Raw genomic sequence first — 56625 nt, forward strand, 5'->3', positions numbered from 1 at the left:
ACGACACATCTCTGTTCTTTTTTCAAATAAAAAGCTTAATGTTTTTCTGATTGTGTGAAAAGGACTTTCTCTTGTCATCACACCAATTAGATGAAAGTTTTCAGGAGTTGAAGGAAAAATACCTTCACTCAAATCACAAGTAAGCTACATTGCAGTATTAAACAGAATATAGCCTTTTGCTACAAGTAATTACATGTATATTTTTGTCTCTCTTTATTTCATTTCAGATTAATGTCTTAAAAATGGATCCAGGTGCCACGATGGTGGAACCGCCCGTGCGTCGCTTGCCACCCCTACAAGTTCTTCATGGTACCCCAGCACTTGATCTTGACACCCCACCACCGTCCCCTGGTACCCCACAGGGAGAATTACTACCCACCATTGCTGCAACAGCAGCTACAGCATCTCCAGCACCAAGGCCCCAAGCCCATAGTACACAGTCAGGTCTACCACAGTACTCAAAGGAGGAGATCTCACATAGTGTCCAGATCCTGGAGGAATGCTTTGAGCTCTTGAAACCACAGAACAGACCATGTCTGCGTACCCGTGGAAGGGTATCATCAGCATTCATTCACAACAAGTATAGTGTGTCAATAGCTCATCATTACTCAGACTTGCATGCGCTTTTGGTTCAGAGGGCACGACTGCAGCTTATCAGAGACTGCATGTATAGGGCATCGCAGTTACGGGAGTTGGTGACCAGTGTCCAAGGTTTAGTTCTGGTTGAACAGAACACCTTAAAGTCCCTGGAGAATTGTGAGTGTTCAGACCCATCCACAAAATTAGAATACTTGCCAAGTCTATGTGAACACTTAAGGACACAGCTCAATGATTGGTCTTCGATTCAGCATCAACTTCATTCTGACAAATGGCTGCAATTGCTTCTCCCACAACTCCGCTCAGACCTTACAAATATGAGCAACACGCTGTATTACTGGAGAGACTGTGTTTTGTTGTGGTTGCATAGGTTAATATACACAGGTATTCGGGTGCTAGCATTCAACCATGCAAGTTCAATGTCACAGGAACTCTTGTTTAATGTGGGACGCGGAATGGAGGAGTTCAATAGACTACTAGCAAGACCTACTGTTCTATTGGAACGTTTCTTGTTCTTATCAGAAGCATCAGACTCGATAACAAAAGATAGCCCTTTCTTGAACAGAGATGGTGCTGTACTCTCCTGTATACCTTACACGTGCAATCGTCTGCTGACCATCTTGGCAAAGGAAAGGTCACGTCCAGTGGCAATCAGAACTCTAAATTTCCTAACGGCCAACTCTAAGTTGCTTTGTGCTGTCAAAACACCAGGTTTCACATTTGACTGGCAAGAATACTTTGAAAGCTTATCTGAAGCCAATTCAGATGAGACAGATAGTGAGACAGCATCAGTTTCCCTCACATCAAGTAGTACTGTATTAAGTGCAATGTTGGATCTCAAGGACCACAAAGCTTTGGACCTATCCGGGAGGACTTCTCCTCTCTGCCATGTTGAAATGTATGAGGAGGAATTCATTTTGAAACTTCTTGGAGCAGTTGCAACATCAACCAATCTCCTGCAGAGGCAAGTGGTCAAGACCACAAGGGACAAACCCGCCTCAGTGGACACCAGCTGGAAGTCAAAGGCATCAGGGCCTTCATCATCTAGCAATGGAAGTGGTCTTAAATCCCGCGACACGTCCCATCGGAAGTCGGTCCGATGGGGCGATTCCCTGACCCAGGGTACCAGACAACAGCTCTGTGGACTCTATTTTGAGCAGCTGTGGCAGGAGTTTGGGGCTAACCTTGGAAATGGACTTCAACAGATTCTGTGGAAGTCCAACGGCTTAGATCATGTTGATGAAGTCTTGGGTCATATATTGCAGGTGGATGACCTTGCAGCCTTAACTATAGTTTGGGTCATGGAATCGTCTTGTACCAAAGGTAAAGTATTTAGAAAAACATGCATATCAATATCATTTTTATTACATACCTCTTTAATCACTTTGTTTTGTATTTATTTCATTCGACCTCCTCTAATCAACAGGAGCAAATCTCCCAATTTTGTTCAGAATTTTTGAAAAAGGATTTCTGTGTTGTTTTCTCAACCACCAACACCATCTCCGACAATGTATAGATTTGGAAAATTGTGATTTCAGGTGTTTAGTTATTGAGGTTGGAGGTCCAAAACAGCATGAAGATGTATTTTCAAAAATATCAACACCATACGTGTACTTGAAATAACATATTACCCTGTTGACTACTCGATTTTAAATACCTTTACAAAGCCTATAGGAGTTACAGTACCCATAGGGACAGTGATTTTCCGCGATCGCAGAAAACGGACGGAATTCACGGAAATGGCCTTTTGAAACGGAAATTGGCATTTCAAAGGGAAAATCACGGAAAACATATTTTTCCTCAAAATACACAGAAAAGCAACATAAATTACTCCAAATCTCAACAAAATATGAATATTAAATGGCCACAAAACCTCACAAAACAAGATCTCACTTCACCACAATCACGACAAAATCAACACATCGTGACTGCTCTTCACTCCTTCACACCCGATCGTACCCCTTGGCCTCGCCCAGGTCGTTCCCGGCCGCTCTGGCAGCTGGGTACCGTCGATCGGCCGTATCGAAATCATTCACATGCAGGTCGTGTTTTGCTGCCCTCTACGTTTGAAAATGTACAGCACGATCTTGAAATCCAAAATGGCGGAAAGATTGAAATCGTTGACTGCTCGAAACGATGTCCAAAACCCCCCAAAATTATCTATAAAAATTCATTCAACAGTGAAATAATGCTAGACATGTGAAAGGTGAGGATGTATTCATGTTAGATATATGTATTAAGATATTTTTTGTTCCCGCATAGATCCGATTAGAGCGGATTCTACTACGTTGTTGGTACAGTGACAGATCCAAATTTTGACCAGCGCGAGCGTTAACTTGTTTTATTGCTACTGGATGGGTAAACGGAATCGTCACTTTTCCGTGTGTACAAAGTCTATGGGGAACTGATATGCCAAAACGGAATTTAAGATTTTCTGAAACGGAAAAGGCAATTTTCTGAAACGGAAAATCACTGTCCCTATACCCAACAATCCATAGATAGACTTATAATTTGTCACAATTACTTTCTATAAAAGCTTTCCTCTATAAAGTTGGTGTCTACATTTACATATAACTTCATTGCAAAATTGGTAGTGAGATTTTTCTCAAGCTGACATTGCATTGAGCACAAGTAGTAATCAATACTGATGTTTTGTAACAACTGCTCGGCAACTCTTGAAACTTAGCCCCATAGACACAAGAATCTGACATCTCCAACAAAGGATTGCAATTTGATTTCCATTGACATTTCGATGCTCCGATGTTTTCCATTTAGCGTCACTTGGGGATGGAGCCTTCTTGGGCTTCCATTGTTGTTTAAAAATAGGGGTCATCTGAAGGTAATATTGATTTCAAGTTAAAACCCAATCGCAAAGATATAGAAAATGCAAGTGGAGTGACGTGCATTGCATTTACATTGGAGATCTCGGGAGAGTTTCATGAATTAACTTGTCAGTAATTTGCACAGTTTAGAGACGGTGATTTTCCGTTTTAAAAAATGGTCTTTTCCGTTTGTGAAAATCTATAATTTTAGAAATGGAAATTCTGCTTTGTCACTGAAAATATAGACAGCAAAAGCCTGAATTCTGTTTTGCAAAGGTGAATTCCATGAATTTTTGCATGAAAAGTACAAGAACCAAACAGAATTCCCGTTTTATTTACCGGTAAAACAGAAAATCACTGTTCCTACGAAGGACCTAACTGTTGATGAATTGATGTGAGCCTTTCTAATGTAAGGATTTCAATAACTATGTACAAATATGAGAACAAATATTTTTTTACAAATTTAGAAGAAACCATTTTGCAGTTTGATAGGTAGATTTTGTGTATAAATGATTGTATTGTAAAAGTAACAACCTACAACACCTACCTGTAGGCTTTACCATGCCATTAATACTGAAAAATATAAATCCCTGTCCTGCAAAGTCGGAAAAAAAAACTACCCTCAGACACATACAGTACATGCACCTCGCTCATTACTGATCTGGAGTTTGCAGTTTTGAAATCTCATCTGAGATATAAAGAATAAATATTATTGTACAACGCCTACTTAGCTTGTTGTACGCGATCAAATGGGAGGCTGAATGTCACACATTCCTACCGTTGCACACAAGCAAGACGTACCATCCAAAATGTACCATTGCACGGCTTTAGAGGTGACGTCACAATGCGATTTCATTGAATAAGGTGACAATGCGCGTACAGCCCGCTGGCTAAATGCGCAACGCTGTCCAAGATCGATCATGTGCGCTTGTGGGATTTTGCTTTTTGCTTTCAATATTTTTGCTCCCTTTTCATAGATTACTGGAGGAAAAAACTCTTGTTTTTTTTTCATATTTTCGCTAGATTCCGAGGCGTTGTACAACACAAATAGCGAATATTCTTATTCGTGCAATGGTGCAAGATTTTGCATTCGGTGAAAGAAAGAAACGCTCTATTCAACTCGGCTAACGCCTCGTTGAATAGAGCATCTTTCTTTCACCTCATGCGAAATCTCGCACCATCGCACTCATGCCTATTCGCTATTTGTATACTGTTTGATGTTCTCATTAGTTTGATGAGATTGAGGGGAGATAGGCATAAATTTGTAAACCTTCAATAAGAAGAGGCTTTTGAACCCCTGGCATGCTTTTGAACCCCTGGCATGCTGACATGTAATGATGTAGTAGGCCTAATATTCCAGTTGCAAGAAAGGTGAAAATAATTGTGAGCTTTCAAATGTTTTTCGTGATATTCCTATTAAAAAAAAAATAGCCCTCTGATATCACTGCCAAAGCTTTATAATATTCTTTTGATGAAAATATCTGAAACATTTCGGCTTTCCGTTTGCGTGTAGCTCCACATACATGGATAGTATTACTGTTTGTGTGTGCATGTAATTCTCAGTAGATTACAAAAAGTTAGTTTGATGATTTCAAACAGCGAACACCAGTTCATATATTTCAAACAACCCTTTACATTCATTTTGAGACAGTGATACCCATACATGTAGTTTCTTTATTAACGGTTCAGACTGATGACCAAGAAGTTAACTTTGACTTTTACATATTTACACTTAATATGCAACAAAAAATTTGGCTATGAAAATTTTGTAAAATCATCTGTCACCCCTGCATTAACAAGAAAAATATTATGACAAATATTACTTCTAAATTTTCAATTTAAGAAATGCACACACGTGCCTCTGTAATACAATATGCTTCGAATGTAATATCAACCTAAACAGACCTACTTTTTACAGTGAACGTAACATTTGATTGAATTTACACAACTTGTAACTGGCGTACAGTATATTGACATATTATTTCATTATGAATCAAAAGTGATAGGTATACCGGTACATAGTCTTCTTGTTAAAGGCAGTAGATGTATAATATATATTGCTAAGATATACATGATGCAATTTGGGCTGAGCAAGTCAGAAATTCATCTTTCCAGTTTCCATTCATGTACATGTATGACATTCTGATCTCACTCTCATTATTACATTTTATCCCTTTATTTAAAGGGGAATGAAACCTTTGGAACAAATATACTCGTGTAGAAACAGAAAAATCAAAGAATAAGAATAAAGAAAGTTTGAGAAAAATCGGACAAATAATGAGAAAGTTATAAGCATTTGAATATTGTAATCACTAATGCTATGGAGATCCTCCCATTGGCATTGTGACAAGGATGTGTGATGTCACTGATGAACAACTTTCCCTTTGGTGGACTATAAAATACCCTCAAAATGTCTCTTTTTGCTTTTTCTAATGATGATACAAACTCTTTATCCATGATGTATTCTTAAAAACATGTAATACATGCCCTCATGTAGAAAGAACACATGATCTATGGATAGATGTGATAAAAGAGGCAATTCAAGTGAAATATATACTAAAGTAATGGGGAGAGTTGTTCACAAGTGACATCACACATCTTTGTCGCATTGCCAATTTGCTATCTCCATAGCATTAGTGATCGCAATATTCAAATGCTCATAACTGTCTCATTATTTGTCCGATTTTTCTCTAACTTTTGTTGATCTGTTTCTTTGATTTTTCTGTTTTCACACAAGCTATCTTGTTCCAATGGTTTCATTCTCCTTTAAAGGTTTTAGTACAAATTTGAATATTTTCAGAAAACTGAAACTTAAATATATAATATATATACCAAATGCTGAGGGTAGGAAATCATTTGTTTTATTTTTCATTTTTTTGTTACAACATTTTGGGCAACTGCTGAATTTTGGGGACTATTCCTTTTATTTCAAGTGCTCCTTTTTATGCATTTTACAAAACAGTTATAATGCAAGCATTTATCATTCTGCTATTTCTTAAACTTTCTTAAATATTGTTTTGTGGCATATCTGGAGGCAACTTTACATATATGTAGAAAAGTTGGTTGCCCCGGAGCATTAATTTTGGGGAATGTTAGTGACGATTTGGCTCTAATGAGTGGGAAATTGCCGCTCGCCCCCATCTATTTGTTTAATACAGTACATTGCTTCATCAGAAATGCATATTACAGGTTGTACTATATGATTAGTCTTTATGTATCGGAAAGAGAAAAGTTAGGTTTTCGATACAGATTGAAAGCTTTGGTTGGTCTGGAATTGGCTTCAGCGATGTGACTTGGGCATAAGATAGAGAAATGCAGATTTCATCTTGTATAGGTAACCACATGCTCTAATCAATCGCCCTGGCCTGAAGCACTAAGAAAGGGGTTCTCAAATTGCATCTCTAAACTTTGCAACATCTGTAGCAGCTCAAGGATTTTGTTGGGGAATCTGGGTTTTCCTGGAAAGTCAAAAGGTTGTTTCTTTTAAACGAAAAAATCCATCCTTGTCTTATCATTTGAAAAAGTAAATCTGAAACAGGAATACTCTGAAATTTCATCTTGCCAGATTGATTGTGGGAATAGCAGCCACAGTGCAGCCCCAGATACATGTACATGTAGATGTTGCTCTATCCTTCAAATCGCTGAATGCCAAACAGAGTAGCAGCCACCAACTCCAGTCTATTTACGTCTAATGAAACTGTTTCTGTAGGTGGTTTCAAACCATTTCTCTCATATGTTTTTTACACAACCAGGTTGCGATACGCAAAGGTAAAAAAAGGTTGTTACTACTCAACGCTGTAGGGCGCTCTTCCCAAGCGTTTCGTTGCGCGGTCTATGTACTGTCCGATCTTCCCCTTGAAGTATCTTTGTGTAACCTTGGAATTCAGAAGATGAAGAGGAATGAATTTAGATTTATATCTATCACTTTCACTTCAATTTTCAGAACAAAAGAATCGTTTGTCACAAGGTGCCCTGAAGGCGTTGCACAGCCTTGCAACGTCCCTTCAACTCAGGACTGTACTAGCTGTATGGGACAGAGGTAAGGTTCAGTTAGAATTGTTTAGGATTGAAAAGGAATTTAAAATCATTAATGTTATTGTCTTAGTTTTGTGGACATATTTACTCTGAAAAGTACATTAGTGTTTTTAAGCTTGTTTGAAGATTTGGTTAGGGCTAGGATTAACAATGTGAATTATAGTTGAGTAATCTATACTTTCTGATATCCAATCACAGTATTGCATGATATACATGTATGTTCTTTGACCCTTTTTAAAGAAAAATAAACCAATCACCCATTGTTACCAAAAAAAAATTCAGCTCTACATTTTTGTATAAATATGAAATTTTATCTTTGAAACATCTAGTATGGTCTCTCAGTGATTTCTTTAATATTTCTCTGTAAAAAGGCCTTAATGTGTAGAGCATATATTTACAAAAGTAGTGATGGTTTATCAGAAAGCTGGACAGAGATAATATCTTGAAATACTTCAGAATCTAAGAGAAAAAAAAGGCAGACATTTTATTTTGATTGTGCACCAGATCTACATGTACAGTATATCAATTTTAATATGTATAATTGCAAAATTTATCCAGTAAAATACATTTTCATTTCATGTCTTCCTCATCATATACTAGTAATTTAAGAATGAACTGGAATGGTGTCACTTTTGAAGGATTCACCTAATCTACATGTATATGAACTTTGTTTTAAGCTTTGCTGGTTATGGTATTGTTATGCAGGACATTTCTTCTACAAGCATGTGTACAGCATTAGCATGATGTATCAGCTTTTTGTACCTGGACATAATATCCAAACCTCTTGCAGGTATATGTTTGGAAGTATAATAGTGATGATGCTTTTATATATTACACCTTTAAATCAATAACAACATATAAATCTACACCTTTTTGAAGGTATGTCTGGAAGTGTTAGTGTCAATGCTGATACCTTACACCTTGAAATTCAATACCACATCTACACTTCTTTGTAGGTACATGTGGAAGTGTATTTAACATCAAAGCTTTTACCTTACACCTTAAAAATCAATACCATATCTACATGTACACCTCTTTACAGGTACGTGTGAAGGTGTTTACAGCTTCAATGCTGAAACCTTATACCTTAATAATCAATACCATTTCTACACCTCTTTTCAGGTATGTGTGAAGTGTTAGCGTCGATGCGTTCCGATAAGTGTTTAATCTCGCACCTGGAATCTGGTCAAATGGAGAGCAAGACTTGTCAGCTATTCCAACGTTCCATCGTTCCTCTTCTATGTTTTCTAAGGACGATAGAGCAGCATTTAGTTCCCTCTGGTCCTGGCCATCCAAAAGGTAGGTGAAATTATAGTGTTGTACATGTATATAAAATGACCCTAGGCCCCCCCTGAAAAAAAAAGCAATGACGAAAAGTAGTTTTATGTACAGGCCTTAAACTTTATGTTTCATTGCAAATGATGGCAAATATTTTTCTGTACACAAAAAAAAAACCAATTACACCCCCCCCTATGAAAAGAAGGAAAAAAACCAACTGGATATGCTTATCGTACTATTTGGAAAAGAAGAATATCACCATTCTTGGAGTGATGTCTTTTTTCGGTGCTTGTTATTTTTGGAGCATTGTGGTCCAGTGGATTAGTCTTCTGACTTTGAAACAGAGGGTCGTGGGTTTGAATCCCTGCCATGGAGTAATTTCCCTCAGCTTGAAATTTATCTACAATATGCTGCACTCAACCCAGGTGAGGTGAATGGGTACACGGTAGGAAGAAATGCCTTGAATGATTGAGTGCCTAAGCAGCCCAGCTAAAGCCGGGGTAATAATGATAGCAGGGCCTGCTGGGAGAACAGTTTTCAGATCTGAAGTGGCTTCCCTGGGTAAATATACCAATATTATTATTTTATTCATTTTTTTTAGAGAGAGAAAAAAAGGAACATTTTTAGATATAACCCTTTTATTTCTTGTCACTTTTAACCTCTGTAAAGGTGTGTGGCTTCTGCAGCATCCCTTCAACTGAATCTGCCCATATTATATAAAATATAGGTTGATGCTCCCCCCCCCATCCTGCGGCTAGCGAGGTTGACTGTATAAACAAAAATAAAAAGAAACATTTTATATTAAGTATAATTACATTCCGCACAGTATTTAGCCTAGTGAGAGGAAATTGATTACTAGCTATTTTTAACTAGTGATCATACTATAAATGAGGAGAACTACGGCTGCTGTGTCTTTAATAATGAAGATGATATTTATAGTGCACAAGAGATCATCAGGTGGGGGGGGGGGCAATCTTTGCAAAACAATATCATAGCATAATAGTGATCTTGCATTTTAGGGTCGTGAACTTGGGGAAAAAATTAAGTTCAACATTTTTTTAGTGTATTTGTATCATTGTGTGGGTCGTGAATGTCAATGAACATTTAAATGGCAATAAAACTTAAAATATATGCATGGCATATAAGGATATATTCAAAGCAAGAGGAAAATTTTCAGCAAAAAGACAAATACGGTACTCTCCCTCAAATTATCTTAAATAAACCAATCCCAGGTATTTATGGTACATGTAGGTACAGGGAAGCTTTTCTTTTAGATTCGTCAGCCATTTATAACTAAAAGATATTTCAAAGGAGAAAAAACGTAATGAGTTCTGATATTGGCCTCCTTCAGAGAACGTTGCCTATCTTGTCTGAATAATGTATGCAATGTAGAAGAAGAGTGAACACATGCATTAACAATATTGGAGTATGTTCTACCTGTATGCTTCAAACTAGAAAATGTCACATACACGGTTGATGGACAGGTTCTTAGTCACTGCTCAAATTTACGTTTACGTAGACAAGTCAGTAAACTCGATTTCTACGTTCAAATCCCTGAACAAAATCATGCATGATATTGTGTCATCAGATGATAGCCTTTTGCTTGATTCCGTATGCATATAAATGAGCGAGCAAATGATTTTGCTCGTAAGTTTTAGCAATCTCTATTTCTGACTGTTAGCACTTCCGTGACGATTAGAGCTAATGCTAAAAAGCATACATTGTATGCATAAAGCAAATATTTTACTTGTGCATTTAAGCACTTGCTTGGGATTTTCAAGCTCCGACAAAGCAGCTTGAGCGTTTGCTTGATCAGGGTATTCGCGTTTTTAAATCATGTTTATGCACCTGAGAGAAAACCTCAAGGTGTATAGTAGCCCACATGTACATGTTTTCTTCCTAGTTAGTTTACACCGAAAGGATGTTATATGAAAGAAGCGGCAATTTCCTCTGCCACTCCTTTGCTTTCCAGTCCTGCCTTTTCTGTGAGTCATGTTCGCACCAACATGACGTTGCTATTGTTTAAACTGCAAGCAATTCCTTTCTGAAGGCAAGAACAGGGTTTAAGCACTAGCAAAGGGTTATTCATATGAAATAAAGTAATTGTCTTTTGCTTGGCTAGCAATTGCTTGTGCTTGAAGAAATTGCTACTTTTTTGCATCTAACTCATTATCATTTTTTATTCAATGTTTGATTTGAGTCTATGGCTGCAGACTCATCCATGTTAACATATTTGCAGCTGAAAGTCATGTTCAGTGTACATTTGTTCGTACTTGAGTGCATAAACAGCTAATTGTTGGGAGCCGTGGGACTATTTGAGGTATTTTCCTTAATCATGGAAGTAGATTTTCATCTTATTAGAGAGTTTACTAATCTAATTGACTGGCCCAGATTTGAGATGAGGAGGGGAATGCTTCCTGGTTTTAATCAAGCCTGAATAGACTGAGCTGATCTCTCTGCACTGTCTTTGGTCGAGAGAGAAAAAAGGGTATACAAAAGAAATTAGAGCAGTGTGGAGAGCGACAGGAGAGGGATGCAGAGAGGAGAGTGGATGGATGGATGGATGGAGAGAATGGAAGATAAAGGAGGAAGAAACAGGATGGAGAAAGGAAGAGATGGAAAGGAGGGAGAAATATTGGTGCATAGGGCAAGAGTTAGTGGAAAGAGGGGGGGGGGGGGGGTAGAGACTAGAGTGGGGAATGAGAGGGAGAGGCGGTGAAAGTCAGAAGAAAGGAGAGAGATCTGCAAGAGAGAGATGAAGGGAGGGCAATAGTTTGTCAAGAAAGAGAAAAAAATGAGGAGGGACAAGGGGAAAGAGGGAGAGATAAGGAGAAGAGAGGAGATGGAAAGAAGGTGAGAGAAATGTCCACAAATTAAGGGAAAGAATGGGGAGGGGGCATAGTGTGAGTCTACACACTCAAATATAAAGTCAATGTAGAGAGCAAAAAAATAAAGAGAAAGATAGATTGTAATTGGTACAAGTATTCAGTAAAGAGAGATGGAGCAAAAATAGAAGATGAGGAGATGAAAGTGAGCACAATAGACAGGGAAAAGTCAGCAGAGACAAAATTCAGTTGAGAAAAATTCAGGACAAAGGAACTTCCATCTTCACGATAACAAGAGATGTAAGTGATAGCAAGAAAAATAGAGATGAAAGGGGCAAAGACTAAGGAAGACGGTGAAAAGGAAAGAGGAGAGGGTTGCATGCATTCTGAAGTGCAACTGGACACAACACCAATGACATTTAAACAGGAAGGGAGACCATGTCACTAAATGCAGTGTTCAGTCCAAGGGAAAAAAAATCAAACTCCTGGCATCATTATTCATTATTAGAGACAGTGCCTACCGAGATGTCTCCGCCACCAGAGTGTATCCCCGAGCCGTCTACATCGTACTTCCTTGACGCGATCCCATTTTCCGAAAGCGAATGGCTTCAGTTGTGTGCATTTCACCTAATGTGTAACCGCCTGCATTGATATATTTCCCGATCCATTGAATCAACCCTAGTTGAATACCCATTGCCGATCATTCCTAATCTAGTTTTTCTTAGAATAGAATCGGTCGAGTCATGGAATCGTTCGAGGTATCTCGGAGAGAAAGTGAGAGAAAACAAGGACACATATTTTTGTGAGACGTAACTCTGTTTGAGCTAAAATACATTGTACTCAATCAGCACATGTCATTGAAATTCATACATAATCACTACTTTGAGTCCCTGATATACCTGACCTGGCCTTTACCAGACAAATTAACGATGACAAGAATTCTGTTGTTAAACAGCACTACATGTAGGTAATACATGTACATCAAAACTGTGTATCAAACTCCCATCTCAAAAACTTGCAATTATTGCAACCAATTGCAAGTCTGTTTTCAATCCGAAAATAAATCATGTCTTGCAAATTTGTATTTGATTATTGCTCTGGTTCTTGCATTAAGGAACTCTATGTATATATGTCAACCGTAAAATGGCAACATATATTTACAATTACATATATGTTCTTGCAACATTCCCTACAATGGTATAAAGTGCTTTCCAGATCAAAGATTCATATTCATAATCGTAATGGTTGTGTTTTTTTCAATAATAAATGTAATACTGAGTACTCAATCCCTTCATGGACAATCTGCTTTGGGATATATTCATTGTCATAATGGATTTCAGTTTGTTTCCTATATTTATTTTAGCAGCAGAATCTTCTCCCCTTGCCTCCTTTCCATTCTAACAACCCAAGAGGCCAATATGACATTTCCACTTTTGTAACGATAATTATTTCCCTCTGTTTTCAACTTTAACCATACTCTTTGAGTTTTATTCTTGAAGAGTATATACTATAATGCCTCTTCTCACTGGAGGTGGTTGCTGGAGGCAAAAGGCTATTATTTACAAAATGTAGCATGAACATAGAATGTGTGGCCCTCACACAAATTGGAGAAGCTTCTGTAGAAACAGGAGGCTTGCTGATTTTTGCATTGAAACTGTGATGGGTTTGGGTCAAATCTCCATCCGTGTACATCTAAGATTTGAAGCATGTTTGGTGGAAGCAACAACCAATCAGAGTTCTCGAATTAGGCATATTAGGCTTATTTGTACAATGTCACAAGTACATGTACATGTATGTTCATAAGTGTGATCACATCGAAGTTGCAGAATTTGTCTTAAAGGAATAATAAAAAATTGCGCTATTTGACACCTTTTTTGCTGAGCAAACCATGCTACATGTATCTGAGTCTTCAGCCTGTCCATCTGACTTTCTTCAACACAACTTCATGTAGCTCTATACAGTTTTAGTCTAAACTACAGGTACTATGATGATCATGCTAAAAAACAAAACAAATGTCCCCCTCTCATATTTTCCCTCACTTTTTTTTATGATTTGTTTCTTTCTTTGAAAATTTCTGATCATGGAGTATGTATTATACATAGTGCATGACACTAGCACCGGTCGACACTCGACAGTCCCAGAACGGTAAAAAGCCCTGTCGGGCCAGTAGTTTGTTGCATGAAAAGAACAAGTAAATTTTTGCCTACAAGCACATAAGGGTGAATTATCAAGTTTTAAAGTAGAGTCATTCCTGTTTTTCACCAATCTCACTACAACAGGCTAGCAATTGTTACGTCGAGATGAATTTAAAAAATACTCTTTTTTTGTCAAAAAATACCTTTTTTCCTTATAAGAATACTTTTTTGGTTGTAGAAGGTTGGCAGGTCCGAATATCAGAGAGTAGTCTCATATGAACAGACTGATTTTCTTGTTGACAATAATAACTTGTATAATTTATTGTCGTCGGTGTCCAACCCCTCCTATTTCCTTATTCCAGTCTCTTTCTCACAATATCACGGTCTAATTTCCCCGAGTGAAGTCTCGTCTGCCTGTGGCTTTATAGATAGGGGAGATTAGTTATCAATATTCATTGCCTCCTCATTATTTGTTATATGAGGAAGACTAAAATGAAACCCTGCACGCCAAGAATGATCAGTCTGCGTTTCCATAAGGACAGCAATTCACTGTTTACTCTATCTCTTTTTTAAAGGGAAATTGTTGGTGTGGGAAAGATGAAAAGCAATTATTTTGAGTGCAACTTTTTTTCATAGCACCTTCTTAGACACCTTTCAAGTATGGTAAATGTTACTCTCACCCCCTTTTTTCTTACTATTTCAATTATTATTTCAATATTTATTTTTCTGTTTCCTTTCTTTGCTGCATCATGAGATTCTACTTGTATATATGATAGATTTGACATAGTATAAATGTTCATTATTTTCAAATATAGGTGATCTTATAACGTCAAAGAATCTAAGCGAAAATTTCAAAAGTGCAAAAGAATGTGAAAATATGTTCCCTCACAAAACTATATGCCTTCATATTTATGAAGAAAGTTGGCAGTTTGGGGATGTACATTATAGTGTTTAGTCCTATTAACCCATTTCTGTGTGAAGTACATGACTCTCAAATTGAATGATTAAGTTTCTTATGACTTTGCTAATAAATAAAAATCCTATAACGGTATCAACTCATTACATTGTCAGAGTACGTACATGTACATATAGAAAATTAAGCTCAAAGTTTCAAGGATTTTTTGGTTACATAATCTTAATTGTCTGTCATTAGGCATGTACCATTTTGTTGAGAAAATGGCTGCTTATGTGAAAAAGCAACCTCTTCACTGCAATTGGAGGCCAACTGAATATAAAAGTAAATCAACCTAAACTTCTGGCATAGGAAACAAATCTGAACGGTAAAATGGGCTCTGGGATTGTTATGTTATGCCTCTGCTGTCTACATGCATGCAGATTGCAGTATATCCTTTCTTTTGCATTAGTTATACAGAGTAGATTTGAATCAAGATGGCTTTGTACAACCATGAATAAGTATGCACCTCATGCCCCATATGCATGTATTATGGGTTTGAGTGCAATCAATGAATTATTCCTCTCGACTGACTCTCTCTAGACTCTTTTATTCATGAATTCAGAGAGATCAAGATCTGTAAATATGCACAACTTGAATATATGGTTTAATGATCGATTGCTGTATTCCATGAAGGCACTGATGTCTTTTGCAGCTGGAGGTGACAAGATTCTTATCATTTTCTATTGCGTAAATGGATGTAATCAATAATGTGTTTCCTTTCACTAATACTTTTTAATAGTCTTTCATCAAAGATAGGCCTGTTGGTTTTAAAGGTATTGTTGAAACTAATACCCTTTTCATAAACCTATCCTCCAATTAGCCGCCTAAGAGTAATGCGGATAATTCAATAAAAATTGCGTTCATAAACTCCGAAAATAAGCCGCATTATTTTTACGAGCGCCCGTCCTGAAAAAGGCGGATAATCGCCATGACAACTGGACACGCCCCCTCCGATGCGGTTGTGTTGGAAAAGGGTGACCTTGTGACCGCACCATGGCAATTTTCCGCATTATTTGGAAATGCGTTCATAAACTCAAAATCTTATCCCGATGCCGCTATTATGCGGATAATAGCAGCATCAGAGTAATGCGGATAACTCTTGTCCTCCTCCAATTTTACGACCAAATTATGCTGCTATTAGCCGCCTAATTCATTTTAATTGGGTTTATGAAAGGGGTATAAATCCTGAACTTTAATGTGTGAATAAATTGAACTTTTTGTCTTTAATGAAAATATAAGTAAAAGGTAAAACACATTTATTACATCCATTTATGCAAAATGAAAAGATTTTAGAAAAAATATAATTAATGTTCCCTGTCCTTTGTATAGACTTCCATTTTTATCCCATTTGTTTTCTATGCTGCTTAAAATATCATGGTGACCTTTTCAAAATCTTATTATTTCTTTGAATCGATTTACACTTGAGCCATTCTCTTGAATGCATGTTATTCATACCAATTAGTCTTCCTCCTTGGTATGCTCACCTACTAGTACAGGGAGTTCACAAAGTAGCCCCATTCACACTCCAGGGAAAAATGTGCTTTATACCTACATGTATTCTAAATCATAAAAGTCATGTTTATACTGATCCTGAAAAATTGTACTACAGTTGCAGGAGGGAAAATTACATGGGAACTTGGGCCATTTTACCCCTCAAATGCTAAAAAAAATCCCCGGAAAATTCCCATTTCCTGCAGTGTTAAAGCTTATTTCATGTTGCAGATTTAGGCAGTAGGTTGTAAAGAAAAGTAGCCTAAGAAAAAAAATGCTGCATAGTTTTCCTGCTAAGTGGCATTTCAGAGTGCTTTAAAAAGCAACTTATTCTTGTCTATATTTCTTTCTTCCTTTCTTTTCCTACCTTTTTTTTCTGTTACCAGTGGGGAAGGTGGTGCTTTGCACTGCTGGCCCACCACCAAGAGGGAGTATTGTTTCTAATGGACCGAAACTCCCAGTGACTGGTGGAAACCAACTGAGGATACCCCTGGTATTGCATGAGGCGGCATTCTCGTGTTTAACTTAACTTGTGTAATAGATTTTGACATTTATGGGTGTTGAATTAACTCTTTGAATTTAATACAGGCTTTAAATGATTGCTAGAGTCTTCAGACAACATCAACTAGTGTAATGTTTACACAATTGTTTTTTTGCTGTGTGTGAACCAGTGGATCAAGATATAAAAAAGATGAGGTCATTTACAATACGTAAGTTTTGTGCGGCACACTGTATAATGTATGTACAACCACTGGGAGTTGGGAGGGTCTCCCTGGTTCAACTGTGCTAAGTAGTAAGGGAGGACATGGTTCATTCATAATTTTGTTTTTTTAGTATTTATAAGTGTTCTGTTTTAAAAAAAACAATTTCCACCACAATCACATAATGAATAGACAGAGATTGGATTGCAATGAGGCTATCATCATTTGTAAAGAAGTAAATGGTCCACACAAGGATGAACAAATTAAATATCAGATGACAAGTGTTTTGTAAATAGATTTCCATAGTTGGCTAATTGCTTTGGGTCTGAACAGCCCCTTCTTGCATTCACTGTCTATTCTTATCCGATGATGGATAAAAAGAAGAAAAAGAAAAGGGATGAAAGAACAGAAAATAAAAGCTGGGAGGAAATGGGGGAAATGCAATGAATTGATGCTATGCATTAAGTTTCATTAGCATACTGATCAATTTTATTCATGATGCGAGACTAGGCAAGCTCCCCGAAGATCCATTGACATTTCGTCTAATGATTCCGGGGATGATTATGACGAACCTGTTGTTCGGAATTCAGCCCTTTTTCACCATGTTTCTGGATTAAAGCAAGTGCAGGCCTGCCCAAGAATAAGGGTCATCCTCCCTCTCCATATGGATCAAGATTCAAGAGTGATGCTAACGCAGGTGTAAATGAAAGTGGTCCTTTTATAGAAAGAATATCCTCACTAATCATGAAGATCTCTCCTTCATTTAAAAGACATCTTTTATAGCCAATCTTAGTTTAAACCCCTCCAAATTTCCTTGGATTGCACAGAAGGAGTGGTCACGTCTGCTTTTATCATGACATAACAATCTATACCAGTATGTTATATGCCTTCATACCTCATCAAAATCCTTGCCACAGCTTTCACTGGAGCTGGAAAGAATGCATTCATGTTGTTTTTCTTTTTTACGTGTTAAAGGGATGCATCCCAAATGCATAGCACTGCACCCCAAAATTCATGGTTTGAATGTGGCATATAGGCGCTGGCGTACAGATGGGAGGTCTCTTGCCCCCCTCCCCAAAAAAAAAAATCAAGACAAAGAAAAAAAAGAGAAAAGGATGAAATAAATTATTTTCTGAATTTATGTCAAAATCTATCACAAATTGGATTAATGTACAGTAGATAAAATAAAGCTGTCAATTTTTTTCTAGCTCGCATGTTTTTATTAATTTTATGTGATATGCCATATCAAACCTCCTCAAATTTGTTGCCTCATTATGCCATTGCATGTAGATACATGTAAATAAAAAATGTGCGACTTGCATGGACTCACTACTGGCTACCTCCTTTTATAGTAAAGAATGTAATTTGATGTTCAGCAGTGATATATAAATGATATTTATTGTCAGACAATATTATATTTGAAATAAAGCAACCTCTTTCATCGACCAAACATCATTCATGATTTGAAGACTATTGCTTTCTTCACCCCTCTCAAGATAATTGTTTTGAATTAGGAATGATGTCAGTGATCGGATTGCACATATTGTACATCATGCTCTGGAGTCATCGTCAGCAACATGAGTGTACAGTCGTATTTGCTGAATGTGATTTAGTTTATATACAGTGTGTCCCAGAAAAAACGAAACCGGGATTCCACATCTTTTTTCTAAATTTTTTTTTGTTCAAATGCAAATTGATTTCATATGAATCATCATACAATTATTCCTCTACATTTTTAAACCTTTTATTTGACAAACACTTCACGCATTAATGTGCAAGACGGGTTTGAAATTTTAATGTTAAAACCAAGTTGTGGAGAAAAATTGGACAAGATTGGTTCGTGATACGAAAACTGTGCTTATTTGACGATTGACTCATTTAATAGCATTTCTTTTGTATTCTTTGTTTAGTTTCTGTCAATGATCCCTGAAATGAGATTCGATTCAGATTCTTACATGAGCAATTCGTTTCTGATAGGCCTCAATATTTATTGTTTGTTACCTGCCATGTGTGAATGATTTGCTCAGCCTTTGGGCACAAATTAAAAGTCAAGTCCACCTCAGAAAAATTTTGATTTGAATCAATAAAGAAAAGTCAGACAAGCACAATGCTGAAGATTTCATCAAAATCGGATGTAAAATAAGAAAGTTGTGACATTTCAAAGTTTCGCTTATTTTTAACAAAATAGTTATATGAACGAGCCAGTAACATCCGAATGAGAGAGTTGGTGATGTCACTCACTATTTCTTTTGTTTTTTATTGTTTGAATTATCCAATATTTCAATTTTTACTAATTTGATGATTAGGACCCCTTGCCTGAAGCACAAAATGTCAAAATAATGGAATTCCACGTGTTCAGGGAGGAATGAAACTTCATTTCACATGAAAATGATGAGAAAAATAAAAATATTTCATATTTTAAACAATAAAAAACAAAAGAAATAGTAGTGAGTGAGTGACATCATCGACACTCTCATTTGGATGTAACTGGCTCGTTCATATAACTGTTTTGTGAAATGAAGCGAAACTTTAAAATGTCATAACTTTCTTATTGTACATCCGATTTTGATGAAAGTTTCAGTGTTATGCTTGTGAATTTTTCTCTTTTTATACATATCAAGTTTTTGTTGGGGTGGACTTGTCCTTTAAAGATGAGATTCCACTATTACCATCAGTGTCAAATTCATAGTAAAACACGTTTGATAAAATTGTGAAATTTATCTCTGAATACAAGTTTCCTTTTTTGTGGGATGCACTGTATATAGCTGCACTATGTTTGATCATCTGTATCGAACATTTGCAGCAGACTTTTGGTAATGATGTGCATGCATACTGCGTGAGTGCCCTACTTGTCTCCCTGCATTTTAGATACAAATAGTCAGTCCTGAAGCTAAAATGGGTTTGAAATAAAGAAAAAAAGAAAGAAAGATCGTGGGAGGGGGAGATGTCAAGAAAAACTAACAGAAAGGGAGGATTTGGGAAGGAAACTGGATTGAGAGAGAATAAGGAAATTGGATTGAGAGAGAGAATAAGTGAGAGGAAGGAAAGGAGAGAGAGAGAAAAAGTAAGTCGAGAAAAGGACACAGATGCAGAGTATAGAGTAGATAGAGGGAACAGGGTTTGTTATGAGAGGGAGAGAGAAAGAGAGAGAGAGGGAGAGAGAGAAGAGAAGAGGATGGGGGGGGGACATATGTGAAAAGAAAGAAACATAAATAGGAAACCGGGAGAAGAGTGGGGGGGTCTTAATGAGAAAATTTATTTCTCTGCTCCTACTTGTGCATGGGTGTGTTTTCCAGTCCTCATCATGTACTCAAGCTTTGGAACTACATATTTAATAAACACCATCATCACTTCTTGTCTACACCTCTCCATTTTTTTTCTCGCCAGGCCATGCAAAAGTTGAAATAGTTTTACTTCTTCCCGTCTCCTCCCCGAGGCAATCCCGCTTTAATTTAACGAAACTGATAGCACCAATCCATCACTACCTTAAATTAGCTATACCCCGAACTCCTAATTTTGTCTGGAGCACTACGGCACAGAGAAGGGGGCAACCTAGCTGTGAATATTTTAATCCAGACAGGATGCTAAAACAGCGTCTGCAACATTCTCGAGGGAAGAGCGGGAGAACTACCCCCTCATGTACATGTAGATCACGGGATATTTTGATCACTCTTTTCCGTTTCGTTATAAATCATTCTCGCATGCAGACACCTGTGTCTTGGCCCATGTTGCCAAGCTTAATTAGGGTGCTACATATAAACTGTGTTATTTTATGTAGCACAATTTACAGATAAGGTTCTGTAGTGATAGCAAGAATTGATATGTCTTCTGACTTCTATGAAAATATCCATGTGAGAAATTACTAGACTTTCCACTCTTATTTCAGGTGGATTTTTCATGAAATCATTAAAATTGATCACATATATCCCATCGATTTCTACTCAACGTAATGAAAACTTACACTTTGCATTCTAAAGAGAAGAATAATAAATCACCAGGGAAAATTTTTTTGCGTGGTATCGCATGGCAATTTGCTCCACATATTTTACATAGGACTGTTCATTACCTACATGTAGCTGAGAGCTTTATCTTATGACCAAAAATGCTAATTCAAGTTTGTAAAGCAAAATTATTCCCTGAATCACCATTTAATAAGGGCAGAAGAGTGACCAAATTTTCAAAACCTCACATCAACAATTTTTTTGCTGCGGAATTAACTGTTATTTCGCTATAAGATCCAATTATGATGTAAAATCAAGAATTTCCAAAAGATACCATTTCCGTACATTTTACATGTATGTCATCAACATTGGACAATTTATTTGGTTTTACGCATGTGGGAGAGGTATATGGAATGTTCCCATGGATCAGTGTTCTTATTTTGTTGTTTTAATTTTTTATTTAATACCAAGTCATCAGTGTTTGAAGAATAATAATTTGACCAAGCCTCATCAGATTATTGTGTAATTAATGCTCCATGTTCCTTTTTCAACGAACCTGAATATTTGGCGATGGTTTAATCCGGAGTAGATGTAGAACTACTTTTTGAAGAAGAAGAAAAAAGATAAAGCCTATAAATGGACAGTGGTTGGTCTCTCTAAATTACAGCAGTAATAAAGATATTGCAAATACCTGAACATTAATTGTGAGTTATAAAGTAGATATAGAATACATGTATTTGAAAGAGAATGTTTGCTTGAAATAACGTATGTGTGTGTTAATAGCTATAAGGGGAGCTTTTAATTTTGGATGCATGCATATTTGATTGTTGTGTATGCACTATAGAAAAAATCTTAAGGATAAACTTTCAAATCTCAAAAGATTTAAATTCAAATCTTCAAGACCTATATTTTAATCAACAAGGTTTAAATCTAAATCTAATATTCGGCTGGTCACCATAATATTAAAGGTTAAGTCCACCCCAGGAAAATGCTGACTTGAATAAATATAAAAAAATCACACTAACATAGTATTGAAAATTTCATCAAAATCGGATGTAAAATAAGAAAGTTATGACATTTTAAAGTTTCACTTATTTTTTTCACAAAACAGTGATATGCACAACTAGGTGAGTCAGTCGATGATGTCCATCACTCCCTATTTCTTTTGTATTTATTGTTTGAAATACACAATATTTCATTTTTTACATATTTGACAATAAGGACCAACTTGACTGAACCATATAGTATTAAACAATGCTAATTCCACATGTTCAGGAGGAATTAATCGTACCCTAAGACCAAGGAATTTGACAAAGATCATAAATAAGCATGCCCTTTTATCATCTTTTGTCATTTTTTACAGTAGGAAGGATCAGCATTGGGATAAGGTACAACATCTTAAGTTATAATTTTTCTCCCCCAATATTCAACCCATCTGGTTTCTTTTTTGTGTGTGTGTGTGATAAACCTACTATAAGTTGAATTATTGAACCTGTTTCTCTCTCTCTTCTGCCTTAATGTAAAATACTGCGTTAATATGTATAATGATTATTGCTACCATAATGGATGTATGGAATGCTCCATTGTTCATGCCATTTTTTTTTCTTTGTGCCTTTGCTCGTGTAAGCAATTCTCTATTTAAAGCTATTTTTTAATGATTAATCCAAATTCACCAACTCAGTTTTATTCTATGATTACTTTTTGTTTGCAATCAATATCTTATGCCTTTGTAATGTACTTTTATGCACATTTTAACCTGCCTTGAACCAGTATAGGTTCATGGACCTGGTTTCGCTTGTTACTCTTCATTGTTTCAATTTGTTTATTTGTATTCTGCTTTTCTTTGAAATAAAGAAATGATTACAATCATATTGTTTCCCTTGACTATGAGGAGAAAATTAGAATATTTCACATTTCATATAATAATAAAAAAAATATTGAGTGGATGACATCATAGTCTCATCATTTGCATACCAGCTAGGATGTGCATATAACTGTTTTGTGAAATAAAGCGAAACTTTAGAATGTCAAAACTTTCTTATTTTACATCCGATTTTGATGAAATTTTCAGTGTTATACTTGTTGGATTTTTCTCTTTTTATTCAAATCAACTTTTTGTTTGGGTGGACTTGTCCTTTAAAAATGATTAGATCACTTATCATCTTGGTGCAGCTGATGTGTCTCCCTGTAATCCTACATTTTTCTTCACTATTCTTGAGTCGGCAATAACCATGTTCTTGTCAAATTAGACTGAAAAAATCCAACTATGACTAAGGTAATAGTTCTGTTGCACCTATTTGATCCTTCATCTACATGTACGTCTAGTAAATTTATAACTGGTCTGTTTGTAGAGTTTATAATCTGGGCTATGTCTTACAAAGGGTTTCGATTGATCATCTACATTGTGTATGGAAATGCATCAATTAATAACATAATTTTTTTCTACAGGAAATTGGCACAATTTTTTTTTTATAAACAAAGAGAAGCATACAGAACGTTCAAGAACACAATGGATGCATGAATGAATATATAACAAATCTAGAAAATATTTTGAATAAACATGCATCAGCATGTCATATGTTGATGTTGCTGGCTTTCCATAGTTGTGGTTGATAGGATCAATTACACAACTCTTTGTAAGACAGGGTGCAGGTGTTGCCATGAAGGTCTAAGACAATGATCTTGAGTAGATGTTAAAATGTTAAGATGACTGTCCGCTGGATGTTTCCTGTTGTATAAAAGCACACACCAAATTATTGTTGATAAAAGGAATGAAACAACTAATGCGAAACCAGAATGTATAGGCGGTGGATGCTTCGCAACCTCTGTTTATAATCTTCCACATCAGACGTATTGCTGACAATTTGTGTAACAGCTTAAGAGTTGTAAAGGCAAAGACAAAAGCTGCAGCTTCCGCCCCTATTGTAGGCTAATTTTGACTACCCATACATGTTGTATTTTTAAAAGTAAAAATAGAAAAGAAAATTAATGATTTTTGCCAAATGAGGACCAAATACAGATTAGACTGTACAATTGAAAGCTGTGTAGCTGTGGAGAGTGGGCACATCCAACTCGTTGCCCCCCCCCCAGGTCCTGGAGATCCATGAAAAATATTTTTAGTGGAAATAATTGGTCATTTTTATGCAAGTGAAAACTATTTTCCTTGTCTGATTTTTCATGACATAAATCACCTTTTTCAGGAGTTAAGACCTTGATTTAAATTTTTATATATATCTTTTTTTTGAGTGGCTCATCAGATAAAAAAAAAGGCCCCCCTTTAAAAAAAATCGTGGATCTGCCCTTGCTGTGTTGTTAGAGTGGGGTAAGAACCTATTAAACCCAGATATAATTGTAAAGGATTTGAACATTGAAATCAGTAGTAGATATGAACGTATGATGTTCAACAAGTTGCAACAAAATAATTTTCATTTGAAAAAGGCATCAGAAATATTTTTATTGCATATATTCAGTTAGCTATCTCTTTTGATGGATTATTTTTTGTACTTAACCCCAAGTTTTTATTATCAAACTAGAGGTAAACTTTAACAAGGCGTGATACATGTTGCTCATTGAAGAGGCAAAATTGTTAGAGCGATGGTAGAGTGATGTATAGAGCGATGGTATAGTGTGATGTCATAATCGAGTGACCAGTGTTTGGTACCAGATCAATGCGCTTTGGTCCTTTGATAAGGCTTTTATCATCATTTCCAGGTCAAGCCTTATCCCTTAACCCTTTGGTTGCTTGTTACTAACAAGCACATTCATACTTCATTAATAATCAAATAAAAAACATAAAATCATCACCACTATTGATATCAGAAATATGTATACAGATGACATATTTTTGCTTTTGACAATATTGTCACTGTTTGATTCAATTATAGACCAGTTCATATCATGTTATTTTCTTTTATTTTTTTGTAATTTACATCAAATATTTTATTCATAAGGAGATGAGCGCATTGTAGAAATTTCCATTAATGTTATGTCAATTGAAAACATTGGAGTTTGAAAAAAAAATTAATCATGAGTGAGATTGGATGGGTATTCAGTCCAGAGTTTTGTAATAAAGCAATTATTTTCATGACCTTTGTTTTCCGGCAATGCCCTGAAATGCTTGTGCTGCACTTGAGATGCGCTGCCTTGGCTTCCATAAACACTGAGGTGTATTGCACACAATCCACATTGAATGTTGTAGTGGATAATTGATTGATCTAGTTTACTCTAAATTTTGAAGTTCAATTTTTATTGATTTATTGATTAATTTACTAAATTGATCATGTCAATTGCAAATCTCGTGTTTTTTAAGGCCAACACTATCCCCAACATCCAAATTATATGTATGATAATGACATTTTTTTTATACATGTATGTTTCTGGAGGAATCAAACCTACTTCAATATCCAATCCAATATCCATAATTTATTGTTCGAAATAGACATGAAAATGAAATACTCCGAAAATTTGCTTTGCCCAATTGATCGTGGGCCCGGCAGCCGCTGTGCAGCGCCAGATCGACGAGGCTCTATCCCTTTAATCGTTGAACGCCAAACAGGGTAGCAGCAACTCCCATCTTTTAACGTCTTTTGGTCTGACGTGGCCGGGGTTGTACATGTACATTAATGGAGAAGCGTTTAATGAATCAAGAGTGAAAAGTGTGTGATGTATATTTTGGTTGCTTAAGAGGTCTTTAGGAATAATAGACCTACATGTATTTGATCGAACAATGGTTTTATTTCATGGTCTATACTATTTTGTATAGTAGATAGATAAAATGGAACTTGAAAATTTCAGTATTGCATATTAAGTAAAGTTGTGCAATTATTTGTTTAATGATGTAAATAATTCAGAACCTTATTAATTCACATTATTCATGAAAAGCAATGAATATTGGCAGATTTATCATAATCCTATAATTTCCACAATCTCTACCCACAGCATAATGTCCTTTTACAACTTTCCTTTGTACATGCAAATCTTGGATTATTATCTGTTTGTACAGTACATGTCAATTCATCTCATAATAAAAACAACCTTTGTACAGATTAAATAAGATAGGGACATCATGACAATGGCAGGTTAATCATAACCGTTATATGAATTTTTCTATTTTTGATTGACCTTTTTTGTATAAGGATAAAACAAGTATAAAGTAATCAATCATTTGAAGTCCATTTAGTCAGCCCTGTCCTGGATTTTTTAAAGAAAATGCTCCATTTTTTGACATAAATCTTAAAATCCTTCTTTAGCATATTTAGGCAGGCATGTGGATTACTGGAGACAATGATGTCCATGTTTTTTATTGCTTCAATCATAAGAAATTTCTGGCTTTGCTCTGGAAATTTTTGTTTTGGGAGAAAATAGGCAATCTTTTCCTTTTAATAGTTTTTATCCATTTATTCATAATTATTTTTATTTCATATCATTTCACTTTGTTTCATTTCATTTTATGGTTATTATTATTTTTTATAATTAATTTTTTTGGAGGGGGTAATGTTGGTCAAGGTGGGGGGGGGGGGGGTTACTCTGTGTATTAGGGGCAAAACATGTTAACCCAGTTTTACTGTAGCACTGAATAGAATATTGATTTTATTATACTTACCACTCAACCCTGTACTGTATAAACTTGCCCTACTTTATCGTAGCTTCATAAACTGACCTTGCAAAAGTGAAAACTGCATTGTGAAAAATCGACTGGTGAATCGATAATTGGAAATGCCACTTTAAACAATGAAATTCTCTTCATTGAAAATGATTTCATGAAGCTAAATATGGAGTGTATTACGTTTATACTATCATTATTTACGTATCACAGTCAACCTTAGCAAAAGGTAGTCAATTGATTTTTTTTTAAAAGTTGGTTTAATTTTGTTGATAAACTGCACTTTTGGTATCATTTTTCCTCCTGATGTATTTGACTTGTACATGTAATACATAAAGTATTGCAATTTGAATTGCAAGTGTTTTTGAAATATTAAATGTCCACATAAAAAAACTCAAAACAAAAGTTCTTTTTAATCATGATAAAAAAAATCATATATCACTTTTGCCATCTGTATGAATCCCATTACTGTCTTCCATTCATAAAATCTTATTATAAAAGTAACAAAATGAAATGTACAGTTTCTGCAACAAGTTCACTATCCATCATCCAATCAATAATTCCAGTAGTTTCAGGAGCTTTTAATCAAACTGTTTATTGCAAATTCGTTGTTATAAAAAGTTTTATTAAACATGTTCAGGTTTTTCCTTACTTTCATTATGATGAAGCAATTCCAATCCAATGTGATATGTGGTTAAATTCCCATAATTCTGTCTGCCAATGAATTGATTTTTTTTAAAGTGTGTTTTTAGAAATCTGTTCTAGTGCAATTGTGGTTTCACAACAAAAGAACAGCCACATCATTAATAGAAGCAACTGTACATACAATAAAAAAATGATTGGAAACCAATCGTTCTTTAATTTCCTCACTTCATAAAAGAAAAATAATTGGTTGATAATTTTATTCTCAATATTGCTCTGTATAAATAGATTATTGTAGGTATTTTTTTTTTAATATTGAATTAATTGATGAGCTACCAAAATCTCTCTGACATTAAGGGTGAGTTTCATAAACAAATGGTCCATTTCTTTTGCATTAAAATGTACTCACAGTAAAAAAAATGGAAGAAAATAAATAGTAAGGCCGAACAGTTGTATATACATGTAATCCCATACATGGTTTTACATATATGTGTACATTGCTTGCAAATCTTTGCAAAATTGAGTTGATAATTTATTAACAATGATGCCAGTATTTTCCATCTAATCACAGTTTTTAGTTGCATTAGAAATAGTATTTTATCAATCACTTCTAACATTTTTTGTTGCTTTGCTGTAAACAAGCATTCCATAATTAAACTTAATATTTAAGAAGAATGATTTAAAGCTACAATATTTTGATAACATAAGGCAAATATTTTGAGGTGAGGCTAAAACTAATATATCAGTCACATGAAATTTACACTACCAATAGATGACCAATCCATACTTTCCTTCTAATGTTAATATACATGTACATGTAGTAAGGTCAGGTTCTCCTTTTTAAAATAGTTTGATCAAACAGTTAGTTGGGAAATACTTTTTTTTAATCATGTCATGTGTGATCTGCGCAAAATTATCCCCTTTTCCATTCTAATTGTTTGGTGGTCTGCAACGATAATGATGGTAACGATAATAATACATGCACATCTCATTTACTGTATAACATGCCTAATACATTTTTCTTGGTGCAGTGTTGCTGTGCAGCTCCAGCTGACCTTTTGATGATCTTGAAAAAACGCAGAATAAAAGCCATTACGACACTACCAGTACCATTAAAACAAGATGAACACTTCTCTTTTTTGTAGAACGAGACACAATTCCTATGTTTTCTTTTCAAACTAGAAAAGTAGACGACTCTGAATAAATAAAGGGAATGTTGAGTAGGGCTGATTCAGATGTCAACCGAAAGCGGAGGAATCCCTTGTCTACGGCTGATGCAGGCTAAGTTGATTTGCCTGATCGTCATCCCCCAATTTACCTCTCATGAATAGGGACGATCTATTAGTTAGGTAGGGGTCGGATCAACCGAGTCCTCGCTTATCTCCACTGTCTGCCCTCCTGCGATACCTCACCGACTCGCATCAGAGCCAAATATAATCAGAGCATGTCGACTGATTTATAACGAGCAGTGGCTGGTTGCCCTTCCTAAATTGAAAAGCAGGGGCTGCTCCAGTTTCAGCCGGCAGAGATGCCACGATGTCCTTCCGAAGGGGAGTCTGTCCATCTGATTAGAAAATGTTTGTCCTAATGTTTCCTGGCCAGACAGGAAATAAATTTGGCAGTGACATTCTATACACAGAGACAATACCAATCGATATGTGCACGCATGATTATGGTAATTCTATACTTTAGGTTGAGTGCATCAGAAAATGTACTCTTTCTTGAGTCTTTTCACATTGTTCATGTAGGTGTATGTGTATGGTGCATGCACATGCATCTTTCACAAAACTTTTTTTTTTCATCAGGCATATCTGAAATGTTTTAGATATGCTTCTTATTCAAAGGCCTGGTCACACCGCCTGAGCGTTGTTGGAGTGGTCGTGGAGCGGAGAGAAAAAAATCATCACCACTCACTTCCGTTCATCATTTTCTATTTCGTTTGTTTTTATTTTTTTTCTTCAATTTTTTCCCCAATTTTGTGAGCGAAATTTGACACCCTCTCCTTACCGCTCCATGACCGCTCCAACAACGCTCGGGCGGTGTGACCAGGCCTTAAGTATTTGCTTCCATCTTTTTGAGTGTTGGGGGGAGGTGATATATAGAACTGTGTCCGGTTGAAATTATCTGCCTAATTGGTCTAGCTCTTGTCTCGAACTTCAGTGTTTTTCCTCCCTTTATATCAATTGGAAATTATCACTCTGCTTTCCTTGGCTCTTTCTCTTTCTCCATCAGGCTGTCTCCCTCTCCCACTTTCTCTCTCTCACTCCTTATATCTCCAGCTCCCTCTTCTCTGTCCATCTCCTGGCCCTTTCACTTCTTCCCATCCTGCTGAAGGGATTTTCCATCTTTATAGAACACAGACTGTCTCTATCTTTCTCCCCCTCAGTCCCTCTTCCTTTCTCCAGCTTTCTCTCATCTGCTTCTCTCTTGGCCCATTCTCCACTTCCCATCCGTCTTAAGTTGAGAAATATATAATGAATTTTCCATCTTTTAAGGACAAGTCCACCCCAACAAAACGTTGATGTGAATAAAAAATAAAAAAATCTTACAAGCGTAACACTGAAAATTTCATCAATATTGGATGTAAATTAAGAAAGTTATGACATTTTAAAGTTTTGCTTAATTTCACAAAACAGTTATATGCACATCCTGGTCGGTATGCAAATGAGGAGACTGATGACGTCATCCACTCACTATTTCTTTTGTATTTTATTATATGTAATATTCTAGTATTCTCCTTATTGTCAAGAGAAACAATGATTCCTGCCTGACCATGCGGATTTAGCCTTTTTTAATATATGGTTCAGTTAAGTTGGTTCTTATTGTCAAATCTATAGAATTAGATATTGTTACTTTCAAACAACAAAAAACAATAGAAATGAGTGATGGACATCATCGATAGACTTATTTGCATGTCACTGAGTTGTGCATATCACTGTTTTGTGAAAAATACGCAATTTATTTAAATTACCATAACTTCCTTATTTTACATCCGATTTTGATGAAATTTTCAGTCTTATGCTAGTTTGATTTTTCTCTATTTATTCAAATCATCATTTTTCTTGGGTGGACTTGACCTTTAAAGAACATTGTCTGTTTCTCCCTGTTTTTCTATCCCACTCTCCTTTCTCCAGCTCCCTCTCATCTGTGCCTCTCTTGTGTCTTTCTCCTTTACCACACCCCATCTGTCTCACAGTATGAAATGTTGGGAATTTACTCTCTTTAAAGATATTATGCCAAATTATCACAGTGAGCAATGCACGTTTATCGGAAATGGCATCCTAACCTTTCAAGATATTACCTTATCTAATCAAGGTGCTGGTTATTACCTAACGCCAATATCAGTTATCATTTGTCAAGGGGGCGTACTTGCCTAGCTTCCCTCACTTTCCCTTATAGCTATTAGCACTGTTTTCCACTATTAAAGGACAAGTCCACCCCAAGGAAATGTTGATTTGAAAAAAAAGGGAGAAAAATCCAACAAGCACAACACTCAAAATTTCATCAAAATTGGATGTTAAGTGAGAAAGTTATGACATTTTAAATTTTTGCTTAATTTCACAAAACAGTTGTGGCACATCCTGATCAGTATGCAAATGAGGGGACTGATGACGCCGACCAGTTGGGTCGTAAGGTGTGCGGTGGCCTTGACTTGAACACAGGAAAGTTCATAGATGCCAATCTTAAGGCTTTTGCCAGGTTTCGGGCCCTTACAAGTGACAACTTTCCATATCCAGACTTTTCATGCTTTGTATGGTATAGAAGATATCAGGCTTTACTGTGTTATTTTATTTTAGACCCAGTTAGTAAAACTGGCTGGCATCCTTGAAGGTTGTCTGAACACAGCCTTTAGATTGTGAATAATGAAATCATGATTCGCTTCCAAATGTACCTATACAATCAATCTTCTATTTTCATCTACATTGTGACTGTGATGAATGACGTGAGGGAATTCAATTTGTTCTTTTCTACTGCATGAAATATCTCAGGTGGTGTGAATGCTATTATTGCCAGTTTTGATTGAAGTTTACTCATTTTGAGTGCATTTTTTTAAGTGCTTAATATACCATCTTCCCCTGTTTTGTGAATGTCAAGTTTGATGCAATGAATGGGTGAAAAGGGATGGGTTGATATTTGACGCAAATGTTAGGAGTCAAGTAAAGTTGAAATTAGGGACATATTTTTTAAGGCTCTGTCTTTACAGAGGTGAGAAAAGGAAAGTGATTCATTGGTTGGGAGAGAGGAGAAGGGATGGAGAGGGGAGGGGGAGGGGGGGGGAGAAAGGGGGAGGGGGGAGAAAGGGGGAGGGGGGAGAAAGGGGGAGGGGAAGGGGAGGTGAGAAATAGAAGTGGGAAGAGGGAGAAAGGAGAGGGGAGAGAGAGAGGAGGGAGGAGGAGAGATGGGAAGAGGGAGAAAGAGGGAAGGGGTGAGATGGAGAAGGGAGGAGAGAGGAAGAGGAAGAGAAGAGATAGGGAGGTAGGGGAAGACAGAGAAGGGAGGGAAAAAGTGAGAGAAGGAGGGGGAAGAAGGGGAGAAGGTCATCGGAGACGCAAAGATCAGCATGTATGCATCCAACATCACACGTACGTTAAGTCTGATTGTAATTTGCAGTTACATCACCTCTAAAATAAGCGTTGATTATGATTATCCTTATGGACTGCACTGCATATTTCTGTTAAGCTTCCATTTCCCAACATCATCTTCATATTCTGTAGGGATTATTTTGTCAGTAGCAATCAGTCACATGTCTTCTTCCCTCCCGAGCAAGCTTGTCTTTATCATCCCAGGTGTGTGAATAAGTTCTCTATCTCTGAAGCGACAATGGTTATGATGGTAAATTGCCACTAGGTCTCCAACCACTCTTTTAAACTTTCCATTTTATGTTAACCCATGTGGTCTAATACATAAAGTATGTCTCTAGAACCATGTCTTTTAAATTGGTCCAATTTTCACCTAGCCTATTAACCATTTTGTCTAATTCCCTGTTAGGCTGGACCATTTGGTCTAATGAACCAAACCTTTACGTGACAAAGTTCCAAAAGGTAGATAGACTAAATTGGAATTAACCATTTATGACTTCTTGAGTTCACAGGTTTAAGTTTATGGAATTAAACCCGATGGTGACAATTAATCTTCATTTGATTACGAATTTCTCTTGAAAATAATAGTTTTCTGTAACTTCATGTACTTTGATAACAAGGAGGGCCGATTCGGCTAGAATCTTGAAACAGCAAACTTTGGCTGATGTAAAGTCACCCCGTCATTGCCCAGGCTCTTCACCATTTCCAAGGGCACACTACCGTGTGATGTTTCCAAGCTCATTACCATCACACCAGCAAAAGCATGATCAGCTTCAAGTGTTTATTATCACATTACAGATAATGTTTATTGAGATTACGGTTACATTTTCATTGTCAATTCATGTATATCTTGTCCTGCATATATGTGCGCATCTATTTAAATTTGCCTGAGTGGTGCTTCTAGGATCGTCGCTCTACAAAGAGGGTGGCACAGTTCTTAATAATGTAATTCTTGGTAGGCATCGTAACCTGAGAGCTGCCTTCTTGAATGTCAAATTGTTAAAGGAGACGTTTTAGTTAAAGGTTTCGTGAATGATGCTAATGCTTTTAGGATGAGACTTTCTATCTGCCTACGTGTACTTGTTTCCATTATGAAATGTTCGGACAGTAAGATATAATTTCCATTCCAATTATACAATGTAGATGATATTTATTTAATGTATAAATAATTGTTAATTTATATGTATTATATAAATAACCTTTTCCTCAAATTTTATAGGAATGTGCTTAAAAGCAGATTCACCTATTTTTGTTGGATAATTTAGAATATTGAATTGCAGTTGGATGAGTAAAAGTGTAATTTGATTTGCTTATTAACTGTACCTAATTTATCAATTATCCCCATAATGCATATGTGCCCAAATGTGGGCTGACATCTGACGAATAGCTTGTTTTCTATTTTTGCAAATTTCAAAATGGGGCTAGAGTCAAATATATGTTCAATATTTTTTTGCAGGATTTCTATATTAAGTCTTAAAATTAATGTTTGATGTGCAATAGTAAAATACTTAGTATAATAATAATATTCTCATAGAAGTTTTTTGTTGTATTTTCATTATACACAAATATGCGACTGCATATTGCAAGTTTGATTGACATGTAACATGGAAAAATAATTTCATTGTTGGTGTTGCAGAATTTTTTCAACATTTCATGTCAGAAATATGTGTTATTTTAGGTATATTTCCCACTGTGCTGAATTCATGAATACCAAATGACAAGACTGTGTTCAATTCATGTAAGATGTCCTGTTAAGTGTTATCGCCTTTACAGAGATGCCAAGTTCAAAGACCAGCTATGCGTGAGATTTTCTGTGAATCTGAGTGAGATCACAGACATTGTGTACAATGTATATGGGGATAGGCTGTGATAGTTGCATGAGACAGAGATTTGAGGGGATGAACAAGAGTCCAAAATGCTTGAGTCTCACGCATAATGCATGAGACTTGGTAGCTCTGCCTTTAGATATGAATATCTTATGGAATTTTTTTTTTGCATAAACAAACATGCAAAATATTGGGAAATATGTACTTTTTCTGGAAAGTCATTGAAATTCATTAATTCAAAACTATTGACAATCATTTGCAAATTTGTGCTTGGCCAGACCTTTAAATGTATGGATGATATATTTTATTGTAAATACAGCTTAATGTGTCTTTATTTTGAGTTTGTACATAAATGGTGACTGGTGCCTATCATGGAAATTTACAATCTTTAGCTCAGGAAAGTTATTTGAATTCAAAATGTTTTACACTGTATTCTCTTTTCTCCCCAAATTTTCAGGGAAGAATGGTCTTAACTACCTGATCCACGGGGCACAGGCACAGATTTCCAGCTGCCAAAACGGAGTTGTCCAGGCCCTAACCAGGCTAGCGGTCAGTCTAGGAACTGCTGCTCAGTGGTGCCATCTGAAGAGCCAGGACTTCCTTGCCAATTGGACCGTTGGACCATTCTTGCTAATATCCTATGGTGATCTAAGGGTAAGATTGGATAATATGATACAAATAATGCACAGGCAATTGTGTGTTATTGGACCTGCAACACAGAGGTTATTTGCAAAGGGTGCGTTTTCACAACATTGTAAATACCTGAGATGTTTGCAATGTCAATTAAAATCACACACTTAAACCTGTGCATTATTTGCTTTATATAAATCATTGTTACAATCCGAACGATTTTCAAGATGTGGCAAACTAAGGAATCTAGGTTGCAAATATTTCCTTAATGACATCTTCACAGTATACCATAGCAGTATTATATGCATTGCCATTTAAAGGTTTTTCCTGTCTATTTTGGGGAAATAAGATGATTTTTCTGTGATGCAGCTTGCTATCTGTAGATGAATACAACTTCAGAGCACTAAATATAGGACTTCCAAGGAAGAACATAAGCACTTTCAACAGGTTATGCAATGAGACAGTTCTGTTGCTATGTCAGCGCATAAATTATGATCAGTTAACATACCTTAAGAACTCTTTTAGAAATTACTATGAAAATGTGGTACAGAATGTATTAGTCTGATGCCTTGTAAACAAGCATTTCATGAAGTGAAGTTGAAGTAGAAATAAACAGTGGCATCAGATAGCAAAAACTTGGTGATTTTATGAAATTGCTGAATACTTTGTATATTTGGACAGAAGGTGAATTTGACATAGACAATTATTTCTACAGGAACATTTCAGATATATAGCCATCATCGTTCTCAGCTAAAATGAACATTTTATTTTCATTTTGTCTACAAGCAGTTGGTCTGCCTAGCAGGTAGTCAAACACCACATTGGCCTCACCCAAGGGGTCTTCTCTCACTTTGGTCATATAGCCATTTGGTAAACACAACAACTGGGGCCCATTTCATAAAGGACTTGCAACTGTTGTAACTTTGGCATAATGGCAACTACCATGGTAACAGGGCTCAGCTGCCAATCATAATCAAGGTTACCATGGTAGTTGCCATAATGGCATAGCTGCAACAGTTGCAATTCCTTTATGAAATGGGCCCCAGGTCTTATACCCACTTGCCACTAATTGTCATTCAGCCTTATGCCTCGTTGGTCTAATTTCCTCTTTATTTTTCATTTTATCAAATGAAAGTTTGGTTCATAACCAGTTAATCTAACCATGTGGACTAAGTGGAGTTAAGACCAAGTAAGACACCTTACGACACGACTGGTCTGCGACTAAGTGAGGGGGAATGAATCGCAAGGTAGTCATAAGCCTCGACACTGCACACCTTGCGATCCGACTACCCTTCTGTCTGCGACTCATGCATGCGCTTTTTGCCATACCGACTGTGAAAATGACACTACTGTGTTTGTGTGTTGCATATCATGTCCACGTCGGTATTTAAGTGCGACTGCAGTCTGATTGGCTTGAGTTGGATTGAGTTTGCGATCCAGTTGTAAGGATTCAACATGTCAAATCCTTATGATTTTCCTTGCGATTTGTCTGTGACTGGTCTTCGACTCTCACGCTTACAAGAGCTGTGATGTCACATTTCCCTTCACTCAGTCACAGACCAATCATAGACCATTCGGGTCATAAGGTGTGCGGTGGCCTTTAGATTAATTTGTAATACTTTACTAGGTTCGACCCATGTCAGATGACACAAAATGGAAAGTTGACATAGCTGGTATGAACCTATACTAATTTTGCAATGACACTTCTATCTTGTTTCATTCCTCTCAGGTGGTGAATGACCATGCAATGGCCACATTGAAACTCCTGCCAGTGTTGCGATCCCTACTCTCCACTACCCAAGGGCCTGTCAGTCCAAGGCGCCAGCAACCTCAGATTGCGGTTGCTAACTTCAACTCACATATGGAGTCCCTCCACCATAGACTCAATGCTGAACTTAGTAGACTGCAGGTAAGATGTCAATTTGCAGATCTATTTGTGTTGGGTCATTTGAAGGTCAAGTCCACCCCAACAAAAAATTGTTTTGAATAAATAGACAAAAATATAGCAATGAGAATCTCATCACAATCAGATGTGAAAGAAGTATGATATTTGATATTAACAAAACAGTTATTTTACAGCATGGGTGATATACTTCTGACAGAACTGATGACATCACAAATCACAATTTCTTCTGTATTCTATACTATGTAATATTAACAAAAGGAAAAAATGGAACTCCATATTCTATTGTTCAAAATCTGAACTCGAAATCATCCAAAGATTAATTTTGCCAAATGGATGTTTGGCCCGGCAGCCACTGTGCCAGATCGACGTTGCTCTATCCCTTAAATCATTGAATGCCAAATAGGGTAGAAGCAACTCCCATCTTATGACATCTTGATCTGACGCGGCCGGGGCTTGAACTCCCGACCTCCGGATGCGAGGCGGACGAAATGTTGCAATGTAACGAGAAACCCATGGTATTCTACAATACCTTAAAGCACTATATCCTACCCCAAACCCTAACATAAAACCCTATTGCAACCCTCATTCTAACCCAACATCTTAGACAAAATAAAACCAGGAGAAATTATCGCAGGAGCATGTGTTGTGTTACAGCACCCCTTTAAACTTCCTTTTTAGACTTACACTTGAATTGCAATTGAAAATTATTTTTCTGCACACCCCATTTATTAATTCACTTCTTTCACCTTTTACTGTCAAGATGAGAATAAAACATTCTTATGATGACTGTGTATGTTTGCTGCTTTTTAACAGGGATTATCCAGTCATTGCAGTAGGCAGTTCTGTCGAGACTGCTTGAAGATCAGTGATGAGTTCTGGCCTAAGGCTATGCCTATGGGAAAGGTCTGGCGGAAGAAGACTACTGATGGTAAGAATGTCATAGCAACTAAGACTTATTTTTAGGAAATCGAAAATATTTGAAACTTAATTTAAAAATTTACCCTTTCCTGTCTTTTGGTAGGACTCAATTGTCATTTGATGTGGCAAATTGAGCTGAACCCAAAGTATGCATAAGAAACAGTTCTTTTATATTCGTGAGTTATAGAATAACTCATGCACAAAAAGCATCAAACCTCTGTAAAAAAGATCATGGCTTCCCAATTAACTTTTTCCCATGCATGCTGAAAGCAAATTATCCTTGTGTTTTCATTCCTCCATAATCATGCTAAATTTTCATTTATGTTTTTGTTTATTTTTTACATTTAACAGTTTTTGGGCCTGTCAACAGGCCTTGTAATCAATAGCCTCAGTTTGAAGGGTGGGGGGAGGGGGAGGGGCTCTGCCCTTTTGATTTCTGTTAGTGTCCTTTTTGTTAATATATTTACAAAGAGTTTTATTTCCAAAGGAAATGACACCAATATAGATACTTCTTGGTGCCAATCACAGAGGGTCTGACCAAACTAAAGACAACAGTTCAGAACAGCTCAGATAACCATCATGTCTTCAAGTGAAATCGTTGTAGTATTGTACTAAGATGCTTATAGTATGTATAACATTTTTTCCTTCGATTTTCTCATTGACATGCTTTTTTTCTCTCACCAAAGAATTACCGAATGTCCACAATTCCTACGCGGCCACCATCGTAGATAACCTCCTTGTGCCAATCGCTGAAGGCGTGACCAAACTCAAGACAACAGCTCAAATCACCATCATGTCCATCGCTGTCCAGACCATGCTAGAAAGCTGGATGACATTCATCTTGAAAGAGAAACCAAAGTTCAGGTAGGGAAGAATGAGCAGGGGGAAGTTTCACAAAGTTATGCATGACTTTGTGATCAACTGGCATAATGCAGTCCAGATGGGATCCGTAATTAATTTCAATCACCTCAGCCAATGTTTAGTCATTAATGCATATTTGTTAGGTAATTTTGAGGTAATTCTTCAAGATTTTTTCTCTTCTTTTGAGAACAAAGCTTAACTAAAAGTTGTTTTAAACCAACACGGATGAACTCTCATTATCATTAACTTGCATTAATTGGGACAAATCTGCATCTGGCAATGTGGATGTTTTTTCTCTTTTTTTAAAATGGAATTGCAGTTGTCTGCAATTTAGGCTCACTTGAAGAATTTCTTTGGTAATCTCTGCTGATGCTGTAAAATGAGATGGTAGGAAGTGGGTGGTGGTAAGAAAAGAGATTTGATGAAGGGACAGGAAGGAAAGAAGGTGGGGAATAGATAATTGTGAGCATTCACGTTCAAACCATGCTGGAGACCTTTGGCCGGTGTACGATTCACAGTACTGATTGACTATGTAAATTACTTAGCATTTTGCTTGGCTAAGCAAAATGCCTATACTCATATTTTACTTTATCAAGCCAACTCTAAGCAAAAAACTTACCAATCACCATTGTGATGTTATAGGGCTTAAGCCAGATAATGCGCAGTATACATGTTTGTGCACACAGCATGTTTGACTTCGCGTATGTACGTTTGTACACTTAAGTAGCATTTGGCAATTGAAAAGCAAAGATGGTTAAGCATTTTACTTCAGCAGAATACTGAGTATAAAAACAAATCTGGCTGGAATATATGGAGGTGAATACTGGCCTAGGGCACAAAAGCGTAAAGCATAGCAATTAATCATAGGGCTGACTAATATGATCAATCAAATCAAATTATTTAATGTGTGTGAAGGTTTCAAGAGATTCTTTTTAACCATGTCTGAACAGCCCAAACGAAATACAACCAATTCCTCGTGATGATCCCATGTACACATTTTTTTTTGCAGTGTGCATGGGGCACATCAGCTAGAACAAGACTTCTGCTATGTTCGTCAGTGGTTGTCATCTGAAGCCAGCAAGCTGGATACGGAAAGCAAACAGAGCGTCCTGTCCCTCGATGCAATACGCAACTTCGAGGGCGCCATCCTCCTTCTAAAGCAGCAGCCGCTGAGACGCACTGCCATGGCTAGTGCTTCATCAAAAGAAGAAATTAGTAAGCATGCATGTACATGGGGGGGGGGGTTAAAGGGGAAGTTCACCCTGACTAAAAGTTTATTGTAAAAATAGCAGAAAAAATAATAAATGTTGGCAAAGATTTGAGGAAAATCCATCATAGAATGAAAAACTTATTAGAATTTTGAGCATTTGATTTGTGACTTCATATGTGAGCAGCTTTCCTAAATATATAGTAAAAAAAATAAATAAATGAAATGTCATATTACATAACATTATATCATATTACATAAGATAAGGGTAGCTGCTCATTTATGACATCACAAATAAAAAAAATCTAAATTCTTATAACTTTCTTAATATTTAATGGACCTTTTTCAAACCTTCACCAATATTTTAATCATTTTTCCTTCCTTGTTTACAACATACTTTTTGTCAGGGTGAACTTCCCTTTAAAGTTGGATGTTTGGTCTTGGTATTATAGCATATTTTTAGCTTTGGCAGATGGTCAGTCATGTGAACTATACCAGAGTTTCAATGAAGATAACAATTTTGAAAAGGCCCAGCATGCATTTTATACTTAAAGGTTTGAACATGGCATTTTGGGGGCCATTAAGACTCAAGTTTAATCTAGCACCCTCCCTTGGTAATGTTTTCATTTTTAGTTAACATACCTGTTTGAGCACTTACTATTTACATATGTAGTAATTGGATAGTAGACAGTTACTGACAAAGATTATATCCTGACATTCCCAGCCCATTCCATGATTTAGAATGCACCTGATCAAATCAAAATCTGGTGTAAAATCCGAAAATGTACCCCCCAAAACACATTTTAAGTTATTATCCATGAAAAATGTTATTGGATGAACTACAGTTGAGGCTGAAACCTTACGATAGTGGTCATTTCTTTTGTAGCATTTTTATTGAATGATTTATTTATGAATTTTGCTGAAAACAGTAGTCGAAGGGTTGAATTAGATTCGGTTCGCAATAGACGTAATATATGCAGACATGTAAAACAAAAATGTCTGTTTCTGGTAACTCCCTTAGGAACTCGGCAGGACAGCGTTTTGCTGGTGAACGCCAAGCTGGCATATAACCAATTGCCTATTGGAAACATTTTATGTCTAGATTAATCAGTCATAGTGGCTGACCTTATATATGGCAAATATTACTCTTGGATCTTATCAAAGTGGAGACAATGGTAAAGTTGGGATTCAAACTCACAACCCTGCGATTATGAGTCAACTTAACTGTTATTCTTACAAAAGCATAGGCAATTCTTGAAAAAAATGGTCGTATAAATTCTTCATTGATTAATTTGATCTATACCCAGAATATAATGGAGGGAGGGAGAGGGGAGGTACAAAGATGGAATAAGAGAAGAGAAAACATATTAGAAAGAAAGGGTGAGTGAGATAGGAGGATAGACAGGAACAAAGGCAAAGAGGTTGGGAATGGAACACAGTCGAAAAGGAATTTTTGGATGTGGTAATTAATATTGTAAGAAAAAAACAGATGAAATGAAGAAATTCTTGTAAGTTTATAAGAAGAAGCAAACTGAGATGTAATATTTAAATTGGTACAGCAAAAGAGTCACATGGGAAATCAGACCAGTTAAACAAATTACAGAGAATGGAATCCAATAAACTTTTTTTATCTGTAGGCAAGTGAATCTCTGGTGTATGCGAAGAATAATGAGCATAGGGTACTCAGTTTGAAAAATATGATATAAACAACAGTCTTGACATATTTTACCATTCATCCTGATATTTCATCATTACAGACTCGGAATACAGTACAAGCACGGCACAGAGCACAGGATCACGGCGTGGTAGCTTTGGCAGTATGTCAGACTCTCCTCTCACCGTACAGAACCTTGCACCCCCACCCCACCCCAACACTCTCCCCCTGGGTGGGGACAACAACGACACCTTGGGGGGCTCCGACCGGGGCTACGTCACCGATTCCGTGGATGGCATCGACGATGAGACCTACAACGTCCCCCATCGGAAGGAATGGCTGAGTCTACGCGTGCACACGGGTAACCGGTGGAAGAGTCCATTTAGCTGTTTGAACTCGCCGGCGGGGATGGAAAGCTGAAGGTGACTCGAGGGAGGGGCGTTCTAATTCATGCTGACATTGCTTTCGTTGTAAAGTCGATCACCGTATTATCACCAGGGCCTTGTTACATAAAGCTTAACAATCGATCTAGGGCTGATTTCTACAATTGATTGCTTTGATTATTATGAATGATCGATCATAAAATCAGTCGGATAATCAGTTGCTAAGTTCTTTGTTACTGAGCCCCAGATAGTCTCATGTGTATGACTACATCATTCTTCAGTAACATTTTGGGGAAGCCCCTCTTCTATCTATCCCAACTGAAATATTTCCAACCCCCTTTGCGCTTTGCTTTTTGCATATCCCTTATTTATTTTCCAAAGCCACTATCCAGTTCCAAGTTGGATGTGAAGTATGGGTGCATGTCACAAAGTGCTTTGTCGGTGACTTTTTTACTGACACTGTTATAAGCTACTAAAATCCCTTGATCTGTTTGGCTCATAGCAGATTTGTCATTAAAAATCACCGACAAAATGCTCCTTGGAACACACTCGTCAAGTATCCAAGTAGTTATATTGTACATTGTTGTATCATTGCTAAATGTGAAACTTAACTAGAAATATGAAGGAAGAGAACAATGTGATTTAGTGAGCAGGTCTCACATGTGATGTGATCATTCCAAGTGAAACAGTTAATAGGAAATAGTTTTCAAGAAAATAGGTATAAATTGCACAACTTCTATGATATTGCAAGATATGACTGCACCAATTTTGGCCCACTTGTTGGTTTTAGCCATTTTGGAGGCTGAAATAATTTATTTTGTTGTGTATTTCATGTTGAAATAGACCAGAGTAATTTATCAAGTTTGCAATTGATGTCATACTTTATGCATCGTTTTTAATTGTTTTTCATTATTCCTTTGATGTTTCATTCATTTAATATCATTTATGCTATACAAATCACTAAATTGGTTAGAGCAAAATATTCATATTTTGAGGAATTGCACCTATATTTTCGTTATTCAACTAAATATACTGAACTGTAGGTACTTTTCAGAGCTACTTTGCTAATTATGCAGCACAATATTTTATTTCTACTAAGTTTGCCTTATGAAAGTCCTTCTTGTATTTTCAGCAGTAACAATTTGATATGTTCATGTTTGTGGTGTCTATGTAATCGATTTAAATCTATTTAAGTGCATTTTCATCATAGATAAAAATGAATTTAGAAATTTAGAAAAGAGTGTGATATTGAATAAATTCCATGAATTCCCCTTCCTATGATAAAAAAACCTAGTATAATCCTATGAATTCCCTGTCCTATGATTGGAAACCATAGTATTAACCAATGTACGACTGAAAACTTTAAACCCATATAGGCTTTGCATTCAATTCCAGTATGTAAAGGGTTTACTTTACTTTTGCATTGGCCCATGTGGTTTCAAATTTGAAGATTTCTGTGTAATCATATGAGACAGGTAGTTCTGTATTAAAGGTCAAGTCCACCTCAGAAAAATGTTGATTTGAATCAATAGAGAAAAATCAGACAAGCACGATGCTGAAAATTTCATCAAAATCGGATGTAAAATAAGAAAGTTATGACATTTCAAAGTTTGCTTATTTTTAAAGCTTGTGTATAGTTTTGGAAAATCCACCAAAATGCACCTATCACTATTCCAATTCATTGCTAGCTAATATGAATGGGTATGCCGTATAACAGTTATGATGTGGAGGATATGAAATGAAAATGTGTTTTACAGGATAAATTTTGCGATTTTACATGGAAATTTAACTTGATCGGGTCACCCGATCAAATTAAAATATCTGTGTGGTTTTGTCTTTCAATTAAATCCTATTCCAAATCATGGAATGGGCTGAAACTTTCAAGGTATGTTCTTTGTCTGTAACTTTTGGATATCTAATCACTAAATTTATAAGATAAGTGCTTGAATGCCCTTTTTGTCTCACCTGCATAGCAGAGTGAGACTATAGGCGCCGCTTTTCCGACGCCGGCGGCGGCGTCAACATCAAATCTTAACCTGAGGTTAAGTTTTTGAAATGACATAATAACTTAGAAAGTATATGGACCTAGTTCATGAAACTTGGCCATAAGGTTAATCAAGTATTACTGAACATCCTATTAGAGTTTCATGTCACATGACCAAGGTCAAAGGTCATTTAGGGTCAATGAACTTAGACCATGTTGGAGGAATCAACATCAAAATCTTAACCTGAGGTTAAGTTTTTGAAATGTCATCATAACTTAGAAAATATATGGACCTAGTTCATGAAACTTGGACATAAGGTTAATCAAGTATCACTGAACATCCTGCATGAGTTTCACGTCACATGACCAAGGTCAAAGGTCATTTAGGGTCAATGAACTTTGGCCAAATTGGGGGTATCTGTTGAATTACCATCATAACTTTGAATATTTATGGATCTGATTCATGAAACTTGGACATAATAGTAATCAAGCATCTCTGAACATTTTGTGCAAGTTTCAGGTCTCATGATTAAGGTCAAAGGTCATTTAAGGTCAATGAACTTTGGCTGAATCAGGGGTATCTGTTGAATTACCATCATAACTTTGAAAGTTTATTGGTCTAGTTCGTTAAACTTGGACATTAGAGTAATCAAGTATCACTGAACATCCTGTGCGCATTTCAGGTCACATGACCAAAGTCAAAGGTCAATGAACTTTGGCCGAATTGGGTGTATCTGTTGAATTACCATCATAACTTAAAAATTTTATGGATCTGATTCATGAAACTTGTACATAAGAGTAATCAAGTATCACTGAACATCCTGTGCGAGTTTCAGGTCACATGATCACGGTCAACGGTCATTTAAGGTCAATGAACTTTGGCCATGTTGGGGTTTTTTGTTGAATAACCATCATATCTCTAAGTTTATTGGTCTAGTTCATAAAAAGTGGACATAAGAGTAACCATGTATCACTGAACATCTTGTGCGAGTTAGAGTAGTTTTCAAAGTCAGCACTGCTGCTATATTGAACCGCGTGATGCAGGTGAGACGGCCAGAGGCATTCCACTTGTTTTAAATTTAAATCAAGCATTGCCGAGAGAGGGCGCTATATATCCAAGATTTGAATATTTGAAATTTTCTCAGAGAAGTGCAGTTGGAAAAATATCTAACGGTTTCTACGCTTCAGTAAGACTGTCATATTAGATGATATTCGATTATCAATCACATTATTGACCCTTTACCAAAGCTATACACAGGCTTTAACAAAATAGTTATATGAACGAGCCAGTTACATCCAAATGAGAGAGTCGATGATGTCACTCACTATTTCTTTTGTTTGTTATTGTTTGAATAATACAATATTTAAATTTTTTTGCGAATTTGATGATTAGGACCTCCTTGCCTGAAGCACAAAATGTTAAAATAATGGAATTCCACGTGTTCAGGGAGGAATGAAACTTTATTTCACATAACAATGACGAGAAGATAAAATATTTCATATAATAAAATACAAAAGAAATAGTGAGTGAGTGATGTCATCAGTTCCTCATTTGCATACCGACCGAGATGTGCATATATCTGTTTTGTGAAATGAAGCGAAACTTTAAAATGACATAACTTTCTTATTTTACATCCGATTTTGATGAAATTTTCAGTGTTATGCTTGTTGAATTTTTCTCTTTTTATTCAAATCAAGTCTTTATTGCGGTGGACCTCTCCCTTAAAGTGTATTGTCAGATAGAGTAAGATACAGACATTCATTTAATGTTTGACGGTTGACTCTTTGTACACAGATTGCCATACACTTGCAAAGGATTGAACTATTTATTGTAATCATATGTTACAAGTTCCATGTGTCTCAAAACTGTAACATTCTTTTGTATGATTGTGGCACTTTCACTCCTGACTGGATTACAGTTTTGTAGCAATCTGACTTATGAATATTCATAATCCTTGTGTTGTTAAGTTCATGAATATTTGTGTTTCTTGTACAGTATGAATAATGATTAGTGTGATATCAGAACTGTTAATGTTTTCTTATCTTGTGTTGTACTGATGAATATTCAGGTTCTTGTCATCTTGTGTAATACTAACATGAATATTCATGTTTCTGATGTAGGACTTATGAGTATTCATGTTTCCGGTGTAGTAGGGGAGACCGGGGTTAGTTGGAACATGGGGTAAGTTGAAACATTGTAATTTTCTTTAAAGCCTGTAAAATAAATTTATGCAATACTGCCCTCAATTTATTTCTATTAATAATACAACAGTGTTGAATCATTATTGCAATAAATTGAGGGCAGTATTGCATAAATTTATTTTACAGGCATTTAAGAAAAGTACAATGTTTCAACTTACCCCATGTTCCAACTAATCCCGGTCTCCCCTACTTATCATGAATATTCAAGACCTTGAGTAATATTGATAATTTTGTATTACTGTGGATGTAAGTTAGTTCGAAATGGGAGATTAAAAGAAATGCACTAAATAAGTCAGTACTAGAGCTGTCATCTCTAATTTCAAAAGTAACTTCACATTTGTGAGTAATTTTTGTTAATTAATTGAAAAGTTTGAATGATCCATTTTGCTTTATCAAACTTTCACAGTGTAGTATGTGTTGTACCTGACTAACATACATTTCTCTATGGTAGAATTTGTCAGTTTGTTTTATTTTTTCCAAGTAGATGCGAGCTAACAAAGTCATGCAAATTGTGCCAAAGTTTACTGTCACATTTGATTGTTATATTTCATTTTACAAGTACATTGTAGTAGAAAAAATCACCTGAAATGCATATAGTTCTGCAATCACTGAGTCATTCCAATTGATATGCAAAAACAATGTGCATGTGAAAATATTAATAAGTATTACACATCATATCCAGTGTAGGCATATTCAGAATTCCAATATCTAGTTGCCCTGCTCACTCATATGCATATGAATCATTATCCACATTTTTTTTTTTTTGGGGGGGGAGGTGGGTAGTCTGCTGTCCAAACTTTTTACTCAAGCAAAGTGGTCTGAATATTTAGCCTAAAGTCCATTGCATTGACTTGTGCATAGAAATTGAAATAGAAAGTTGTATTTGTGCTAGTCTTGCATGAAGACCCACTTGTTGATCAAAGTTTCAATCATGGTCTATGCCTGCAGGCTAGGAGGGGGGAGGGAGGGGGTAAGAAGATGATTTCTTTACACTTGTTTGGTTTTATGTTGGCCTATAATGGAACAAACTTCTCCAAGTTGAAATGTTTATATTCCAGTTTGAACTATGTATTAAAAAAAGATAATATTTATGACATTTTAGAATTGGTGCAACACTACTTATACGGGTGAGAGTATGTCATATATACATTATATTTCATAGTAGATGTGTTAATCTCATAATGGTTTATGATATGCTCAAATGTCATCGTTCAGTAGATATGCTTTAAAGTGCAACTCTTATGTTTTGAAAATAATTTGATTCAGAAAAGGCAAGCCTTTGTTTGCATCACTTAATTTAAAAGAAAACATAGTACATGTACTTGAAATCGTTTTGATCATGAAATAGTACTTGAAATACTTTTTATTATTAAGGAAATGTAGCAGTGTCAAGGAAAATATTGTGTATTATTATAAGATTATATCAAGACCTATATAGGTGAAGTCACTTTATGCTCAATGCAACCCCAACAAAGAAAGGGACTTAATCCAAGTATCAAATAAGAAATAATACTGTGATACTCGAGAGTTTCCATATGAGCAACCTTATCAAATATGAGCATGTAATGATTTGTTTCTAGTTCATATGAAATGCTGTGATGCTCTCATAGGCCCATATTCTGTAGTCGGGTTTAATTTAAACTCCGGTTTAAAGTTGTGGTCTAAGTATGGAAAGCCAGTTGTTACATAAATCTCTAACAGTGAGGTTCTTTGTATCAGCTCATTTGACTCCAAAACATTATTAACTGCCTGGGAATGATAAGTATGACAGTTGTCTTCTTATTAAGTAATAAGTGAAGAGCACAGTTAACATGAGACGCATTCACTGTAAACGAACGTTTGAAATCTTAGCACAGAGTTAGACTATGGTCTAAGTTAAACCCGACTTCAGAATACGGGCCATATTGTCGGGGTTTGAGCAGATTGTGAAGTAAAGAGAAGACTAGAGAAAAATTTGGGATGGATATACTAAAAGTCAGTTGTCCAGGTTCTAAATCCTGTTTTAGTTCCGGACTATAGTGGTGGCCGGATTCACCTTGCACGCCATCCCCCTCACCCCTTTCCCTCGACGTTTTCTCTATCAGGTGCATCTTCTCTCGACCAAACCCTCCTAACTCTCCACCACTTGCTTTTTCCATGTCTTCTTCAGTCACCCCCTTCCTCTCTGACTAGGATTTGCTCATATGGAATTATAGGATTGACAGAGATAAAATAAATAATATAGGATTTGTATAGCACACGTATCCACCTTGCTAGGTGCTCAAGGCGCTCCTATATTACCTTGGCTAAGCTAGTCTAACGATTCTGGTGCGCACAGCTTTTTGAGGAATTTCTTCCTGCCGGAACCCATTTACCTCACCTGGGTCGAGTGCAGCACAGTGTGGATAAATTTCTTGCTGAAGGAAAACACACCATGGCTAGGAAGGATTTGAACCCATGACCCTCTATTTGAAAGGGGAGAGTCATAACCACTAGACCACGATGCTCCCAGATGGAGGGTATGCTGACAACTTATTATTAAATTAATTACATGGTAGATTGCGATATGTACTTCCTCACAAAAACCCTTCTATGCTCAACATCAGTATCATCGCACCCCACCTTTCACATAATGAGCAATTATTCTTGACTGGTTAATGATTAGTCTTCATGCTGTAACCCCCCCTTGTTCATGTGTTTCACGTGGAATTGAAAGTACTTTTTTCATAGAGAATTCTTTCATAGTATAACTTAATAAGATAGGCCAGTAGAATTTGTGTATGCCAGCAAGAAATCAAATGCACTGTATACTTCACATGACACTCCCAATTATAGTTAGAATAATGTAAAAAATAAGAATGAAAATTGGATTTTTTTTTAAGTAGGTGTGTAATTGTTTTATTATTCTTTGAAGGGTGATTGTAATATTTCTTTATGGACATTGTGCTTAATTCTTTTTCTATAATAGCTAGAAATATATTTTGTTTTAATGAATAACTTTGTGTCTTACTGCTTATCTTTCAGTATGCTATGGCAATTAGCAGTGTTTAGGTATATGGCAATCATGTAAGAAGCTGGATGGTGCAGCAATGCACAGTTTTGATAGAGATGTGCTTTTATAGATTATTTTTATTTACCAATGCACTCGGTCTTTTATATTCAGTGATTGAAGAGTCTGTTGAAAGCAACGACGGCATTGAATTTGCACCCATTTTACTGTTATACTTTGAGAAAAAGTGTTGTGGTTCGATTTGGTTTAAATGTTTTGATCATTAAAGTTGGTAGCTTTGCCGAGCCATGGTGTTATTTGAGAGCTGGTAACGTGGATCATGTGATCGACTAGAAAGTCCTTTGTGATCTTTGATATCATCACGATCCTCACTTTCGATTTCAATACCATTCACATTATCTTCATCGTCATTATCATCACGACTATCATCATCATTATCACCATCATCGCCAGCATCATCATTATCATCATCATCATTATTATCATCCACATCATTTAAATGAGAATGAAACATTTGGAACAAGATAACTTGTGTGAAAACAGAAAAATCAAAGAAACAGATCAACGAAAGTTTGAGAAAAATCGGACAAATAATGAGAAAGTTATGAGCATTTGAATATTGTGATCACTAATGCTATGGAGATTCTCAATATGGCATTGCGATGTGTGATGTCACTTGCGAAGAACTCCCCAATTACTTCAGTATATATTTCACTTAAATTGCCTCCTTTAACACATCTATCAGTAAATCATGTGTTCTTTCTATAGAAGGGCATGTAATACAGATTTTTGAAGAATACATCATGGATAAAGAGTTTGTATCACCATAAAAAAAGCAAAAAGAGACATTTTGAGGGCATTTTATAGTCAATCAAAGGGAAAGTTGTTCACATGTGACATCACACGTCCTTATCGCATTGCCAATGGGAGGATCTCCATAGCATTAGTGATTGCAATATTCAAATGCTCATAACTTTCTCATTATTTGTCCTATTTTTCTCAAATTTTCTTTATTCTTATTCTTTGATTTCTCTGTTTCAACACAAGCCTGCTTGTTCCAAAGGTTTCATTCCCCTTAACATCCTCATCATCATTACCATCATGACCATCTTCGTCGTTATGTATCAGTCGTTGGCAACTGATATATAACTTTGTATCGGCATGACGAGGTAATTATAATGCTACTTTGATGATCTTGAATTCTTTTGCTTAACATTTTTTTCTTAAGAGTATACTGTTTTATTTCTATGTGATGATAAAAGAAATCGTCCTTTGTGTTATATCTACAAGCTTGATTTTACATGCAGATACCTGCTACTCATGTGCAATTATGGCCGATTGTGGCTTATATATTTTGTTGTATTTTTTAAAACTTGTGACTCATTTAGCCATCACATTGTAAATAGGACAGAAATTTATTTTGTTTGATTTTTGTGAAAGTGATTGGTGGAAAGAAATTGTGATAGATTTTCTTTTGTAACTAGGTCTAAGATTGCCCCCCTCGTATTCCGTGTCACATCTCTCATATTTCATCTGTTTCTGAGTCTACCTAGTCAGTACCTGGACCTTTCATATATACATTTATATTATACTGTGGGAAGTCCAAGAAGACCAAAGATTTGTTGAAAAGAATGATTATATTCACAACTTGTGGTATCCATGTTATTGAACCTGGGATTAACCCGCGACTAACCAAGAATTTCAATATACATTTCTATGGAATGCTAGGTTTCACGTTCCTTATTATAATAGTGAAAGAGAAATGTATATCACGAAACGCCAAAGACTCCTTACTTGATGTGAATGCTTATAATCAAAATACATGTAGGTGGTATGCTATTCTCATAATCATACCTGAATTTAACCAGAGACAAAAAGAATTTTCATTCACTTCTGTTCTGTCATTCTTAAGAATCTTTCCAACTACCCTCACTTGCACTATATCACCTCAGAGTAAACATTGGATCATCACAACTTAATGTCAGTTTTGTATGAAAAAGGGATTTGTCAAATTTGCAAGCATTTTGTGATGTACATCCTTTTATACATGATTTAATCCCTTGTAACATAAAGAATACTTGTGTATAAATTCTAGTGATCAAACAAATGGAGAACTCTCAAAGGTATACATCCTCTTTTAAACTTCCCAACCGAAATTGCCAAAATCTTTGTCTCTTAACAATATGATGCCATGTTCAATTTGTTTGAGATTTTGCTAAAGTGAAATCGATTAAGTGATTGCAAAATACATTTTATTTCCTCACATTTTACATATCTGTAGTCACTTCTATTAATTGTGTTTGTAAAGGTGGGATACTGAACAAATTTACTAGTCCTGCACTCCCCAACAGTGGAGAAAGTCACGATCCAATGTGGTAATAACATAACTGTAAAGGGATTCAGAATGTCACTCTGATGTATTAAGTCCCCCAAAAGCGTGGTTACTCTTATTATTTTCATTTTATGGTAATGAGATTGTGGTAGGGTCGACTTTTATAATTTCTGGATAGGGGTGACATTTATTTCAAGTGAGGCTCTGTCCTCTTTCCCCCTCCCAAAAATACATTTTAATATTTCCCATCACCTTTTGATTATTTTCCAGATTCTTCTGCTGTTATATACTAGTAGCAAACCATCATAGTACCAGTCAGTATGCCCATTGGCGGCGGAGCAGCGGATTATCTTGTGTTTTTTTTTTTTTTTTTTTTTGGGGGGGGGGCGGCTGTTGTTGTGTCCCCCTCAAACACGAAAGATAATCCTCTGCTCCGCTGCCTACGAGTATGCCCCCATCCCCCCAAATCTTCCCATCAGTGAAAAACGTTATTGCAAGAGCACTCAATACACAGCTAAAGTTTGTATGAATTCTGTTCATGATGTAAACTTTTGTTATCACTTGGAAACTCAATGTAGCTAAGAAAAAATATATGTTTCATTTGTTGTTGATACATTTTGCAGTGGCAGTCAAGGGATTTGGGAAAGGGGGTGGGGTGCTCATGCCCCCTTATCTGGAAGAATTCAATAGTATAGTTTTCTGTTATCTCTATAGACTTCTTAATGCGGGCCTGCCCCTCTTTGATGAGGAACTCTATTACAGGGGAGGTCTTTCTCATCTTACATATGAGGACACTACTGTCCCTGTGTGATTGTGATGACACCCCCTCCCCCCCTCTTTTAGGAACATCCTGGATCTGCCACTGTTTTGTATGTGTATGCAAAAATTGAAGATGAGAACTAAACCTGTTCTAGGTAGAATGTTACTATATATGTGTGAAAGTAGTACTATTATCAAATGGACATTAAATGACCCAAACACTAATGCTTGCCTGTTTACAATCGACAGATTGTTTGTTTAATTTCTACGACTTTTTGGAATTATTTTTTTCATATTCACTTTGTATTTTTCTTAGGTTATATTTCACAAAAATGGAGTTGCTCAACACTTTTCTAAAGGTGAGAGCAAAGAAAGAGGTCTCTTTGAGCAAATTTTCCCCCCTAAAATTGCAAGGATACATCAATGTCATTGATGTATGTACATCTTTATTGGCCACCATGCAATTGTAGGCCCTATTTAAGAAAAAAAGTTGATCAAAATATGCAATCGCTGGCTCGTTTTTGCGTTGGTCGGGTCACGATAAACTTCCTACTATCGTAAAAAGATGGGGGGGGGGGCTTGGGGACTATGGACCCCCCCCAAAAAAATGAATAGAAATCACGACCAAGAAACAAAGCAAAGCAAAGGAAAAGGGGTGAAATATATTATATCTTCTGAATATCATGTCAAAATTAGATTTTTGTATTGTAAAGTCAGAAAATTTGTTTGCTAGCTGCTCTTATTTTGCCGCATATCTCGTGTCTGCTCCCTCCAAATTGTTGGCCTTATTACGCAAGTGGACCTGCTTGTGTCAGCCCGTTTCAATCAAAAGGATGTCCTATAATGAAAAGACAAGTTTATGAAAAATCCTGTGTCTGCATGCGGCCTATGGTTAATTTCTTGAACACTCATAGTCTACTTTTAATAGAAATTTACCTTTTCCATTGGTATAAACAAGAATTGAAACTAGTTCTGATAAATAGTATTATACCCCTACGGAATTCAGAAATGCCTTGATATTACATGGTGAGTAAAATCTGATTTTGGCAAATTTCATTTCCCATAGTTTAAGTGTAATTTTGAAACATTCAGTAATTGTCTTGATAAATTTCGTCAGAAATTGTCATTTATTAATACTTGTGGAACATGGCTCAACAATGAGGAGGAAAATGTTAATTAATTCCAGGTTATGCATTTGTAGGCAAACACAGAAATAACAAAAAATGGAGGTGGCGTGGGCATGTGTATAAACAATAACATAAAATACATTAAACGCCCAGACTTGGACAAATTTACTGAAAATATTGAAAGTCTGTTCATTGAAATCCCAAATAAGATTAAGAATTATATTGTTACTGTATTGTCCGCCAAATCGGAAAATTACAGTTGCTTTAAACGACATTAGTGAAAGTATGGGTAATATTGCAGGAGAAGATAAAGAATGCATAATGATGGCGGACTTTAATGTTGATTTTCTCAAAAGAAATGAAAACATATATAGACATAGCATATTTTTTCAAAAGCTTCGTTACTTTCTCATACTTACCTTTTATACATAACCCAGCAAGAATTACCAACACGACTGTGACGACTGTCTATAATAATATTTTATAACATTCCTGAAAAAGTTATTCAAAGTGGCATTATAATTACGGATGTTATTAAGTGATCATTTGACACCATTTATTATACTGGAGAATAATAACTTTAAAGAGGAAAAAGATATTTAAATTTAAAAAATAGACTACAGTGATGAAAATATAAAACTATTTGTAGTGAACTAAGCAAAGTAAATTGGGATGTCTTGAATGCAATTAACGATGTAAACATAAGGTATAATTGTTTTCTGAAGTTGTATACAGATGTTTACAATCTATATTTTAGTGCAAGGATAAAGAAAAAGAAAGTAAACACAAAAAGAAAACCATAGTTATCAAAAGAGATCATAAAACTAAGTAAACGAAGGCATGCTTTATACCGAAAATACCTAAAGAGTAGATCTGTTACATGTGAAAACGCATTTAAAAGGTTCCGTAATGATCTCAGTTTATTATTCATATTGTCTGGACCCCTCCAATTTGGCCATAGAGCGTGGCGTATTTTCTGGTGCACTCAAAATCGCCAGGATAATTCCTGTTTTTGAAAGTGGCAATATATCTTTTTTATTAAATAACTGTATACCTATATCAGTATTATCAATTTTCAGTAAGTTGTTGGAAAAAAACTATATATTATATGTTTCGCCAGGATAACTCCTGTGTTTGAAAGTGGAAATACTTTTTTTTATTAAATAACTGTAGACCTATATCAGTATTATCAATTTTCAGTAAGATGATGGAAAAAAAAACTAAACCCCTCAAAAAAGTTTGGAAATCTAGGTTTGGCCATTAATTTTTCCCCGACTCCAAATTTTATACAATGCATATTTGAAATTATTTAAAAGATCATTTGATTCTCTTTAAAATGATACCATGATTGTTATGATCATGCCATCACGAATAGAGCAGGATTCATAAGTGCTGGATGAAGTCTGAATTGAAAAGCTGCAAAATGAGCAAAAAAAGTTTGGAAATCTGAGTTTTGCAATTGATTTCTCCCAACTTCAAATTCTATACAATGCTTACTTGAAATTATTTAAAAGATCATTTAATTCTCTTTAAAGTGATACCATGCTTGTTATGATCATGCCATCCGAAAAAAGGCAGGATTTAAAAGTGTTGGATGAAGTCTGAACTGAAAAGCTGCAAAACGAGCAAAAAAAGTTTGGAAATCTGAGTTTTGCCATTAATTTCTCCCAAGTCCAAATTTTAGCCAAAGCATATTTAATAACATTCAAAAGATAATTTTATTCTCTTTAAAATGATACCATGCTTATTGTGATCATGCCATTACGAAAAGAGCAGGATTCATAAGTGTTGGATGAGGTCTGAATTGAAAAGCTGCAAAACGAGCAGAATTAGTCATGAAGAGTCAATACAGAACATGATTTTTTTGTCTGTGTCAATAGAAATGAAATCCATTCAAATCAAGCCCCTGCTTCTTCATTTCTTATGTTTTGTTGTGGTTTATGCAGTGATGGTTTGTTTGTTATGTGTTTGCTTGTGCAGAGGTGTGTTTGATTCCATGTTAATGTTTATGTTAAGGTGCATGAAAACAAAAGAAACCGCTGAGAAACTCACTCATCACCATCACGGAAAAAAACAAAAGAAACTTTCAATATTGTGTCATTTTGCAACTTTGAATTTTGACCTTGCCCCACATTTCAAGGCACTGCACCTCCATGGGAACCATGATCATATCATGTAGGGTATCATTTGAAAGAAAATTAAATGATCTATTAATTGATATCAATTCAGGGTTGGCGATTTTTTTGATTTTTTTTTTAAAAATAAAAAAAATCGGATTTATTTGATTTAAATCAGATTTTTTTTATTTAAATCAGATTTTTTTGATTTATTTGATTTTTTAAAAGTTCCTTCGAAAAAAAGGGTAATTATCCCCCCCCTTACTCTTACAATGACATCAATATTGATGTTATACATTTCACCCCTAATATTGTTCTTAACCACATATTTTGTAATTAAAATCCAGTAAAAATGGACAATTAAAAATAAATTTGAGGAATCATGTATCTGAACTTAATTCTATCATACATAGGCCTATGAAGGAATATTCCATAGGGAATTCCCAGTGAGTAGAGAAAATTCCCCTCTGGGATTTTTCATTCAAATATTTAAAAAATCCAAGAGAAAAAAATCCCTTATCAAAACTGCCAACAAACCCTTTGCCAATTACTACTATTTATGTATATTGTAAGAGAAATAATTCAAATCAATTATTTTTTTCAATTAGTCACAGCTTTACAATAGTCAAAGAGAGACTACAACTGTATATGTTTAGGATCTTTTTGATAAAAAGCTCTTCTCTTGCTACAGATATAGATGCAAAACTCTCAGTTTTGGAGAACAATATAGGAGATAGCTTAGTCAAAGGGTCACTATACTACATTCTGTTACTGTGATTTTTTTACATTAATCTACAATTTTTATTCCCATATTCTCTACAAAAAAATCTGTTTGATCCATGAAGTATGAAAAAAAATCTACTTACTTTTAACTTAAAGGATAAAAACTGCAAAACTGCTTAAATTACAACATATGTATTACAAAAAGAAGTATTTTATTTCAAATGAGACACAGCTTACAACTGCCAATGATTGTAACTGAAGTACCTGCATCTTAACATTAAAATGCAGTGTTAAATGTTTATTCTGAGTTTTGCAAATTGTTGTTATAGAGCTCTTTCCATTATTACATGCAGATACAAAACTTTCATTATTTGTAGCACTGAACATAAAATGGGCTGCAGTGACTTAAAAGGTTTATAAGAGAAAGCTTTTCTCAACAGTCAAATTATGACTGTACCATATTATGTTAATGTGATTTTCATAATTATGTTATTTAAAACATCAAATGTATGATAAATGTAACAATACGAAATAAGAGGCATGTTAAATATGTTGATTACATGCAGGTATCATTTTTATTTTACATGACAGAAGTACATGTAGTTATGTGTAGGCGAAGGATCAAAACTGGAAAACTGCCAACAAACCTTTTCTCATTGACTTTTATATATTATATATTTTTTTTTATAAACTGCTCTCTGAAAAGTCTTTGGATTATGTGAAAACTTTGTTAAGAAAGAAATTGACTAATAATAACTGACAAAGAATGTAAAATTTCAGAAGAAAAACTCGACATAATTTACAAAAAATGAGTACCTATTGACAACATACATCTGTAGTTTTTAAGGAATTACCTGATTTTATTAATTTGATTTTAATTTGTTTTAAGTAGATATGAAGACTTTGTTGATCTTTTATTGATATAAAGTTAATTCAAAGTTTTTCAGTTGACTTGAAGAATTAAAACTGCATTGAACAAATACTTTGTCCATGATTTGTACATTTTTCAATGGAAGTAATTTAAATCGATGATTTAAAAAAAAAATTAAATCGTGATTTAAATCGCGATTTAAATCACGATTTAAATCAACGTGATTTAAATCCGCCAACCCTGTATCAATTAAACATTGATTTTTACTAAAACCGAGGAGGGATTATCGATCAAAGTCTGGTTTCCAAACATTTTTTAAGGAGTTTATATACTATAAGTTGATTGCTTTTATTGAAAGTAATAACATTTCATTCGAAAAGCAATTTGGTTTTGGAAAAAAAAACACTACTTGCCATGCACATTTAAATATTGTTGATAGCATATCTCAGGGTTTGAATTTTTAAATAGTGTATTTTTAGATCTGTCCAAAGCTCTTGATTGTATTTTATTTCAGAAATTGCATTTTTATGGA

General features: G+C 35.7%; 1 protein-coding gene across 1 annotated transcript; it reads left to right on the forward strand.

The window, feature by feature from the left end:
- Positions 1 to 232: 232 nt before the first annotated feature.
- On the forward strand, positions 233 to 42542 carry LOC121424960. Its single transcript, XM_041620859.1, has 9 exons — positions 233 to 1920; positions 7363 to 7458; positions 8577 to 8753; positions 33888 to 34084; positions 35790 to 35969; positions 36780 to 36894; positions 37571 to 37748; positions 38755 to 38960; positions 40710 to 42542. The coding sequence occupies exons 1-9, from the start codon at positions 243 to 245 to the stop codon at positions 41024 to 41026; spliced, it is 3144 nt and encodes a 1047-aa protein (XP_041476793.1). The 5' UTR covers positions 233 to 242; the 3' UTR covers positions 41027 to 42542.
- Positions 42543 to 56625: the final 14083 nt, after the last annotated feature.

Source organism: Lytechinus variegatus, chromosome 12 (assembly GCF_018143015.1).
Source record: "Lytechinus variegatus isolate NC3 chromosome 12, Lvar_3.0, whole genome shotgun sequence".
In the NCBI taxonomy this organism is placed as follows: Eukaryota; Metazoa; Echinodermata; class Echinoidea; order Temnopleuroida; family Toxopneustidae; genus Lytechinus; species Lytechinus variegatus.

Bases quoted from the DNA above. Each gene is read 5' to 3' on its own strand.
- LOC121424960 (XM_041620859.1), top strand. From the start codon at position 243: ATGGATCCAGGTGCCACGATGGTGGAACCGCCCGTGCGTCGCTTGCCA. The intron at 1,921-7,362 runs GTAAAGTATTTA...TTCAATTTTCAG, and splicing joins GGAATCGTCTTGTACCAAAG to AACAAAAGAATCGTTTGTCA. The intron at 8,754-33,887 runs GTAGGTGAAATT...CCAAATTTTCAG, and splicing joins TGGTCCTGGCCATCCAAAAG to GGAAGAATGGTCTTAACTAC.